The sequence below is a fragment of the Panicum virgatum genome, chromosome 5N (genome assembly GCF_016808335.1).
Source record: "Panicum virgatum strain AP13 chromosome 5N, P.virgatum_v5, whole genome shotgun sequence".
Classification (NCBI taxonomy): Eukaryota; Viridiplantae; Streptophyta; class Magnoliopsida; order Poales; family Poaceae; genus Panicum; species Panicum virgatum.
Window position 1 is genome coordinate 71,584,721 of NC_053149.1, and position 58,963 is coordinate 71,643,683.

The window sequence follows — 58,963 nt, forward strand, 5'->3', positions numbered from 1 at the left end:
CCATAGAAAGGCCTTTCTCCCGATTCGGACCAGTTGATCGGAGTTCTGCACCGTCTTCCATAGAGAGCTTCAAACGGTGACATTTTGATACTTGCTTGATAACTATTGTTGTAAGAGAACTCTGCAAATGGTAAGCAAGTAACCCATTTCTTTTCATATATGAGAGCACAAGCTCGTAGCATGTCTTCTAAGACTTGATTGACTCTCTCGGCTTGACCGTCGGTTTGAGGATGATAAGCCGTACTATAGGTAAGGTCAGTTCCCATGGCTTCATGAAGACTTCTCCAAAAATGAGCAACAAACTGAGGACCACGATCAGAAATAATTTTCTTGGGAACACCATGAAGACAAACGATGCGGGTAAGGTACAACTCCGCATATTGCTTGACGAGATAAGTAGTCTTTACTAGAAGAAAATGAGCCGACTTCGTCAATCAATCCACGATTACCCATATAGAGTCATACCCTTGAGAAGACCTGGGTAGCCCGGTGATAAAATCCATTCCAATTTCTTCCCACTTCCATGATGGGATAGGCAAGGGCTGAAGAGTACCAGCTGGTTTAAGATGCTCGGCTTTAACCCTTTGGCAAACATCGCACTCGGAGACGTACCGAGCAATTTCTCGCTTCATGCGAGTCCACCAGAATCTTTGCCTGAGATCTTGATACATTTTGGTACTACCCGGATGAAGGGAAAATTGAGAACTGTGGGCTTCATCAAGAATAATTCGCCTGAGGTTATGATCCTTTGGCACCACAATTCGCTTCCCAAAGAATAGAACCCCTTGATCATCCGTAGAGAAACATCAAGCTTTGTCCTGATTCATTAACTCCCGAATTCGAGCCATACCCTTATTCTTCTTTTGGGCTTCCTTAATTTGATCATAAAGATCAGATCTGACTGTAAGAGTAGCAAGATAGCCTTCTTTGACCATAGAAATTCCAAGTTTCCGAAGATCATCACAGAGAGTATGCACAGGAGGAGCTATGGTCAAGCAGTTGCATTGAGCCTTTCGGCTTAGTGCATCGGCGACGACATTCGCTTTACCGGGATGATAATGCACTTCAATGTCATAATCCTTGATCAGTTCAAGCCATCGACGTTGCCTCATATTGAGATCAGATTGAGTGAAAATGTACTTGAGGCTCTTGTGATCGGTATAGATGTTGCAGTGATTACCCAGCAGATAATGACGCCATATTTTTAGAGCATGAACAATAGCCGCAAGCTCTAAATCATGGGTAGGATAATTTTCTTCATGTCGCTTGAGTTGACGAGAAGCATAGGCCACCACTCGACCTTCTTGCATAAGAACACAGCCAAGACCGATGCGAGAAGCATCGCAATAAACATCGAAACTCTTGGAAATATCTGGCTGAGCAAGAACTGGAGCAGTAGTGAGACGATCCTTAAAGGTTTGAAAGGCTTCTTCACAGGCTGGGGACCACTCAAACTTGACCCCACTCTTCAGTAACTCGGTCATAGGCTTCGCAATTTTAGAGAAGTTTTCTATGAACCGGCGGTAATATCCCGCAAGTCCCAGAAAACTCCGAACCTCATGGACATTCTGAGGTTGCTTCCAATCAAGAACATCTTGCACCTTACTAGGATCCACAGCAATACCATCCTTGGAGAGGACATGACCAAGAAAAGATACTTCCTCAAGCCAAAACTCACATTTACTATACTTAGCATAAAGACGATGCTCCCTAAGTTTTTGAAGGACAATCTGAATGTGACGAGCATGATCTTCTTTGGTCTTGGAATAAATGAGGATATCATCAATGAAGATGATCACAAAGACATCCAGTTCCTCCATGAAGATGCTATTCATCAGATACATGAAATAAGCCGGTGCATTGGTGAGGCCGAAAGACATGACAGTGAACTCATAAAGACCATATCTAGTAGAGAAGGCTGTTTTTGGAATATCTTCAATTCGAATCTTGATTTGATGATAACCCAACCTTAAATCAATCTTAGAAAAATAATGAGCTCCGAAGAGTTGATCAAACAAGATATCAATCCGAGGAAGAGGATATTTGTTCTTGATAGTGACTTCGTTTAACGGACGGTAATCAACACACAACCGTAAACTATCATCTTTCTTCTTCACAAAAAGAGCCGGGCATCCCCAAGGAGAGGAGCTCGGACGAATAAAACCCTTATCCAACAGAATCTTGAGTTGTTTCTTCAATTCCTTTAACTCATTGGGAGGCATTCGGTAAGGCTGTCTAGAGATGGGAGCTGTTCCGGGCTTGAGCTCTATGACAAATTCAACCTCACGATCAGGAGGCATACCCGGTAATTCTTCTGGAAAGACATCCGGATACTCACAAACCACGGGAATATTTTCCATCGCCGTGGCTATGGTTCTCGCCAAGGCATATAAACAAGATTCCATCTTGGCAAGAGAGAGTAGAACTCTACTCCCAGAAGGGTGCAAAAGATCAATGGTGCGGGGCCCACATTTGATAACTCCGTCATGCTTACCCAACCAATTCATCCCAAGAATCACATCTAAACCCATCTGATCCAGGACAAGAAGATTAGCTTGGAAAATAGCTCCCTCGATGAGAATTGGAACCCTATCCACAAAGTTTCTAGAAAAGATCTCTCCACCCGGTGATTCTATATGGTATGGCACTGGTAGATTTTGCATTTCAAGCTTACTATGCAGCACAAATTTCTTGCTGATGAAAGAAAAAGTTGCTCCAGAATCAAAAAGAACCATAGCAGGGTGAGATTTGATTAGGAGCGTACCCATAAGAACTTCGGCATTTTCCGGAATTTCTTCAGCGGTGGTGTAGTTGAGACGGCCACGCTTAGGAGCTTGTTGTGGCTTGGCTTCTTGGCGCTGTGCTTGAGGCAGAGGAGTATTGGGTCTAGGTGCATTGAAGGCACCACCACGCCTCGGAGAGGGGCAGTCCCTGGAGATATGACCTGTGCCACCACAATTGAAGCACGGCCCCTTTGCGACAACACCTGGGTTGTTCCAATAAGCATTGACCGGCCTAGGAGTTTGTCCTTGAGGAGGTTGAGGGTGACGCACAATCCACATAGGACGTGGAGCTTGAGCACCCGGCGCCCGAGGTGGAAAAGGAGAAGGCCCCAGACGTGGACGTGAGGAGCTACCGCCCGCTGAGGTAGGAGCAGGGCGCTTGTTCTTTGCTTCCAGATTCTTCATCTTGTGCTCGGCTCTAATGGCAATATTCACCAAGTCATTGAAGTCTTCAAACTTGGTAGTGGAGAGTTTGTCTTGCAACTCTGCGGAGAGCCCATCATACAGACGTTCTTGCTTCTTGGCATCGGTGGCCACTTCTTCAGGTGCATATTGGGAGAGAGTGTTGAAGGCATTGACATAGGCCATCACATCACGACCTCCTTGAGTGAGATTCAGAAACTCCTTCTTCTTGATGTCCATGATACCCTTGGGAATATGGAAGGAGCGAAAAGCTGTGCGGAACTCCTCCCATGTGAAGCGGTAGTTAGCAGGGTGAGATGCCTTGAAATTCCGCCACCAAGCCCCAGGGGCATCATGAAGTTGATGAGCAGCAAAAAGAACCATCTCATGGGGCTCACACTCAATAAGACCCAGCTTCTCTTCAATGACATTGAGCCAGAAATCCGCATCCAGAGGATCCTTGGAACCACGGAAGATGGGAGGATTGGTGCGGAAGAAATCCCCGAACCTGTTCACTTGAGGCTCAGCTCTTGGACCATTATTGCCGGCATTGCCCATCTGGTTGACTATGGTTGCCATGAGTTCAGTTTGTCGGGCCAGAACGTCCGCGAGGTTTGGGTGAACTGGAGGATTAGGAAGGGGATCCTCGTTGTTGCGATTGTTATTGCCACCCGAACCACTGGCACCATCCCTTTCATTTCCCGAACGCAACACCATCCTGCTAATAAACAAAACGGTTAGCGATCAGGAATGAAAGATAGAGGATGATACACAAAGGCAGGGTGGAAAGACAATGTGTAGATAAAAATCTAACACATGATCAACACCGGAATAGCAACTCTAAGAGATAGAGCAGATTTGGTCCACTAAGATTAGCAAGAACGAGATCAGCGAAATCTAGATCACGAAACACTAGTTTGATCAAGTACAAATTTAGAAACCACATGAAAGAGTATGCATGCATGCAAGGTATGAATGCAATATGACGTCTCCTCACCTCGTGAGCACGCCTTAACGTTCTAACACTCACTTTCGGCCCAACACAACCGCATTGTCTAGCAGTGCTACATCCCTCCTAATAGCGCTCAGGACAATGGGTGATTCCCACCTTCCCAACTCCGGTAAAAGGCTCAAAAGGTTTCCAGAGGGTAAAAGGGTTTTCCTACGCTCTCGCTACTCATGAAGACAAGAGGGGTTAAGCACATCTTAATTAAACAAGCGAAGCAGTAAAGGAGAATTAGCTCTAAGACGAAGGAAGAAAGGTAGCATTTCACCTTAAGTTCAAATTTTTAACCAAAGTAAATCTTAGTGCAAGTGATCAAATTTTATTTGACTCTCAACCCACTAAGCCAATTTTAGGTTCACTTCATGGAAACTCAGCTCTGATACCCGTTGTGAGAACCGCCCAATTTGATACTATTTTAAACGAATCGCCGGTCATTATCACCCAGATGAGAGTTAACACGTGCCTGCCGTAGAGCGTGCCACGTGTTACCCCACATCTAGAGACACGAATAACCGACACGTCATTCATTCAAAATAATATCAAATCCGGTAGTCCCGGTATGTGCTCCAACATACGCCCAGAATCAGCATATGCACATACCGTATACAATCGAATACATAGCCAACAATCCACAAAGAGCAGTTATATAAAACCAGAGTTCGGAACTTTAATATTACAAGTTCAACATAGGTGGGTTTCAAGCTTCACTTCACAAGCCTTGGGCTCACACGAGTCATATTAAACAGAGACTTAGAGCTTATTGAAAATACATGCTCTCCCGAAGCTCAGCTACGATAAAACTTACTTAAGATGATGATGCCTTGCTCAAGGACATCACCACAGCAGCAACAGCCTACTCTTCCTCCGCATTCGGGTCAGCGGGGTAGAAGTGGCCGAACACCACTTCCGGCTCACCTGCAACTAGGTTTAGAAAGCACCCTGAGTACAAAAGGTACTCCGCAAGACTTACGCGATTAAATACACAAGGATCATGCAATGGCTCAAGTAACAGCTTTAAGGTTAAGTGATTATTGCATAAGCATTAGCTCTCTACACTATCACCTATCAGAATTAATTAGTCTTGCCCAACCCCAAACAATTTTAGTTGATTAAGAGAGAGTAATAAAAACTATAACTGTTCATAGCTAAACATGAACCATACTTAGCATAAACGATATTCTATGAGGGGTTCATGGGTTAAAGAGCGTGCTCATAACCGAGAGCGCGGCAATTCGAATTGATTATAACCTTGCAAGGGTGTACTACTTTACCCACACGGCGCGAGGACCATGCGACTCACCCAACCGATCACGCCGGGCAAGGGGGTACTCACGTCAACCGTTCCCAACAAGGCTCAACCGTTGAGGGTACGCCCAGCTTGCGCGTGGAGACTTAGTTCCACCGAGGACATCTCTAAATTTTCCTACACATAGTTCCACTCGGGGGCCTGCTAAGCCTCCCTGCATAGCCCGTTGGCCACGCATCTGGGACCGGTCCCCAATGATCAAGTCAAAGAAGGTATTTGGCTTATCCGTTCCATTATATTGGATATGTGGTAGCACGGAAAGGTGCTCAAAACCGACGTCGTCCACTCGGTCCTTAATCGATCCAAGCGGACTATGCCCATGTGACTTCATTCTCTAGGCCCTAACATTCCGCTCGAATCTCGATACTACCAACGTACACTTGCCCCAGCTCAAGTGCGATCAAGGATAAACAGGTAAGTGGGATACTCCAAACCAATCCTTTCTAGCGAGCAAAAAGAGTATTCTAAGCAGGACTAAGCATCTAGTCAAGTTTAATTGAGTAACTGACTAAAATGTGGCAAGGACAGGGTTGAACATTTCAAGGAAGGATAATGCATCAAATTAGGTACAAGCATGCAATACATACATAATATATATAACCCAACAGTACCCGGTGAGATAGCTAAACTAAATCCGATTAAATAGGTGCAAGGAATATGCTTAGCTGCTTGCCTGGGTTAACTTCCGACTCGACCACGAACGGGACTCCGGGTTCGGGCTCCACGGGCTCGGCGGGTTCCACGGGTTCGTTCTCCGACGGTCCGGTCACTAAAATGCATGAATGCGATGCAAGAATTAAGAAATGATCTTAACCACATACATAAATCATGAAAATAAATGAGCATGTAGAGGACAATGCAAAGAACTCATGAAAATTGGTTATGCAGTAAAAGCATTTTCCTATAAATAACCATAATTATTTTAGCTTTCAGCCACTCTAAACAAAGTAAATCAGAAAAGTCATGCAAACTAAACTAAACAATTCTAAGAAAAAATATCTTTGAAACCAGGCAGCAACACAAGGCTAACAAAACTGGTTTTGCCATTTTCTCACTTTCCAGAAAAAAGTTCTATAATAAACCATATTTTGGACAGCAAGCACAAAAACGAAATGAAACCCTAACCAACAGCAAGGAAACACATGAACAAGTTGCACCACTAAAAACTACACCTCACAAGGAGTCTAACAAAATTTGGTTTGGCATTTTTCTAGCAGTACACAAATAACCAAGCAATAAACTCACATTTGCAAGATAAATCTATAGATAAATCTACAACAAAGTAACATGCACAACAATATTTTTCCTAAGTAGATCTCAGCTAGAGGAAAACAACAAAACAAGTTTCATAATTTTTGGATCTATACATGATTTTCTATGGATTTTGGAAGTTTGCAGCACAAATAAACCTAAAGAAATACCCTAGCAACAATTGCTAGGTCTACCCGGGGAGAGCCACACCTGCCAGGCCAGAGGCCGACAGGCGGGTCCCACGGGCAGGCGCCCTCGGGCAAAGTCAAGGCAGCCCGGGGTGTGCGCGCCCACGGCGCGGCCCGCGCGCGCTGGCGGACGGCGGCGTGAGGCGGCGCGAAGAGGCGGGGCCGGAGCGGACCAGGGGCGACGCGCACGGGGAAGAGGAAGAGTAGGCGAGCCTCACCGGCGGTGATGCGGGCGAGGAGCTGCGGCGGAGGGGCGGCGCGACAGACAGGGGCGGCGGCGCGGCGAAGGCGAGCGGCGGCGGCCCTGCGCAGCGAACGAGAAGGCCGGGTGAGCACCGGAATCGGAGGAGGAGGGCAAGAAGAAGCTCCCCGAGCGACGGATTGAGCCACGGCTCACCGGAGCAGAAGAATCGCGGCGGCGAGCGGCGGCGGCACGATTTGGGGGCGACGGCGATGGAGGAGAGGAAGGCTAGGGTTAGGGTTGAGGGGAACGGGGGTCGGGGCGGGGTCTTGAGGCGATGAGATGAAGGATGGTTGAGCACGGCGCACGAGGATTGCCGGCACGTGGCCCGAGGATGGCCGCCGGCGACGACGCGTGCGTCCGCGGCGCGCGGAGCAAAACAGAGAGGGAGGGAAGGTGGCTGACAGGTGGGGCCCGCGCGGGATTTTTATTTTCTTTTCTCTTTTTTTTTTCAGGGCTGTGACAGTATGGGTGGCATATATACACACGCGCGCCCGGTTGTGTTGCGTACGTTTTCACATGTGCACTAACCGCTACTGCTGCACGCACAAAAGATGCGAGCGTGCAACATGCCAAGCCACACGACCCATAAAACGTTAGTTCGCAATGCTCAGCTTAACATTGAGCTATACATGCAGTCACTCTGCATGCGTAATATATACGCGAGACATTTTCCACCTACTTAGTGTTCGTTTCGAGTGGGCGAGAGATATTGCTCTGCTTCTTCATCATTGTTGACCCAAATTAGGTCACACACAAGCGCTAGCACGCGCAAATCGCAAACGATCTAACACCAGCGAAGTCTAGCGCAAACCGGTCTTACCAACCCAACCGGTCAGACCGGTTGGATACAGAGACGTTGCGAGACCTAAAACCCAAAAGCTCGGGAGGGACCCCGTCGGATCTTGGAGATCTAGGGTTCTTTCGGAGTTGGCAGGCCATCAAAAACGCCCTCTAACGCTGTGGAGACAAGCGAAGAACAGCAAAAAGGTTAGAAAAACTAGGGTTTGAGAAAAAGTAAAATTGAGGCTGTACCTTTATATTTAAAGGCCAGGGTGGTTAGAAATAATACCTAGAGTGTTGCATTATATTCCGTACTCAATGATGATATAGTTTAATTTCTCATTGTATCTCTTATCGAACTATTATTATTTAGTCCATATTATTTCATATATCAAATATTATATAGAACTTAATTTGTAGAACCATGATAAACATGTCAAGTTAGAGATGATCCGATAGAGGTAAAGTGTTTAATATGCTGTCAAAAGTTTAAATCAATTATTTAACCATCTTAATGACTTCAAATGAAAAAAACTCAAAACTACAAAGATGTAGATCTCGTTGAGAGCTACAATTTTTGTATAAAAATCATCTCCATCCGAGTTCGTATGAAAAAAAATGATTTTTCTAAAGTGAGACCTTGTCACGCCAGCGGGGGTGGCGTGACAAGGCTGTACTGTCACACCGGTGGGAGTGGCGTGACAAGGTTGACACATGGAATATGAGCTAGCAGACCCCTTCCGAGCGCTCCGAAGCATGCCAACGTGGCACATCTTGTCATGCTAATGCATGTGGCGCGACAGCGTGTTTTTGTCACGCCACGCAGACCGGCGCGACCAAAAGGATTAGATCTGCAAATATATATCCGGGTGGGTTATTTTTAAAATAAAATTGAAAAATAGGTTAAAAATAAAAAAAAATATTCCGACCCCGTCTGCATAGGGCTGGACGAAAAACTCGTAACTCGCTAGCTCGCTCGACTCGCTCGTTAATGGCTCGGCTCGAGCTCGACTCGTTTTATAATGAGCCAGCTCGTTTTATAACAAGCCAGCTCGTTTTATAACGAGCCAGCTCGAGCTGGCTCGCGAGCCGCTCGCGAGCCATAACGAGCCAGTTAATTATGAAGCCAGCAAATTTAAATGGGTGCATTGTTAAAGACAAAAAATTCTAATGACTCATATTTGAAGAAAATGAGTGCTGCAATGTTAAACAAATTTGATAAATATTTGGAAGAGAAGAACAATGTCATGGTTATTGCTACAATCCTTGACCCTAAGTTCAAAATGATATATATTCAGTTCTATTTTAGTCAGCTTTATGACTCCTCAAGGTATGAACAAGAGGTTGCTTATATAAAAAATGAGTTAGAATAGTTGTATAAGAAGCAAGAATTGGAACAATACTGGAAAATGGGTAAGAAGAGCAGCATAAGAAGCAAGAATTGGAACGAGCCAAACGAGCTATAACGAGCCAAACGAGCCATACTCTGTGATGATATGTGTTCATATTGTCTCTCTACATTGGCTCGCGAGCCAAACGAGCTAGCTCGAGCTCGCTAACGAGCCGAGCCGAGCTAGCCTGCTGGCTCGTTAGTATAACGAGCCGAGCCGAGCCAATATGTTAACGAGCCGAGCTATAACGAGCCGAGCCATAACGAGCCGAGCTGGCTTGATATCCAGCCCTACGTCTGGTCTGCATCAAGACGTGCAACCAGGAGTGCGGCCCCGCCGACCAGGGGGCTGCCGGGACAGCTCCCGCGCCCAAGGCTTGATCGATCTGCTCCGCTCCGATCCCATCACCAACCAAACGATAGCTATGCATCATCATGATTCATCGCCCACCCATGCCATTACAAACTTTTCTATTTCATTGTGTGTATGCGTTCCCTTCCTGCAATTTAATTTCTAAGTGAACGAAATGTCCTCTCGCTCTATATATATATATATATATATATATATATATATATATATATATATATATATATATATATATATATATATATATATATATATAATTCAAGATTTTTGTATTTGGAGAAAATCAGCATTTTGCCATCTCAAACTGTTACAACTCCTAGATCTAGCAGATGACAATTCAATCGATCACCACGTACTAGCATTAGGATGACGATCCTCTACTCCTCGTCCTCATGGCCGGTCTTGCCTGCGCGCACCACACCGCCCCCTTGACCGCCCTCTCCACCTTCGCCGTGTCCACGCCCTCGTCGGTGCCCATCACCTGCGCCACCTCCCTCTTCACCAGCCAGCTTGGCGAGCCCCAAGTTGGCGATCTTGGCCGTTCCCGATGAGGAGGTAGTAGTGCATGCAGCCCACGCCACGTTCAGGGCGATCACGCGCGGTTCCAGCAGCCGGACCAGAATCCGGTGGATCCTCCACCACCTTCTCCAGCCGCTTTGATCACGGCCACCGCTTGCTCGTGCAGTGTGCCCCGGAACACCGTGCCGAACGCGCCGCGCCGCACCCCAACAGATCACCATGAAGCCGAACCGTGGCGTCGATGAAGCCGGCCGAACCCCACCGCCACCGGGCACCAGCAGCTGCAATTGGGCTGCGCGTCGCGGCCCAGGACGCAGTAGCTGTTGAGCCCGCACACGCCCTTGACATGGCACCGGCCCCATCCACTGGACGACGCGATCGCGTGAGCTTCTTGGTGTACTTGCCGCTCCCGAATGTTTGGTAGAGCACGTCGGTCTGCCGGTGTCCCAGGACGCCCAGTACGCGGCCAGCGGCCGCGACGTTCTCTGTGGGCACGGGGTACATGACCCACGAGGTTGCCGTCGTTGGCCTGGTTGGTGAGGCGGTACTTCGATTCCCGGCGGCCCTGTTGGTGTCGGAGTCTTCTGAAGAGCTGCGCGCCGGGTGCGAGGTCCTGTCTGGGGGCAGCAGAGCAGGGTGTCCATGGGCGCCGCCAAGGTGGACCAGACGACGATCTCGTTGGCGCCGTAGAGCATGAAGCAGCCGTCGTCGCGCGTCACCGCGGACGGCCGCTGCTGGGAAGGCACTGCGAGGCTCCTGTGTTGGCCATCGTTGGTGCCAGTCCAGACCTCGCCGACCGTCGCAGGTGATCCAGGCCCCTGAACTTGAATCGGTGTGTTCCACATGTCAGGTCTATATTGACATCCAGTTAGCTTGATACGTGGCAGTTTAACAAGGGTAGCTCTGATTTGGATCTTCACGTGAACCAATTAATAAGTTTAAATCTAGATGTACATTTTGGAACTTTAGGGACCTCGATAACACCTGCTCCCAAATTCAGTAGCCAGCGGTGCATTTTTCACTCTAAATAAAGCAAGCCACCGTGTCCGGCCCTTTCATCCCCTTCTCCACTCTAGCTAGGCCTGTAATTGTGTTCGTTGAAAGTGTTGTGCTGAGTCATTTTGTGGCAAGGCTCATGAACTAGACTAAACCATCCATCTGTTAGCTCATGTGTAGGGCGAATGAAGGCCCTGCATGTACATGCTAACTGGACCTGCAGCTGCCCTGCCAAGTCAAGGGAAGGATCCCATCGGAGTTTGTCTAGGGTTATTCTAGAGTTGGCAGGTCATTCAGAATGCCCTCAAATATTGTAGAGACAAACGAAAAACAGCAAAAGGGTTGGAAAAACTAGGGTTTGAGAAAAAGTATAAAGTAGATTGATTTGATTCAATTATGGTTAGAAAATCCTCAATCGGCCGTAGCCTTTATATTTATAGGTCGGAGAGATCATACCCCTTACAAAACAGATTACAGACTCTAAATTACAAATCTTAACCGACTCGGATTACAAAGACTTAGACGGATGTGACCAGTCGGCCTTGGTAGTTGCCAATTTTGACGGTCAATAGTCATCATCAAGTAGTTGAGGAAATTTTCTAGTATAACATAATGTGGGCATTTTTTGGAAGAAAAAACAGATTATCAGCAAAGAATCTATCCTTAACAAACATTTCCCGCAAAAAACGTGGATCACTCACTTAATTCATTACTAGTGGTTATGCACGTGCCCAGGCACGTGTTTAAAACTAATTCTAAATCAACTCTAAGGTACATAATATACTACGTGCGTCAAGTAGATAGATCATGAATATACATCACATATTGGTCAGCACCCAGTGGACAAATCACCAAAATAAAATTAACAATAATAATAGTTCAACGAAAATATTATATTAGATCCACCATAAGAATTTATCTTAATTTATTATTGATTGATACAGAAATTTAAAATATGGCCTAATTGATGCAAGACCACCATGCAAGACTCGAAAAAATGTAGCAAGCTCCATCCATACTTCTCCCTCAACCTCTGGGTACACCAAAATCTTCTATGTTAGCCCACCTGAACATGTATCAATACTCACAAATAAGACATAACATCAGAAATAAATATTTATAGCTGCACGTACTTATAGCAAATAAAGACATTTTATCAGTGAACATGGAGGGGTAAATACCTGTATTTGCCTCTAGCAATTTTTATAAGATTGTCTGCAAATGAATTCATGTGGTGGGCTATATCATAAGACACTTCCTCCCTGCAGAATCGGGGAGATTTAGAGTTACAAAAAATGACTCCGAATTAGAAGTCTCTGAGCAAGTGAACTCAGTAACATATTATTTTTCTAGCAGATATAACAAGGTTTAAACTTTGCACCATGAAACAGTCAATAAACAAGTGCCATCTGTATAAAACAACATAAGTGGTCCAAATAAACAAGATAAGCAGCCCTCACGAGCAGCCTACTAAGAGAGTGGAAAGCATATTTAGCATATATATCCCCAAAATAGGCAACATTCAGAAACCACCAACCACACCTTGAGTATTCTTGCCATCTAACCAGAATGATCTCACAGGAGCCTGCAGGCACACAACAATTTATAAGCGCCCAAAACCCAGACATGAATAGACAATGTGATAGAGCCTTTTAAAATTGAACATGCATCACAAGATGACCTGTTTTCACATTTCAAGGAGAATTACTTTCATTGGATGTTTGGGCTTACTGGAAAATATTGAGCAGTATTACTCCTCTAATGGCACCTCATTGTTTATCTTTTATGTATTGCAAAAATGTAGTTTGTAGATGTTGTGCAGAGGACAAAATAATAAAGGGAGTAGAAAGAAAGGCCCTCGACATGTAACAATACATTATAAACATATCCCATGGGTGAAAAAGGCCCTCGACATGTAACAATACATTATAAACATATCCCATGGGTGAAAAGAATAATCACAAGACAGAGCAGTAATGTCACGAACATACGCATAATTCTTAAGAGCATATTTTGGTTGGGAGTACCATCAATATTCAGAATGGTATTTTGGTTGGGAGTACCATCAATATTCAGAATGGTAGGGATGGCATGCAGTGTGAAACTGAAGCTTACCATCATTCTCGTCCAACGCTAAAGAGGAGATGGCATAAGAATGTGGTCTTCTTTTTTATGATATTATATCAAACAAAATTCTGTTTGATTAAATGAAATGTAACATATTTGTTTTTCATATATATGGACATCAGGCAATCAAACCTAACCAGATCTCTGGGTAGATTGTGCTTGAAAGCCTCGTATAGCTCTACACATACCTTTGATACTCTGCTTCTTTATGGCACCAACACACTACCTCCATGTTATCCAAGCACACGAGAATGGAAATGATAGGACTTTTTATGTTCTTTAGGTAAAAGGACTCGAAGCCATTACAGTAAAGTGGAAACCAAATCAATATTGAGAAGTCAGATAGCTGTACCGAGCAAAACGAAATTCTACTAAGACGTTTGCAACAATTTGAAATTCTAAGCACATACTGATCAAGAAATAAATCTGTGTGGCAAGTAGGCAACGATTTTTTTGCCTAGCTCTGAGATATAATATTAGATAAAAAAAGGTTACCTGGTCATTTGCTTTCATGATTGGGAGATCACACTGGCTCTCAAAAAGAACAAATGGAAAACTAAAGAATGATAGACCTATTACAACAAAAAAAAGTTCCTAGTGAACAAAAATTATGTTGTTTTCATGGAAGGTTGTAAGCTTGTAGCACTTTGCTTGTGTGCCTTACAACAGACAAGAGAAACATATTCTAGTTTGAATCTAAGCATTAATTTGACACATATTAAAATTGTTAGGAGCTAAGCATTTTTCATATGCAATTTACCAATGTAGATGTATAAATACTAAGAGCATATAGATGTATATATGGACATGTACTCCTCTAAAACATAATTCAATACAGGGTAGAGGCTACAACAACCAGTAATAACCAACATTATTTCTCAAAGTAAACTATAATTCATCAATAAACCGAAGTGAGATAGCAAGATAAAGGCCTTATATATTGAATGCAACGACAGTTTCAGTTGGGGAGCAATTTCACTGAATGGAGACCAAGGAGATGTCGCAGGTGAAGGATCGGGGATGCAGACTGTAGCAGAACAGGTTAGTATCACAAAATGTAATGATACTCAAATTACAGCTCTAAAAGTTCAGTAATATTGACAAACCGTCAACCTGCACAAAGTTCTCACAAGTCACAACCCATAATAGGTGCTAAAACCATCCAACTGGGATATATATTCTATTCCTGACACCTAGAATTCACAGTAATCTACATATGACATTTAGGCAAGTAGGCAACATTTGGATTACCGAGGGCAATAAAATAATAAGTGATTGGAAAAAAATGAAAAGGCGCGTTCAAACATACAGCAATAGCAGAAACCAACATATGTTGCCTTACAAATGGCCAAAGAAGCATCTCATTTTAGTTGATGATCATACCTTTCATCTCCTCAGCAGCGATCAGACCTGCTAGCGTCTTCCATCTCCTCCAGCTATATATATATCTGCATCAATAGCAGCATGCATGAGAGGGGCACAACAAACTTACAGAGAAGAGTCAAAATGTTAGATCAGCATCAGAGCCGTTAACAACAGTCAAGGTAAGAATTTTAACACATTAAGCACAATTACCAACGAAACAATAGAAATATTTTACAATAAAATTACAGTTTGAAATATTTGGAGCATTGCGAGTGATCCTTAATCCAATGTGTCTTGCAATTCACCAGCATATTGGTCTCCATCCCCCCACCCTCCCTAAGTTTGGATATCATGCTCAGCAAGTGTGAAATATTGAGGGCTAGAAATACCCAATCACTTAGTATTAAGATGAGGGGTAACCTGGATATGCCAAAGAGCGGAGCACTCAATGCATGTGTCAATCTCGCGGAATGACTGCATGATGGGCACCATAACCTGCTCAAGGCTAACCTGCTGCTCGTCTCTTAGGTCCAGTTTGCACCCCCACCACAATCACTGGAGTCTTCAACTGCATCATACAAATTAAAAAATCTAAATTAAACAATATAAATCACAATGTGCAACCTGACAAATAGTCAATCACACGGGATCTAAATTCTAAACCTACACCGCGAACCCCCGCCCTAATGTGCAGGGTGGCATTACCTGGAGTCGTTGCTGCTCGGGAAGCCAGAACAAACTGAGCCGTTCCAGAGTGGCGGGCCGGTCGCAGGCGTATGTGAGCACCACCGCATCGGCTGCCTGGCACTCCGTGATAAACTTCAGCTTCTGCTCCGGCCTGCAACCACAAGGATACACAGAAAAAACTACGAATTCACCATCCGTGCAAAACGCGGATCCCATTATCCGCGAAGATCTGATGAATCCGAGATGTGGGGGATGGGGGCACCTGGACAGTTCCACACCGTATGGTGCTAATACGACCTGTTTATTGTTAATAGCTTGCACATTTAGTGGCAATTGGTAAGTATTAGCCTGCACATGATAATCGCCTTGCAAATATCGTTCTACTAAGATCAATCTGCAAAAGGATACATAGATAGATCAACTTCCGTGCTGTGATTATCCTTCCATTGCACGGACATGGGGGGCGCTAGCGGACGCTCGTGCGTCGCTAGCGAACATTGTTCTTCTTCCCATTCCTCTTTCTTCTTCCTTCACCCCATCCGCCCTGCCCCGGCCCTGCCCCCCGCCGACCACCACCGCCACCCGCGGCGGCCGGCGGCGACTCGCCGCTGCACCGCTCCGCCCTCCACCCGCCCCCGCCGGCCTTCCCCACCGCCCACGGCCGCCGGCGCCCTCCGCCCCCGCCACTGGCACAGGCCCACCGGTTGTCCGGCCCGGCTCGGCCGGCGGCGCTCTCGCGCCGCCGCGCCCTCCGCCGGCCGAACCGCCGCCGCCGCCCCCGGCCCCTCCTCTATGGCCGGCGGACATGGGAGCCGGCGAGCCACCCCCACCCCCGGCAACCCGAAATCTAAGGCCGCCGTCTCCCGCCACCACCCCGGCCGCCGGCGACACGCCCGCTCCGCCCATTTCCCACCCTCCCTGGCCGCCCCCTCCCCCCAAGACCGCAGCTCGCCGGTGCGCTGCTACCCGTGCGTCAACTAGGAAATTCGCACGGACATGCGCAACAGTGAATCTAAAACACATCAATTAAAGAAAGGGAGATAAGGATTAGTGAAGAACCTACGACGACCAACTGTCAAGGTTTGACTGCGATTCGTCGAGGCGGATGTCCCTGCACAGCGCCCATGCCGATGCGGCGTCAGGAGGAGGAACGGCATCAGCATCGCACGATGGGGGCGGAGGATCTCCGTCTTCAGCCACGGCTGGCGTGGGGACACGGCGGTCGGCGTGGGGACACAGCGGCCGGCGCAGGCAGCCACGGCCCGCGCGCGGGGCAGCGGCGGTCGGCAAGCGGGGCAGCGGCGGTCGGCGCGGATGAGCAGCAGTGCGCCGGCACGCGTGCGTCCTCCTCAACGCTGGATGCCACGGCGGCGGCGGCGGCGAGGTGCAGCTCCTTCCTCCATCTCCAGCGCCGTCGCCGCGAGGGCGTCCCTTGTCGGCGAGAGCGACGCGCGCGCCGACGGCCGGGCGGAGGAGAACGACGCGTGCAGGCGGGCGGAGGATGACGCACGCGCCGGCGGCCGGGCGGAGGAGGACGCGCGTGACGGCGGGCCGCGGGCGGTCGGGGGAGGAAGAGGAGGACGCACGCGACGGGGCGGATCCGTGAGGGATGTAGCGGATGGGCGGGTCCTCCTCCCACCCGAGTGCCGGCGCTCGCTGTAGCCCAGATCCGGCGCTCCTCCTTGCCGGCGGCTGGAGTGGCGGCGGCGGCGGCCGGGGTTCGCAGGGGCGCCACGAGGAGCTTCACGGACGAACAGCGCATGGCGGCGCATGGCAGGGTATCGGTGCCGCGACGGGGAGCCGGCGTCGGAGGCCTCGTCGGGGGAGACAGCGTCGCGGGGTGCGGCGGGGAGCACGTCGTGACTCGTGAGGGCGGACGTCGTATGGAAAGATTGATGCACCTTTAAATCCTGACTGATTTGCTCCGTTATTCCCGCGATGGGTACAGGCGGGCGGGTACATCTCAGCCTGGTGACAAAAAAAAAAAATCGGAAGCGGCGGAATCATCCCGCTAAAAAGTCTTTGATATATATCTGAGAAATTTAAAATGGAAATCATTAACAGTCATCCATTTGAGAAAAGATCATCGTGGGAATCTTGTATGAACGGGCCATTACTTTTTTTTCCTCTAATAGGAGAGAGAACCGACCGGGTATCGTCCGTCGTGCTGGATCTGACGTGGGGCTCTGATCTCTTATCAGTTGTTGCCATCTCTTACAAAATTGTACCAGTACCATTGTAACCGTATTATCAAAAATAAGTGCCGAATTAACCATGGATCTGCCATTTGGGGCAGGTATGGGGCTCGTGCCAAAACGAAATACATGCATCTCTATTCTTTTCGAACAATAAATGCATGTATTAGGGGGTGTAAATTGGTGATCTCACAACTAGAAAATAGCCTATCAGCGCCGGTTTGTAAGTGCTTTACGTCAACTCGGAATCTTTTGTCTCGCGTATACCATTTTTACCATCTCAACTATACAACACTTATGATGGGAAAAAAATATTTTCAAAAGTATCGGTACAAAGATGATCCGGCACTAATGGTAAAATTAGCACCGGGCTGTCTTCCTGATGGTACTTTTGAGGTGGACCTAGAGCATATTTTCTAGTAGTACTCTTAGATATACCTTCAACCCTCGTTACTTTGAATATTTGTACTAATTTTTTAAATTGAGATTCAATCTCGAAGAAGTAGCACAGACTTTTGAACAAAATAAGGTTGAAGATGTACCTAGAGATCACCAATTTGCACTCCTACCATCCATGCCTCTTCTCTATACTATACATACAGAGTGTATGATACTCCTAATAAGATGTTTAGGAGATGGAGGGAGTGGCATCCTAATTATATATTACTCCATATAAGTATATCCTAGATGAGCTCGTGAATAGCCCTGCAAATGGGATAAAAACCAAACTATAGCCACACCAATCTATTCTCAATAGGAAAATTAATATTACCCACACCACTCCAAACCACAACCAGCACACACTAATCCAGTCCAAACATTTTCAGCTCATAATGTAATAAACTATTAGCCAAACTATGGTTACAACCCAATAAGAACCAGTTTCCTAAAAAGTTTATAGTGTAGATTTTGCCACACCATTTTGCACAGAGTAGCTGCCAGTTATACTGAGTCATCTCCAACAAATTTCGATCAATTTTGATAAAAGTTTATAAGTGTCAACGTGAGGTTTTATTTCCTGGATCCGGCTCTTGACGTGGGGTTCACGTGTAATTCTAGCCACACTGCTTTGCATAGAGTAATTGATAGTCATACTGAGTCATCTCCAACAAATTTCGGTTAGTCATCTCCAACAAATTTCGGTTAATTTCGATAAAACTTTATAGTGTGAACGCGATGTTTTATTTCTAGGGTTAGACTCTTGATGTGAGGTCCACGTGTAATTCTAGCTACACTGCTTTTGCACAGAGTAGCTGCTAGTCATACTGAGTCATCTCCAACAAATCTTAGTCAATTTGATAAAATTTTATAGTGTGAACATGATATTTTATTTTTAAGGTCTGGCTCTTACGGAACCGACATTTATATATAGTCATACTGTTTTGCATAAATTATCCATTTCAGCTCACTCCAACCCACTCCAATTCGTATTTACATAGAAGCCACTCCATTCAACCCCATTAGCTAATACAATCCATTTGAACCCATCCAAATATAATTCATATCATTACACAACTCATTAAAACCATTTCAACCCAATCCATTAGTATGGCTACTCGTGAACGGACTGGGTGGATCCGATCCGTTTATTACCTTTTCTTTTACAAAATCGATTTTCACGTGCACATTAGAAGTACCACCAATTTCAGTCAATTACTTGGGAGTAGGGGTGGTAACAGATGATTCCTACAATAGTCTTTTCACAATCCAACTTGCTGAATGTATATATTTAGTTTAAAATTCTATAAAATTAGAGTCCGAATAAATTATGTAAGATAAATTTTAAGCTAGGCTTTTAACACCCCTGCGTGGGAGTGGGACAACGACGAGTAAAACGACCTTTAATTTGGTCTCTTATTAGAGCCAATATAATGCAACCTTAGCTATATTTGTCTACCGCAAAAAAGGGAGAGAAGGAACCATCGATCCCAGGCAGTTGCGTTTTGATGGTATTGGGCAGTGCATAGCGATTGGGCCGGCCCTTGAGCATACAGTAATGACCCATGCATCATGCTTTCTTCGTGTCTGGATCGCACGCCAGATGTTGGCATGGCATGCCATGGCATCCCTTTTTTCTACTTCTCCTCCTCCTCCTCCGGGGGGGTCAGGTAGGTGGTCACTGGAAAATGAAAGAATTCAAACAAGCCTCGGACGGCCATGGCGTTGCCACCACACATTAGACCGTGAAGCTCGCGCGTCCTCATGCTCGTGTCCGCATGCCTCCTATATATATGATGTGTGGTGTGTGTCCCAACAATCCACCACCACCGGCCGTACCTCCTCTCCTCAATCAACGCAACAAGGAATCCATCCATCCATCCCCAGTAGCTAGGATAGAAGCAGCAGCGATGGCCCACAAGAGCACTCGGACGATGATGGCCCTGTTCGTGGCCGTTCTGGTGGTGGCGGCGGCGGCGTCCCTGCCCGCGGCCACCGCGTACGGGTGCTACGACGACTGCTACGAGCGGTGCGCCAACGGCAAGGACGACCCCGTCTGCACCAAGATGTGCAACCAGGCGTGCGGCCCCGCCGACCAGGGGGCTGCCGCCGGTGCCGGGGGCGCGCCCAAGGCTTGATCATCCGCTCCGCTCCCATCCCATCACCAACCAAACTATAGCTATGCATCATCATCATTCATCGCCCCACCCATGCCATTACAAACTTTTGTATTTCTTTGTGCGCGCGTTCCCTTCCTGCAATTTATAATTTGTAAGTGATGAACCAAATGTCCTCTATATATTATTCAAGATTTTTGTATTTGGAGAAAATCAGCATCAAACTGTTTCAACTCCTAGCAGATCTGATCTAGTAGATGACAATTCAATCTATCACGACGTACTAGCATCAGGATGACGGTCCTCGTCCTCATGGCCGGCCTTGCCTGCGCGCACCACACCGCCACCTTGGCCGTCCCCGACGAGGAGGTAGTAGTGCATGCAGCCCAGGGCGATCACGCTGTTCCAGCAGCCGGACCAGATTCCGGTGGCTCCTCCGATCCACCACCTTCTCCAGCCGCTTCGATCACGGGCACCGCCTGCTCGCCCAGCGCCTGATCACGGGCACCAGACAAGGGATCCCCCTCAAGTTGCACGGCGTTGGTGGCGTCGATGAAGCCGAACCCCCGCCAGGCAACCGAGAACGCAGTAGCTGTTGAGCCCGCACACGCCCCTTGACGTGGCACCGGCCCCATCCCCTGAACGCCGCCCGGTGGTGGATGCGATCGCGTGAGGTTCTTCATGTACTTGCCGCTCCCGAATGTTCTTGGCGCCGTAGAGGATGAAGCTGCCGTCGTCGCGCGTCGTCACGGCGACAGCCGCGGCTGGGAAATGTACCGCGAGGCTCCTGTCTTGGCCATCGTTGGTGCCAGTCCAGACCTCGCCGACCGTTGTAGGTGATGGAGCATCCAATCCGCTTGATACGTGGCGGTTTAACAAGGGTAGCTATGATTTAAATCTCACTTGAACCAATTAACAAGTTTAGAAATGTAGAGGCACATTTTAGAGTTTAGTGACCTCGACAGCGGTGCATTTTTTACTCTAAATAAAGCAAGGCGCCGTGGCCGGCCCTTTCATCTCCAGCTCCCTCTAGGCCTGTAATTGTGTTCGCTGACATTGTTGTGCTGAGTTCCAAAAACATTTTCCATAGTACCCGTCACATCCTATTTTAGGATATATGCATGGAGCATTAAATGTAGTTGAAAAAATAACTAATTACATAGTCTAACTGATTAGCACGAGCTGAATTTTTTAAGCCTAATTAGTCTATAGTTGAACATTATTTGTCAAGTAACAACAAAATGTGTTACAGTACTAAAACCTAATTTTTTTCACCAAAACACACCCTAACTAACCTTGATCCGATCCATCTGTCAGCTCATGAAGGCCATGGATGCACACGCTGACTGAACCTGCAGTTGCCCTGCAAGTCAAGGGAAGCGTGCGTGCGTTGCGTTCACCAACAACAAGCCAACAAGTAAAAGAAAGAAAACTCTCCAGCTTCAGTATTTATTTTACCACAGCTTTCATTTTACCACCTTCAAATTGAATAGTCTTCTAGTACACTACTGCTACTAGAATTCGTCCAAAAGTTCCACGCTGGCAAATACCTATTCCATCCGTCCCAAAATAAATATAATTCTAAAACTAGACACGCAAACCAATATATAATGTGAAATTACAAAAATACTTCTTGTCTTTTATGAGAAGGATCTAGATAATATCTTGTCTCTTTTGTAAGAAGTCTTCGGAAACTCTTGTCTTTTGTAGTAGTTGGGTTAAAATAATTTTTTTTGTGAGATAAATTTTAAATTCTAGATTTGCAATTATTTTAGAACGGAGGAGGGAGTACCTAACATGGTCAGCTGTTTGCTACTACTAACTCGGTCCAACAAAGACTGTTTGCGTTTTTTCGAGAGGATCCTGCTGTGCTGGTATTGAGAAAATCTGAAAAATCTGGAGTATTTTCTAAGAACTAAAATCTGTAGCAAGCAATTAGGCTTGCTCCAACGGTGCCCTCTATATGGCCCCCCACCCCACGTAGGGGGAGCTTTGGGGGGAATCCGATCCAACGGTCCCCCCAAAGCTCCCCCTATATACAGGGGGAGTTGAAACTCCCTCCATATATAGAGTGAGTTTCAACTCCCCCTATATCTCTAATTACACCGTTTCTTCATGATATTAATTTTGTTTGAGCCCCGTAACATGATGATAATGCGTATTATGACAGTACAAATACGGTATGATTTTTTTAAAATTCAAAAATGATAAATAAATAGTTAGTTAATGAGTGATAGTATATAGAGGGAATAGATATGGGGAATGGTTGGAGATAAGGAGTTATAGAGGGAGGAATCTTTTTGAGGGAGGTAGTAAAATATAGTAAATAGTACGTTTGTGGGAGTTGGATGGGGGAATGGTTGGAGATAGCCTTACAACGCCGTTGAAGAGACGTACAGTAGGTACTACTAGTAATCACGGCCGCAGACTGTGAGAAGAAAAAGAGGAGTCCCCCCCCCCCCCCCCCCCCCCCCGGTCGAGCACTCCCTTCCCCTTCCTGCCCTGGTGCCGTGCCGCAAGACTCGCGAGAGAAGCGAGCAGCAGGCCGTAGCTGCCGAGCCCCCTCGACCTCGAGCCTCGCCTCCGCCCGCCTCCCAAGCTCCCACTCCACCACTACTTCAGATTTCAGAGGCGACAGCCAAAAGGGGGGAGACGCCCAAACCCAGGCGAGGCCACCGCTCGCCGCCTCTTCCCCCCTTCAGAAGAAGACGGCTGCCGCGGAGCGGAGATCCACCGCTTCCTCCTCTTCCCGGTAAGAAAGACCTAGCTTTGCTCGTGGATGGATGACCGGGTCTTGCCCCGCGGGATCTTCCCTTTCCTCCTCTGCTGCGCGAGCAGTCAATCCCGAATCTTACTTGCTCACCATGGTGGCTGCTCCAATCCTGCGGATTCCCTTGCTATGCGGAGGGCCCCTTTAGTCACGCCTCACTCACAATGCCTGTTGCTTCGAACCAACACCATACATACCTTCACTAGGTGATAAAGCAGCCAGTGCTTGGACACATACTTACAATCCATCGCTCCGCAGGACTATACATATCAGAATCGTCTTTATTTTTATTGCAATGCCTGTTACATTTAGTGTAAATGTGCAATCCCTCTGTCTAAGCGCTTGCGTTTGGTGCTACCAACCAGTATCTCTTGACACACCAGCTTACCCATATTCCTGAGCGTTTTTTCTTTTTTGATTCATATAGGTAGAGTGCTCGCATTTCATTCTTGTAACCGTTTTCAGAATCGCAGCATCCGAAACATCTCCATATCTCCTAGTTCCCTGTAATTTAATTCCATTTCGATTTGACTTACCGTACCAATTGATGTGCTGTTGTGGATTTCACTTCATTTCTGTTACATGTGTGCAGGTTATACAATATTCAATCAGAGTTGTTGGTCACTTGGTCCATATGTGTTGCCACTTTTCTTAAAACTCCATAGTTACTTGGAGATCAGATGCGACAAACATGCACACCAAAGGGGCTTCTTCAGATGCCATCAGAGTTAGCACGTCTAGTGCCCCTAGCACATCAAGCCATGGTTCTGCACAGGATGACTATGATTCCTCAGGCGACGTCTACGTGTGGGGTGAAGTCATTTGTGACAACACTGTAAGAGTTGGTTCCGACAGAGTAATCAGGTCAACTGGGAAGACTGATGTTCTTCTGCCGAAACCCTTGGAGTCCAAGTTAGTTCTTGACGTGTATCATGTGGATTGTGGAGTCAAGCACGCTGCTCTGGTCACTAAAAATGGGGAAGTATTTACATGGGGCGAGGAATCTGGAGGACGTCTTGGCCGTGGATCAAGGGAAGACTCTCTTCACCCTCATCTGGTTGAGTCGTTAGCAGTTTGCAATGTGGACATTGTTGCCTGCGGGGAGTTCCACACTTGTGCTGTCACAACAGCTGGGGAACTGTACACCTGGGGTGATGGAACACATAATATTGGACTTCTAGGCAATGGTACTGATGTAAGCCACTGGATTCCAAAAAGAATTTCAGGAGCACTTGATGGTCTTCAAGTTGCCTATGTTTCTTGTGGGACCTGGCATACAGCCTTGATTACATCTAGAGGCCAGCTATTTACATTCGGTGATGGTACATTTGGAGTCTTAGGACATGGAAACCGCGAGAGTATTTTGTGTCCAAGGGAGGTAGAGTCTTTATCGGGGTTAAAGACAATTGCTGTTGCATGCGGTATATGGCACACTGCGGCTGTTGTAGAAGTTATAGTGACCCAATCCAGTTCAAGTATATCTTCTGGAAAGCTCTTCACATGGGGAGATGGCGACAAACATCGGCTTGGTCATGGTGACAAGGAACAAAGGCTTAAGCCTACATGCGTGGCCTCACTTATTGATTATGATTTCTATAGGATAGCATGTGGTCATAGTCTTACCATAGGCCTGACAACATCTGGACAAGTTCTGAGCATGGGTAATACTGTTTATGGCCAGCTTGGGAATCCCCGCTCAGATGGTAAACTTCCATGCTTAGTTGAAGATATTATGAGTGAACATGTTGTCCAAGTTGCCTGTGGTTCCTACCATGTCGCAGTCTTAACAAATAAGAGTGAAGTTTTTACATGGGGGAAAGGGGCCAATGGAAGATTGGGCCATGGAGATATAGAGGACAGGAAAATACCTACACTCGTTGAGGCATTGAGAGACAGGGCTGTTAGGCACATAGCTTGTGGTTCAAACTTCACTGCAGCTATATGCCAGCATAAGTGGGTCTCAGGAGCTGAGCAGTCTCAATGCGCCTCATGTCGGCAACCGTTTGGATTCACCCGAAAGAGGCACAACTGCCATAACTGTGGGCTTGTCCATTGTAATGCGTGCACCTCACGTAAGGCTCTGAGGGCAGCACTGGCTCCTAATCCTGCGAAACCTTACCGTGTTTGCGATTCCTGTTTCATGAAATTGAACAGTGCGGCATATTCCAGTACAATTAACCAAAATAAGAGGAAAGAGGCTGTGCCTCGCCACTCTGGTGAAAGCAACCCTGATACTAAATTGGCAAAAGCAATTGTACCCAGCAATTTGGATATGATTAGAAGTTTGGATAGCAAGGCAGCAAAACAAGGAAAGAAAACTGATGCGCTGTCATTTCTTCGGACTCCTCAAATGACTTCACTTCTTCAGCTAAGAGATATCGCTTTATCTGGTGGAATTGATCTAAACAAATCAGTTCCAAGAGCGGTTCGCACATCAGCAGTTCGATCGTTGAACTCGTCTAGGGCTGTTTCCCCCTTCTCTCGCAAGCCTAGTCCACCACGTTCAACCACACCAGTCCCAACAACTCATGGTCTTTCTATCGCTAAAACTGCTGCTGATAGTCTCACAAAGACTAATGAGATGTTAAATCAAGAGGTTGAAAGACTCCGTGCACAGGTATTGAGTTTGATTTACATGCAAGTATATAGCTTTGGGTTGTTACGTGGACAAACAATTAAATTCGTGCACCTCTTTAGGTTGATAATCTGAGGCACCGCTGTGAGCTTCAAGAACTTGAGTTGCAGAAATCAGCAAAGAAAGTACAAGAGGCCATGACACTGGTTTCAGAGGAATCTGCAAAGTCTAAAGCTGCTAAGGAAGTCATAAAGTCCCTAACAGCACAGGTAATATTGATTGTCTTAGTACTTTTATGCCTTCCTAGCTATACTGTCGCTGCCGTGTCGTATTCATTGCAAATAAATATAATAGCTATTAATATTTCCATGAATTTTCTTCATGCAAATGGTATTCTGGTGCTGGTTTGATTCTATCAACTTCATAGTACCAGAAGGCATATATTTCCTATTGCAACAACAGCGATGGCTTTATGTCATCAAATTACACATTCAAAAAACATGTATATATATCTGATCCAAGAGAAATTTGTGTACTTTGTACCTAGCTTGTCAAAATATTGATACGAGCAAAGTGCCAACTTTCTCTGGTTGTTTGACCGATATTTCTTTCTCTGGTGATTGTTGCATGTATTTTCTACTGTGGCTTGTTTAGCTCAAGGATATGGCTGAGAGACTACCACCAGATCAGGGAGCCTATGATGGTAGTGAAGCAAAACAAGCACATGTTCCTAATGGCATTGAGATGTATGCTTCTATGTACACTAGCATGAATGGTATTCATCAGCCACGAAATGAGCCTGTCAGTGCTGTCAGCACACCTAGCCTGAACATGGGACAAGCGTTGCACACAAATGGAATCTCAAATCATCATAAACCACCTGGAAGTATTAGTGAAAATAGTGAAGTGAGTGCTCACAGCCTTCGGGTTTCAGGTCCTCCTGATGTTGAAAATTTGAATCGAAGAGGACATAGCAGTAGTGATGAGATGCTGAGTGCAAGCAGTAGAGCAGATGATAGTAGCAGCAAGGATGCTAGGTCCCTTTTAAATGGCGAGGATGGTTACAAATCTCGAAGCGCAGTTTCAATTCCCAGCAACCAAGTTCAGGCTGAGTGGATTGAGCAGTATGAACCAGGTGTATACATAACACTGACAACTCTTCGTGATGGGACCCGAGATCTAAAGCGCGTACGCTTCAGGTAAATTAATAGTTTCTGCCTTGTTTCTTAGGTGCTGTCTTGGTTATTTATTTTGTTTATTATTTCATTTATAATTAGACACGCTACTAGCTGACTAGAATAGTAAAAATTGGATTTTGCAAATCACTTGATTACCTTGACATTCCAGCATTAGTAGCTGGTAGTACTGCAGATACCTTTGCTGGCAAAGGACTATATGGGCATACTACTGTAGAATAGGAGATAGAGGTATCATTCTATCAGCATTAGTCTGAAACTCTGTGCAATGAAATTTAAATAATCAATTGATTCACCAGTTTCAAATGGCACAAATTTTATAGTGGATCTTATCATGAACCATGAAGCGGCTGCTTGTTTCTGCTAGCATCTGTTTGCACTTAGCAGCGTGCATTTGCCATTTCTTCTCATCTAAAATTTGCGCGTCCAGTCGAAGGCGGTTTGGGGAGCATCAAGCAGAGAGCTGGTGGAATGAGAATCGTGACAAGGTGTACGAGAAGTACAATGTAAGGAGCTCCGAGCGAGTGTCGTCAGCATCATCAATCCGGTCTGCTCGATGATCCAATCAATACTGCCTGGCAGTTTGGAGGGAAACATGTAATGTCGATAATTCTTGTTACTATTGTTTTGAAATTGATCGAGTCATATTATCCGTCGGGCTGGTTAGCTAGACCGGTTCCGATGTAGTAATGTACATACATAGAGGGAGCCGAAGCAGAGGTAGTAGGGTGGGTCAGCCCTGGACCCTTTTGGCCCCCCTTGTTGTAGCCGATGCAATGCAATGCAGGTGTAAAGATTTTTTTTTTCTTTTTGAATTATCATGTGTTTGCATGTGTACATACTGAATACTTGGCAATGCTCGTTTTCATTTGTTCTGTTCAGTTGGCTGTGACTAGTTCTGTTCAGTTGGCTGTGACTAGTGGTTGGTGACTGGTGCTGATTTGTTATGAGAGAAAAGTACCGCTGTCAGAAAAAAGTACTGCAGTTGACGATCAGTCTTATAAATTTGACGATGGAATGGATGATTGACAAGAAATTTGACCGTGGAGTGGATGATGCTACGCCTGAAGAATTGGATTTCGTGGCAGAAAGAAAGTTGCGAAATGCTGTCCTGTTTGAAGCCAGGCCACTCGTGCAATCTGCAGCGGAGAGGAGTGGCCGCGGGACCCGCAAGTCAGAGCCGTCCAACTACCCGCCGTCGGGTCTGATTCCAAATCCACTCGCGTGCAGCCACAAATCCTCGCCGCCGCCGGCCCTCGGACCCAGCCGACGAGATGCCGCCTTCCAGCTCCACCCCCCGCCTCGCGCTGCCCGCCATGACCCGGTCCCAGGCGGACCCCGACCTCCCGTCCCTCATCTCCGACCTCACCTCCCCGCTCCTCCACTCCCCCGCCGCATCTTCCGGCGCCGCCGCCCCCGTCTTCTCCTCCTCCTCCCTCTCCATCCCCGCCCCCGCCGCCGCGGCGCCCAAGCCAGCAGTCCCCACCCCTCTCGCGCGCGCCGCCATCGGGGCCTGCGCGGGCGCCGCCGCGGGGGCCTTCACCTACGCCGCGCTGCTCCCCATCGACGCCGTCAAGACCCGCCTCCAGGCCGCCGCGGCTCCCTCCGCCACCGCCTGGCAGGTCTTCCTCGACATCCTCCGCACCGACGGGCCCCTCGGCCTCTACCGCGGCCTCTCCGCCGTCATCCTCGGCTCCGCCTCCTCCTCCGCCGTCTACTTCGGCACCTGCGAGCTCGCCAAGTCGCTGCTCCGCCCCCACCTCCCGCCCTTCCTCGTGCCCCCGCTTGCCGGCGCCAGCGGCAACATCTCCTCCTCCGCCATCATGGTCCCCAAGGAGCTCATCACGCAGCGCCTCCAGTCCGGCGCCGCCACAGGCCGCTCCTGGGAGGTGCTCCTCCACATCATCCAGACCCACGGCTTCTTCGGCCTGTACACGGGATACGCCGCCACGCTCCTCCGCAACCTCCCCACCGGGGTGCTCAGCTACTCCTCCTTCGAGTACCTCAAGGCATTCACCCTCAAGAGTCGCCACAAGGAGAGCCTCACGCCAGGGGAGAGCGTGCTCTGCGGTGCTCTTGCAGGGGCTATATCCGCCGCACTCACCACTCCGCTGGACGTCGTCAAGACGCGCCTCATGACCAGGGTCGGAACGGAGGGCAGCCGCACCGTGCTGGGGACGATGAGGGAGGTGGTCGCCGAGGAGGGGCTCATGGGCCTGTCCCGTGGCATTGGGCCCAGGGTGCTGCACAGCGCGTGCTTCGCCGCGCTAGGCTACTGTGCCTTTGAGACCGCAAGGCTTGCCATTCTGCAGTGGTACCTTGAAGGTTGCCAAAGGAAGGCTGCAGCACAGCCACAGATGGAGCCTCGAGTTGCTGCTGCTGCTGCTGCCACTTGAATTTGTCGTCTCTTCCTTCATTCCTTGAGGGAAGGTAACTGTTGCTGGTCCTCATGCCTCAGTATGCTAGTGCTGGCAGTGTGTGGTTTTGTTTCAGTTAAGTAGATCAGGTGTATTGTATGCTATCTTGAGGTTGATGTACCTATTAAAGTTTCTCGGCTTTAGCATCATCAAGAGTTCATTGTGGACTCGAATGACCTCAGACCATAAGAGTTATATAATACCAGGAAATCAACCTTTTGGTTATTCTATTGCTCCTACATGTCTTTTACTGTGAGCTGATAGATATTAGATTGCGTTCATTCAGTTTGCTCCCAGATGATTTTTACCAACTTCAAATCTATAATAATTCACTTTGCTCCCAGATGATTTTACCAACTTCAAATCTATAATAATTTGACTGAACATGAGAATGCAATCTAATTGTTCATTCTAGTTATGATAAGCTGCCGAACATTTTATTGAATTGAATTTATTTTGTAACTTGTTTTTGTGTCATGGGACTGTCTGTGACCATGCTATATGACCTGGTGTTCCACGATCGGGTTACGGACCTGGCCTTCATTGAAGTTGACGGAGTACCTGAAAATTTGTGTGCTCTTACTTTTGCCCCTTCAACTAAGGTACCCACTGGAACCACCGCAATAGCCATAGGGTATTGCACTCCAGATGCATGGAAATCCCAACCTTTGGCTTTTGTAAGGCCCCAGCCGTATCTCCTGGGATCAAGTGGGTATTCTGATTGACTTATGTTTCGTATAAATTGTGCATGCTTATGTATCCTAACATCTTTCTTTTTTTTATTTATTTAATGGAAGACCATTAGGGGTTCAAGAGGTTCCAGATTCGCAAGGAAAAACTAGGGAAGTTCATCTTAGTTGTGTAGCCATGTGCGGCATGTCTGGCGGTCAAGTAATATGCATCAATGGTGTGATTGGAGTGATCACCGGTGGCGACAGCGAGTTGCGGACCACCTACGCAGTTTGTAGTGAAACGGTTGGCCAAGTGATCAGGTGTTGGCTTGCTAGCAGATGTAAGCAACTCTTGCAATCTTTGTTTATTTTCCTTTTTGTTTTTCAAAGATAGGTATTTTCTTTTCTTTTTTCTTTTTAATTCTGTACCCATTTCAGGACGGGAGGAGACCAATAGGATGGTAGATATGATCCCAATCAGGAGACAATAGTTTGCTCCCCCCTTTTGGAGTCTCAACGCACCTTTTGACTTTCCTTATCTGTTGTCTTGGTACGACCAATGATCATTTTATACTAGGATTGTGTTATCCCTGACATAGCTTTGTTCTACTTTCTTGTATTACATATTCTCTGTCCATAATATTATGTGACTTTGCTGGTCTGCTGTTCATTATGAAAGACATTTCTTGTGACAAGCAATAGTATGGTTTCTTACTACAAAAAAATAGTGCAAAACTACATTTGATTATAATTCCTAATTCAGCATGTTGGCCACTGTGATGAATGTGATATTTCTTCAAGTAACAATGGAGAGCATTGGACTACCAACCCATGTCCAAACTGTGTTCCGTATGTCAGAGGTTCCAGAACCATACATCCGCCGAAGAGCAGTCAGACATTTAGAGAAAGGAAGGGTTGTTATATTTGCTGCTGGGCCAGGAACCCGTTCTTTACAACTGATACAGCTGGTGCTCTTCGATGTGCAGAAAGTAAGTAAATATTCTAAAGATAAGCTTTTAAGCATTAGTAGTCATTGCTGTAGTTAGTTGCAGCTAATTGGACTCACAAAAAGTCTCACAGCAACATGCTTGAAGAGATGTGTATTTATTTCACTTCTCTTAGTTTATCTAATGAATTGAAGGATGCATGTACATTCTGGTGCGATCAAGTGAAGATGGAAACTCCGGATGCAACTGTTAGGTTAGACAAATAATACTGGCCAAATCTTAAGCTGGTCTCTTGCCATGATGCTGGGACTTGTAGAAAATGTTTATTAGCGGGCATTTTTTATAACTCTGTTACATATTTACACAAGCAATTATTAATCACAATAGTGTGCCTTCAGAAACATGCTATCATTGTGCGAACTTGAACTTACACAAGCAATCATTCATCACAATAGTGTCCCTTTTTATCATCTGTTTGTAATAGTCCGGTTCTTGTTTCAGTTACATCCCTTACTCTAGTCCAAGGTAAGGTGATGGGGTTGTATTTGGACCTTTTTCCTCTCTTATACAAAGATGCGCAGCTCTCCTGTATGTTCGAGGGGAAAAAATCTGTCCTAGACTGACTTCTCAGATGTACATCATTGTTTCATGTAGAAGTTGTTTAACTAACAGTATATTTTATACTGATATTTTCCTCCTGCTGTTATATGCAAACAGTCAATGCAGAGGTAGTGCTCAAAGCGACAAATGTAGATGGTGTGTACGATGCGGATCCCAGGCATAATCCCAACGCCCGTCTTATTGAGACTCTGAGCTATCATGAAGTGACATCAAGAGATCTCTCAGTAATGGACATGACTGCATTACATTATGCCAGGAAAACAACATTCCCGGTAAGGATGCTACCAGTTTTGATACTTTGTGTGGGCATTTGGTTCCTGTTTTAAATTTTTAATCTGGGACTTGATTTTTTTCAGTTGTTGTGTTTAACTTGCAAAAGACTGGAAACATTGCAAAGGCAATTGTTGGTTTGTGGTAAGAAGGTTGGTACCTTTATTGGCTGCACAAGAACGAAATCAGGAACAAAATGGAAACACACAGCGTGGAGAAAGAAGATTGGTTAACGAGGTGTGAGCTCAACAGCTTCACGAGCTGTGGGCTCCCCCCTCTTTTCTTATTTAGTTTACGCGTAGGAGGTTTTAGGGGATTGAAGCTGGGATTAGGATAGATTAGTGATCAAAATTCTAATAGCTGTAATATTGGAAGGAGACACTTAGGGACAAAATTTTCCAGCCGAGTGCTGCTATCCATCCTGTGTACAATACTGTTACGTAATAAAGCAAATCTGTATAAAGATTGCCTGCAGCGCACCTGAAGAACAATGGCACAGCTCCTTGTTGATTTCCCAGTAACACTTTTTGTCGAATCGGTTGAAGCATGCGAGTTTATATATATCTTACAATGAAAGAAATGGAATCTACTAAACACCTGTGTCAAAAGATGGAGCCTGATGCATCTGACCGTGATGGCAGATTTCTGATAATGTCTTGCAATGAAAGATGGAGTTTATCCTACTACAATGAAAGAAATGAAGTAAAGACGGAGGGAGGGATATTATTTGATTGGGGTCAAAAGAACACTCCAGTCCAATGAAAGCAGTTTGGATTGAGAGTCGACTCAAATGATATTTTTTGTGGTCAAAAAAGGTTTTTTTTAATCTGTTCTACGCATCATCAAAAAAGTTTGGTGAGCCGCAGCAACGGTCACCTCACCGTCCCTGGACCTGGAGGGAGACTGGAGACTCGGAGAGCGCGAGTGATTACCGGCCTGGCTGACGAGACGACTGACTCGGGGGCCGACACAGCTCCCAAAGCGACCGTCCTCGCCACGTCATCGCCCCCTCTTCTCTCTGAGGACGGAGCCCGCACCTCCCCTTGCACCCCACCCCTCCCTTCCGCCGCCATGGGCCGCAGCGCGCCGCCGTCGACGAGCTCGCCGGAGCTGCGGCGGAAGCGCACGGCGGCGCCGCCCCCGGAGCCCCCGACGCCGCGCCGCTTCTGCTCCATGGACGACGTCATGCGCCGCTCGCGCCCCGTCGACGCGCCGCCCCCCGTCGCCCGCGCGCGCGAGGCCATCTACGACGCCGTCCTCTGCGACACATGCGGCTCCGGCGACCGCGACGACGAGCTGCTCCTCTGCGACCGCTGCGACCGAGGACGCCACACCTTCTGCCTCCGCCCCATCGCCGCCAAGGTCCCCATCGGCCCATGGTTCTGCCCCGACTGCGCCCCGCCCGCCAAGCCCGTCAAAAGTGAGTCTTGGGGTCCCTCCTCGCGGCCTCGATCTCGACATTTCCCTCTACCGTCGCGCGTTTCCCCTCCTCCTTCAGATTGTCGCCTTCCTTCTTGTGCTGTATCATCTTCTCACTGTTTTTTCCTGCTTCCTTTCTGTTTTTTGGGGGGACCTCTTAGGGTTTCCGATGAAGCAGACCAAGATCGTCGATTTCTTCCGGATTCAGAAGGATGACCAGGATGACGTGCCCGGGAAATGTAGGCTCTCCCAAGGTAATTCCTTCCACCTATGTGCACCATTGCGCGGTGCCTGACCTGTGAAATGCGAGACCTTTTGTTTTCATTGCTTGCGTCGATGATCCATGGCTGTCCGACTGATGCAGCATTGCCTGCAAATATCCCCTGCAAACTGGAAGTTCTAGGGAACAGAGAGAGCGGTTTACATTAAAATGTGACATATTCTCTTACATCATGGCTGGAAATGGGTGGGACAGCATCATCGGACAAACATTTAGCTGTTTAATTATGCATGTTTTTTGAGTAGTAATGGCAACATGGGGTTGAAACAATTCAGGTGTTCACTTTGTAGATCATTTATGGTGCCGTGTTTGCTGATTTCGGTTGTGGGTATATGTGTAACCTCTCGATTATCTTGGCTGTATTCATTTAAATATTTCCTGCCTTTGGCTTTCCCATAAGAAATCCATATTTGTATTGGTCCTCCTATTGCTGATTGCTGTATGTTGTACAGGCTCCAGTATTGCACTTGTCTGCTTTCTAGTCATTGGGTGTATTAGTACAGGCTCCAGTGCTGCTGGACAGCCGACAGACTAGCTCGACGAGGCCTCCCTCATCCAGCCAGATGTTTGTTCTGCGATCAAGAGGAAGAAAATATCCAACATCTGCTTGTCGGGTGTGTGTTCTCGAGACAATTCTGGTTCTCCCTCTTCCAGCGGTTTGGCCTCATTCACTTGCTCCTCAGCCTCAGGACATTACCTTTGATGATTGGTGGGAGAAAGTGGAAGCTTCGGTCGTGGGGGATTTAAGGAAGGGTCTGAACTTTCTAGTCATCCTTGGTGCCTGGAGCATTTGGAGACACTGAAACAATTGTGTTTTTAATGGGTCCAGTCGTGTCGCCGCTGCCATTTCTTTGGCCTCTGAGGAAGCGCACTTGTGGAGCTTGGCAGGAGCTAGGGGCCTTACCTTGCTTGCTATCCAGGGTGAGGTCTAGAAGTGTGGGTCTGTCGTAGTGTCTATCTTTAACAGGTGATTAGTAGCGAAGGGTTAAGGGGGTGTGTGGGGTGTGTTTGGGTCTATGTATGACTCTTTTCTTCTTCTATCAATACAATGATATGCAGCTCTCCTGCGTGTTCGAGAAAAAATAGTACAGGCTCCAGTAAGCCGTGTTTTTTCATCCATTTGCAGTTCAACATCAATTACTTCGGCCCTCAAACAACGAAAGATGAGCCTTTAATTGAGGGACCAGATGCTAGGGTAGCCCCCTGCGTCGTTGGACGCTAGGCACCGGGATTGCCCCCGGCCGGATCGCCCTCCACTCTAGCGAAAGCGCGCCCGACGAGATTTGAACCCGGGTTGCTTACTCCAAACCTGGAGAAGCTAACCCTCTGGGCCTCCTCCCGCTCCCAAAAGTGAGCCTTTAATGAACAGCCATTTACTTCATCTTGATGGTGCATTCATTTGCTAATGGCAATGTGTGATCAAAAAAGAAAAAGAATGTGTGACCTACTTTGTAGATTCTTTTGGCAGTTAGTTCTGTATGTTAAGTGTATGGGCGATCATATATCTCACAGATATTGCAAAATGTGGAATTTGATGCGCTAGACTGACTGCCTTATTACCTAATATTTACAGAGTACCAAGCTATTGTTAAACACAAACTAAACCGAAATCGGAAATAAATACAAGTAGATTGAGTATGAATCAGAAAGAGATGCATCTACTATGGTACTATATCAAGTAATTTACTTCATCTTTTTCAGATGTTAGAAAGCGAAGGAAGCGCTCTGTCGTCATGCACAAGAAGAGGAGGAGGATACTGCCATTTGTCCCAACTGAAGATAGAGCTAGAAGACTCAAACAAATGGCTTCTCTGGCCACTGCTTTGACATCTTCGAAAACGGAATTCAGTAATGAGTTGACATACATGCCTAATATGGCTCCTAGATCTTCAAATCAGGCAAGATTGGAGGAAGGTGGTATGCAGGTTAGGAAATCTTTCACCCGAAATAATATTGTAACCATCGGGTGTTTTGTTCTAATATTGCACCCCCCCAACTTTCAAGATTCTTCCCAAAGAGGATAAAGAAACCATAGAGCTATGCAGAACCATGCAACAACGAGGCGAATGCCCTCCACTTCTTGTGGTATTCGATTCCTGTGAAGGGTACTTTCTTGAACTAATGGCACTCATACTTTCTGGAAACTTGTCCATATACAATTCAAAGTTTGCAATTTTCCACCCCAAATTTGATATTTGTATGCATACCACTGGAATTTTTTGTGTGACACTGCCCTCGACGTTCCAGTGTCACACACAAATTTCAGTGGCATACACACAAATACTGTGAGCAAAACAGTGCTCTATGGAGTACATACACATTTTTCTTTCCATTTTCAGTAGACAGAAATAACACTTATGCATAGCTATTTTCAGTTTCACTGTGCAGGCTGATGCTGATATTAAGGATATGACCTTCATCACTGAATATGCTGGGGATGTTGATTATCTGGAGAACAGGGCAAGCGATGATTGCGACTGTATTATGACACTCCTTTTGACAGAAGTTCCTTCTCAGAGGCTGGTCATTTGCCCTGACAAACGTGGAAACGTTTCTCGCTTTATTAGCGGCATCAATAACTACACACCGTAAGTAGTTGCCTTTTCTGTTTCTGTTGCGTTCTCACCTGAAAGAAAGGACGTGCACTGTATTCTAAGTTTGAAACTGTTAAATTGTTGCAGGGATGGCAAGAAGAAGCAGAATGTCAAATGTGTGCGGTATGACATTGATGGCGAGAGCCATGTATTGTTGGTGGCCTGCCGCGATATAGCTTGTGGTGAAAAGCTATACTATGATTACAATGGATACGAGCATGCGTATCCCACTCATCATTTCCTCTAACCTAACCCCCAAAGTTTTGACCCGCCCAGCATTAAGGAGGCTGGGCAAAATAGGGCTTATTGGCAATATTTCCAGATTTGCCACCAAATCTAATAACTTATACGGCTCGTTGGTACAACTGATAGAATCAATCCAATTTTCAGAAGAGATCCTAATGATGGAAATTGATAGTGCTGGTGACTGGTAGAAGTAATACATTGATTCAGTTATGGAGCCAAGAAGGATCTTCATTGTTCCTGCTCTCAAGATGCATCTTCTCATTCATTTTTTTTCTACAGGTATTCTGATTTCTGATGCCTTTTTGTGAGAGTAAATAGTTGTCTTTGTGTCTCCTATTTGTAAGAGTGCTGTAGAGAGGCTAACTGTTAATGATTAAAGGGACATTTTGAATGGATAGAAATTTTTTCTTCTCCTACGAAAATTAAGTGGTTCGGCCTTTTCTTGTTCAGCTGTTGTGGTTTTGTTACACACACATACGCACCTCTCTGTGTTCAACACGGACATAGGATGGTCACACAGTTGTAAAGTTGTCGAGAGGATGGAAAACAAGACGCCAGGAAAGAAACACGAGAAATGGGTGGTGAGCAGCAGGCAGCAGTTGGTCACCTCACCTGGACTGGAGAGTCACTGACCTGACGACTCCAGCTGTTGTAAACACAAGCAGGTACTAACTGTTTGCCTTGTTAATCAAAGAGAATGTGCTGCTAAATTCCTACCAACCAGAAGTGAATTCTTTCACAACACAAGCTACCAATTGGCACTAAAGCATGCGCTACCCTGTTATATTTTGGAGAATTCTACTAAACACAAGCACTAATAAAATGCATATGCAACACACACTTATTTCAGTATAAGGCTTCTAGCAATTCAAGAAAACACTTAGTATATCACTATATGCAACACACACGATCAAATCGTGCTGAACACATTTAAGAAGAGAGAGGACGGAATAACCATCTGCATCCCTTGTTGGTGCCGGAGATTACATCTGTTACTAGAAGAAGAAAACTTTTCCGTTGAAGACACCGTTAGGCTATCATGAGCAAAGCGCTACCACCACATGACATGAAATGCTTCGTTTTGTTAGGCATGCGGTCTGCCCAACTTCCACAGTTTTTTAGAATGCAATTTCCCCACGCGCTCCTTTTCCTGATTTGATCGCCGATTAGGCTGACAAATGTGCTAGAACTAGAAGGGTCACAGTCACAAGGGAAGTGGGGAGCAAATTATCGACGTAAAATGGACACTGCCACAAGGGAAGAACACAAGGGAAGTAGGAAGTAAATTCTCTGACGCAGAATGGACATCGGTGGCCATGACTTACGGGACCACAAAATGGGGTCTTTGCTTTGCTCACTGACATGTGTACCCAACAGCACTCAGGTCTACTAGGGCATGATACAGTTCAATCCTAGGGGCCCAAGGGTCAGTTTTACCAGGGCAAGCAATGAAGCAAACCTATTGCTTGAAATACCGTGGTTTACATTTCAATTCAGGAAAATCCCATCCCGGTCCACCAGTACTCGAGACTGGCGTACCCCCATCACCATCTAATACACCATTGTGTTACATGTTCGTGGCTTCATCCCACTCTTCGCTAGCATCAGATCTCAGATCTTGATCAATCAAACATGAAACCAAGCGTGGTAATGAGTACAAGCATCAAAAACACCCATGCAACAATCTGGCAGGTGTGGTGAACATGACCAGCAATTCGACATCCTCTTATCAATCTGAACCCCAAGCCTCATCACGCATGGCTTGTCGAGCAGCAATCCTGTTCTTTCTCTCTTCCTCCTGTTTCTTCAGTTCATCCGACCCAAAGTTTGTAAATTGCTTCAATCCCATACCATGAGCAATTAGCCTTTGAGCTGTTCTTGCAGATGTCTTTGGTCTCGGCTTGGGTGGTTCTAGGTCTGCACCAAGACACAAGAGCAACTTTAAACAGAGTGTGAGGTTTTTTTTTTTTAAAAAAAATATCGTACTACCAAGAGAGGTGAGCAAGTAGAAAGGAAATATCATAAAATACAAGATATTACCTCTACCGTCTATTTTTGTCAATAAATCATCATTCTCCTTCAATGACCGCACCTTGTATCTTGGAGGTATGCAAGACTGAGCCTCACTAGCTACAAGTTAATTGGAAAGAATCAAGGGATCAGAATGCATGCAAGCAAAGACAAGAACAACAAGAGTGGATGGATGGACAGTTCATAGCATCTGCATGAAGTTCTAGGTTAACAGAATAGAATCACAGTGAGTCAGCATAAAATTTGAACAATTAACCCAAGTAACATAGGCAAACTGTGCATTCTGTAGCCTAGTTTGGAATTGACCAAAATATAACATTTATTCCCGGCATGCCACACACTGGAGGGAGAGGGAATTGTATTGTATCTCTTTTCAGGTTGTGCCAAAAGAACAACCATGTAGAAATAGCGTTAGAAAAAGCTGCAAGAATGAAAGTACCAGCTGATGGAGTCCGAAAAACAGCAAGTGCGGAAGTATCATTAACCCAGCGAATGGCAACTCCATGATCCCCAAACTTCTCAAAAATCCTTTCCAGATCTGTTGTGCGCGTGCTTGGTAAAAAGTCATATAGGACAAGAACATGCCTTGTCCCAAACTGTCTAGCAGCTACAAAAAATAAGCCAAACAATTAGTCCTTCATCTCTCAGCATAAACAAGCTAACTGTACAGAAAGAAATGAATACCCTTAATACCTGCAACAGCATTGTTCTCCTGCTCATCTACATGGCCTTTTGATCCACTATGAGGACTAGACTCTTTGTCATCCAAGTCCCTTTCTGAACCACACTGGTCACTGTACAGAACACTCTTATCATAGAGAAATGAACCCCTCCCCCTCCTTTTGGGTCCTGATGGGGTGCTACTTTTCTCTGAAGAGCTACAAGAAGGCACCCTAGCTTCTTGATCCAGGGAGCTCACTAGTGTGTCATCAAGTGCGCCGCTATCTGCAATAGCCTCCCAATCTGCAAGCACCAAAGAAGGAAAGATCTCAGTTTTCTATGAGATATGTACACAAGACAAATAGGTTGGGCACACTACAAAAACAATACCATCTTCTTCATCGTCATTGTTTTGTTCAGTATTAGCTGAGACTTCAGAGTCCTTAGAACCCACCGCGCCCTCTTGTGATATACATTTCTGTGGCAACTCCTGGTCCCTTCAGAAACATTGTTTGACACAAAACAAACGGAAGTAAGAAGGAAAGGGATGTCCATATAGGAGGATACAGATCAAGCCAATTAAACCGCGGAAGTCAAACTGCTGCTACTTAGACACATAGTATTTTGCCACTGAATCTTGGGTAATCTACTAGCAGCCAAAACTCAATGTAATCACGCAGTTGGATGGAGTAGCAATATATAATATTCAAGTAGCAACTAATAGACTAGAGAAAGGTTGAGATGCTAAAAGTAGGGGTAATCAAGAATTAAGTGATGAATCCCTCCTGATCCTACATCATCACGTTTCGCATTAGTATCCAGTGTATAAACCCCAACCCAATGAACCTAACTCTAATAGTAACCGAACAGAGAAATAAGTTATTGAACAAATTGGCCGAAGCAAAACGCCCGACCAGGAACTGCGAGAGCAAGCGTGTAGATTCTTGTGGTGTTAAAGGCAACGAGGACGAGAAGGGGAACAAACCCTAGGGCCCCAGGGGCTGCGGCGCGGGATCGGAGGACGATGGCGCGGGCGCGGAGCTCGTCAACGCGGAGAGTGTTGCCGCGGGAGGCGTGCAGGCCCGCGAGGTCCCCGAGCGCCGTGGCGAGGCGGAGGCCGGCGGCCGAGGGAGCGGCGGCGGAGGTGGAGAGGTTGGAGACGACAGACTCGAGGAGAGCGATGGCGCCATCGACGTTGCCGGCGTCGACCAGGTCGTCGACCTCCTCCGTCCAACGGGGGCCGTCCATGGGCGCCCGCTCTCCTTGGACTAGTAGGGGTGAGCGCGAGCACGGCGGCGCTCCGCCTGCTACTTGGTCGCCCCAACCCCCAAGCCCCCAATACCTCAAAAAAAAAAAAAAAAACCCCCCAAGCCCCCAAGCCCAACTTTTTTTTTTGTTTGGACGCAAGTTGCCGAACAGAATCATTTTCATCCTGATCAGCACGTGCACCGCCGCCGCCACACCTTGCCGCCAGTCTTCGCCACCTTCATTTCCGTATGGATCCGCCAGATCGGTAAGTGTTTCCTGATCTAAGCATTACCATATAAAAGCAGCATCAGAAGGTTGAATCACATCTCAGCACAATCAGATTTCATTGCGGACACCGGTGCACCACAGTGCAGCTCCATCAGCAAGCTCCGCTGAGGACAGTGCATCCACTTGAAAAAACCGAACACAGAAATTACTCGAGTTGCAGTTAGGAATTTCATTTTCGAACGAGAGATATATATCTAGGTAAAAAGTGTTTTTAAACATAGATATTTAACATTTGGACCCAACTGTGTTATAATAATGGGCCGATTACAGCCCAACACTGTGTGGAAGCTCTTAGATATGATATGGTTCTTGAACCGGTGGCCCGGTCCGTCCCCCCCCCTACGAAGGTGGCGTCAGAGTCGGGCCACGGCGGTCCGCGGGCCACTCACGCTGCTTCGTATCCTCATCCCTCCCCTCCCTTCCCTTTTTGTGCGGCGCCGGGCATCTGAAACCCTAGGTCTGACGATTCAGTTTCGCCGCGGAGCGAGACACGAAGACCCAGCTTGCGCCTCAAAAAAACTTTATGGTTAATGAAGGTTGAATGACGTTTAGGATTTTCGTGTTGGTTGATTGCAAATTAGGTAGTTATGGTGAGCTGTTCGACTTCTTTGAACGTGAACGCTTCACTAGGTATTATAATGTGTAAGTATACTGAGTTCTTCTTTAGAGACCTCCATAAAGAATCTGGCATGATGTCTATTGTTAGTATCTGAAACAAGTACTAGTACTGGCAGATTATTCAGTGCATTAAATCAACTGCGTTTAGAGGTCTGTATTAACCTTGTTTCAGCGCATTAAATTAACGGCGCTCACCTTATTTGGATTAGGATCAGAAGCAGTTCAGTGCTCATATACTATGCTGAACCCACCATTCATTTTTCTTATAAAACTTTTTATACAAGTTTGCATTGCCTTTGGGTTTTGTATATGGACAATAGGATATGGAAAACCATTAAACTTTCCTACTGATTCTGATGCCCATGTGGCTGCTTCTATGGTGGTTTCCTGTAAAGCTGTCTAGATTGTCAAGTCCTGCATAACATAATTGAACTAAGAAATGAGCTTATGCGGTCATATAATTTGGAGTCTCCTGCCAAAATTATCATGTTTCTGTATGCCTGATCTAAAAAGGATATCGAAACAGTTGCTTATTACACCTGTTTGGAGTACTGTCCGACAAACTTGTTCTTGGTTAGCATTTATCGAAGTTGATGTTTGAACTTACAGGGGAAAAAAGGGTCATGAGCCCAGCCTTGACATAAAACTTGTATATGTGATCTGCTGATGAGTAGTTCTGTGTTAGTTTTATTACATCATTTTACTGCTGTGGCCCACATTTTGTACTTTTCTTTAAAACACACGCTTCTTCCTCAGTGCTATGAAGATGCTAAAACGTAGAAGAAGCTTGAAGAGGAATGAAAGTGTCGATGATCTCACAAGAAGTTCAAAGAAGAATAAAAGAACTTATCTGACAAGAACCTCAACAAAGAACAAAATAATTCGCAATGAAGGAGAGACAACTGAGTTACTGATTTCAGGTTTTCTGTCCCTTCCTCTTTTCTGCTCATGTTTCTTACAGCACTATCTGAACACTCACTGCAGCGTTGTATCATGTTTCTTTAACTAGGTGACTTGCATCTGGAATCAAATCGTCTGGAGCGAGCTCAGTGAACAAGTTGTATCAAAGTTGTCTAAAAGTGTTGTCTCGCTTTCTCTATCCAATGGTGATTATATGTGCTGTTTCTACTTTTCTTACTCTTATCAGATATTTTAAACATCGCTGAATAAAATTGATGAAAATTACGATTTAGGACGCATGGTGTTATTTACATGCTCGGGCATAGCTGTACAACGCGAGAGGAATATTACAAGGTTTGTGACTTCAGCAAGCTTGGTTAAAGCTTTATTTAAAGAAAAAAAATACCACGATAACTTAAAGGTTGGTGCTGGTAATCATCCTTTACTAATTCTTTTCTTTTACATAAGATAACTGTAAACATTGTTTACCATTCTTTTGCTTTACCATTATAGGTCAAAGTATGCCATAAAGACAGTGTCGTTATAGGGTTCTTGGGAGAATATGATCTAGATTGCAATTTTGCTGTTGTCAACGCCAAGAACTTCCTGGATCTTGAAACCGTAGGTTTCAGATATCTGTTGGAATTTCCACCTGATGGTAATGTGGTATCTGTAGGGCATGAAATCTCTGGCAACTTAAGAGCATCTCCAGCAAGGCCAACAAACAGAGACCCTATTCACATTTTAGAAGCCAGAGCTAAAAAATGAAGTCCAGCAGGGGTCGTATCCTACCTCCTAAAATGTGCAGATCGCTATCTTAGCCTCCCGAGCACAAGTGGGATACTAAAGTGTGATTTAAGCAGATCTGTCCCATCACTTGTGAGAACAACTTGTAAAATCTCTAAGGTAGATTTGCATTGCAACACAAGTATTTTAATCTGTTTCTATTATTATATTTGGTAAAATATATCTTTGGGGCAACAGAATGATGTTTTTCCTACGTAATTCTTGTTTGGTTTTCACTTTATGTTATTCCAATCATCCTATGTAACATGTATCGCTTGTAATCCTTTTCCTTTGCTTGGTGCTAGGTTTGTGAAGGTGGGGCAGTTTTTTATTATGATGGAAACTTTCTTGGCATGAATCTTGTTTTCAGTACCGAAGGAACCTTGTTCATGCCAGAGTACAGACTTCATGAAAAGTTGTTTCATTTCTGTACACCCGTGGAAGAGATTAGATTTCCTAAGAAAGTCAGGTATGTCTTGTATATTTCCAATGAGGCACCTACTCCCTCCTATCCCGTTTCCCTCTCTCTATGTGATTTAATGAGGTTTTTTTGCCAAACAACTTACATGACTTGTTGTTGAATCACCTTAATAACTACCATTCCACCTTTACCGAGATTTTTTCTGTCCTATTAGCACATGCCATAGCTGCCATGTACTAGATTAGTCATATTCCTTGCGTCAAAGTTTAAGACAATATATTTATCTAATTTAATTAAAGGAGTTTCTGTCCAACATTTAGTGCCCAGTTCTCTCTTGTTCTCTTCTTGAAATATTTATTATCTATTTTACTCCAGGTCCTTGATATTGCGCTTTTCCTACAATTATATACATGTAGGTTTTGCATATTAATGCGTTGGGTCCATTTTACGTTTGGGTATTAATGCTGATGTTCTTCTACAGGGTTGAAGAAAGTTCCAATGGTGAGATGCCTAACTCTCATCAAGAAGGTGAGCGTATAGAGGCTTTAAATATCTAGGTAATTTTGTTATATGCAATTTATCATCATTTTTTATGATATCTATTTGTTAAATCTTCTTAAATGATGCAAACTTATCTTTGACATTTGTATTCTCGTGATAATTTTTTATGAGCTTAGCACTTCATAGATTTAGTTCTAATCAGTTAAAATATTTTCTCTGTTCATTGGTATGTTCAAGAAGAATCACTTATATCATGTTTTTCAAATCAATCTTTTCATCATGTGTGCTAATTTTAAGCACAAAATTGTGTGAATGTTACTTATATTAGATATATTAGTGCTATTTACTTGATCAATTGATGTTGTTGCACCAGGTCATCAAGATGTGCTTAACGAGGATCGATTTAGGGATCTAGAATCCTTGGGCTATCCTGAACCACCGAAATCAATGTTAAATGGTGAGTCAATGCCTTTAAATATTGTGACTTTTCATGCATTTTGTTTTCTACAGCTTTGCTGTCTTCCACTTACTAGTAATGTACCTTGCATCTTCAACCAGATGGCACTATTTTTGCTGATGAAGATGGCACTATTTTGGCTAATGAAGATGCCATTATTTTGGCTAATAATTTTGAAGAACCTTTTGGCGACATATGTGGTAGAGGTGTCTGGAATGAACTAAGTGAAACAGTTGCCTTTAGCATACATGACAATATCGTTGCACTTGCTTCATTCCATGGTGATTTTACATTACTGAGCTTTTTATTACTTCAGATTTGTATGTGATCACAGCTAACTAATGATCAATTGTATGTAGGAGAAAAAAGGTTTTTTTGCATGCACAGGTTTTTTAATTGAATGGAATGGGTGTACCACTATTCTGACTGCAGCGAGTTTGATTAGAGATTCTTTAAATCTTAAAGACAAGATGTCAGGGCGTTGTCCTCTCAAGGCGTAGGAGTGGGACACCGGAGGCTGGGGACGAGGATCCCGGCGGCGGCGCGGAGCGGACGCCGTCCTGACGGCCGGCGACTGTGCGGACGTAACTGCAGAGGAGCGTGGGGAAGATGCAGGGGAAACAGAGGGAGATGCAGGGGGCGCCTGAGATCTTGAGCTGCTGTGTGCGCCAGTTCTAGTACTGTAGGTAAGCAAGCTGACTGTGGGTGAACATATACCCGTGATCCTTTGAGAATTAGGCCCTGATCAGAGTGCCAACTATCACCACGAAGTTCTGTAATGTTATCTCTGAGAGTTTGGAGATGTGGGCTCTCATTTAATTCAGTGCGAAGTTCCTCAAATAACTGATAAGAAGGGCTGGACAGCACGCATAGTTGCTGATCATGTTGCCTGGAGAGTGCATCAGCCACTATGTTGAGGTGCCCCGGTCTATATTCGACAGAGAAATCGAAGCCAAATAGCTTGCTGATCCACTGATGTTGAGGGACAGTTGATAGACATTGGTCTAGCATAAATTTGAGTGCATAATGATCTGTCCTGATAATGAATTTGCGTCCCCACAAATATGGCCTCCAGTGGCGTACTGCTTGAACAAGTCCTATTAGTTCCCGTTCATATGCTGCTATTTTGAGGTGGCGAACTGCAAATGGTCTGCTATAAAATGCCAATGGCCCTTCATTTTGGTGAAGGACAGCACCGAAGCCCGACCCCGATGCATCACAGTCGACCACAAATGGTTTGGAGAAATTGGGAAGGTGGAGAACAGGTGCTGATGACAATGCATTCTTGAGATTTTGAAATGAGTTGGCTGCTGTGTCAGACCATATAAATCCATTCTTTTTTAGCAGGTTTGTGAGAGGAGCAGCTATGATGCCATAATTTTTGATGAAGCGGCGATAGTAGCCAGCAAGGCCTAGAAATCCTCTCAGTGCTCTTGCAGAAGTGGGTTGGGGCCAGGACTGAACTGCTTTAACCTTGTCAACATCCATTGCAACACCGTATGCAGAAATTTCATGGCCCAGGTAGTGGACAGATGAAGTAGCAAAGGAACACTTGGACCTTTTGACTTGTAATTTGTGCTCACGTAAGACAGAGAACACAGCCCGCAGGTGCATCAAATGTTCAGACCAAGAACTGCTGTAGATTAATATGTCATCGAAGAAAACCAACACACACTTGCGGAGGAATTGGTGCAAAACTGAGTTCATATGACTTTGAAAGGTGGCTGGTGCATTTGTTAGACCAAAGGGCATTACCAAGAATTCAAAATGGCCATGGTGAGTGCGAAACGCAGTCTTGGCAATATCATCAGGATGTACACGTACTTGATGGTACCCTGCCCGAAGATCTAACTTTGTAAAGAAGCGGGCTCCTTGTAATTCATCAATTAAATCTTCTACAATGGGTATGGGAAACTTATCCTTGACTGTTTTTTCATTCAGAGCTCTATAATCCACGCAAAAGCGCCATGTGCCATCTTGTTTCTTCACCAATAGTACAGGAGCCGAGAAGGGACAATTGCTGGGCCGAATGATCCCCTGTTCAAGCATTGTGTTACACTGCTGCTCTAATTCATGTTTTTGAAGATGTGGGTAGCGATAGGGTCTGACGGCCACTGGTGCAGTGTTTGGAAGAAGATGGATGCGGTGATCACATTCTCGGGCTGGTGGTAAACCAGTAGGCAGCTATAAGAATTTTTAACCATGAATGAAGAAGAGGAACAAGAAAAGGAGGAAGAAGTGATGAGGGAGGAAGGAGAAGGGAAAATTAGCCCCTGACCCCCCTATGATTCTAGATCCGCCACTGTGCATGTAGACCTGTTTCTAAATTATCATGTGTATCCATTGTGTAGTCATATAATCCTACTGTGCTTGACTCGTAAACAGTCAGTATGTTTAAGTGTTAGTTGTGTAATTATACTTGGTTGTTCTTTGGTTGCACTACTAATGCCTCAATAATGCATTATTTATATGGTTTGTTTCCTTGTGGCAGAAATAATCCACTCGAGCTTGATCAAGTAGTGTTCTTGTGGTGGATGAAATCAAGGGCGTTTGTGCTTGTGCCCAATGGTTACCGGATGAGGTTAAGTCACCCGTCTATCCAGCCTTCCAAACACAAGTAGGCTGCATTACACAAGCCTGGATTGGGGTAGTGCAGCTTCTGATCTGTTCTATCTGATGTCAGGCCTTCAATCATGTCTATCTAATAAAAAAAACGCGTGTGTACGTCTAGAATGCCTAGCAATATTTATTTCCAAAGAGACAAGAATATATTTTTTCTTTAATACTAATCGAGACCAATCCTATTTCCATTCTGTCTTTAATAAATAATATAATCTGTTTGCGTCGTGTCCTGGCCCCCCATTATTTTGTTGACTGGCTCGGCCTGCTTGGAGGTGCCGCTGATAGAATAGATCAATAGATGTAAGGGCAGGTCCACTCCATGCCATTGTCTCCTACCCAGGCAGCTGCAGCTGGTCCTGGTCGCACCCCACGCGCATCCCCTGAGTGCTCCCTCCCTCACAACGAAACCCTTGCTCGACTGCGGTGCCGTGCCGCCGCTGCCACCAGGGTTCGCCATCGTCGCCCCCGTCCCCCCACGGGCCGTACCCCTCCCCAAGCTCGCTCAGTTCGCAGGTTCCCATCGTATCCTCACCACCGGCGTCCAAGCTAGGATCTCTGTCATGTACTAGGTGACAGGTGTGATACTGCATAGAAATGGGTCTGCGAGCAGGGTTTTATTTCCCAACCGGAAACCGGTTACCGCCGCCCTCCGGTACCGGTTTACCGGACCGGTTAGGCCGGTAACCGGTGGAAACCGGTTGAATTCAAATCCAAATTCAAATAAATTCAAATTTTCCCGTGCAACCGGTTCCGACCGGTTTACCGGCCGGTTTGACCGGTTTACCGGTCGGTTTGACTGGTTTGAAATTCAAACGCTCCCGTGCAACCGGTTTACCGGCCGGTTTTACCGGTTTACCGACCGGTTTAACCGGTTTACCGGCCGGTTTGACCGGTTTGATCGGTGGGCCTTCATGGGCCGGCCCATTTTTTTCTTTTTCTTTTTTGATTTAACTTTAAATTCCCACAAACTATACTAAATGAATGAATTTTTGAGAAAATTTGACACCATTAGATTCATCACACCTTGAAGTATTTTTAGGAATTTTTTGGGAATTTTTTATTTTTTGAATTTAAATTTAAAATTTGAATTTTGGCCGGTTGGGTACCGGCCGGAACCGGAACCGGACCGGACCGGTTTGACCGGTAACCGGTCAAACCGGACCGGTTCCCACCGGTTAGGTTAACCTTGTCTGGGAGCAGGCCTCGGCCCAACTACTGAAAGCTAAGGTCAGTATACATAAGGTTAAGGCAGGGAAGAAAGCGGGAGCAAATCATCGAACGAGAACTGAACCTATCGTCGTCTTCTTCCGTGGAGAACTCTCCCTCTCGCTGTCTACCCTAACCCTAGTTCTTGCTATTCCCTGCCTAATTTTTCTCCGAAATTGTATCCATAACCAGGGGGCGGATCTAGAACCCAAGTAGGGGGGGCTGAGTTTCCCATCTTCGTCTTTCTTCCTCTCTTTTCCTTCTTCTCCTTTTATTCTTCTTCCTCTTCGTTCATGGCTAGAAATTGTAGGGGAGGGGGGCTCCAATTGACTACATGGGTGGGGGCCATCCCCACGTTGGATCCGGATCCGCCCCTGTCCATAACACTCAATTGTTCTTGTTGTTGTGATTTGGAGGTCTAGAACCATAACAATTGGTAATCATAATCTTGTTCTTAGAAATCCACCAATTTGTTTTCCCCAAACTATATCCAAAAGCTGCTGAATTTGAGCATGCCATGGCTCTACCCGCTCCTGCCGCCACCGACCCACATTCTACCTCCATCGATGCCCTCTCGAAGATGATGGATGGGTTGCTATGGAAGATGAAGGAGTCGCTTGCAAGAATGGGTACCACCCCCCAAGCCCATCACATCTATGACATGGCCATCGGCGCCCTCCACTCCAACCTCGGCGAAGGTTGCGACATCGGCGTTCTCCAGTCCAACTTCGAAGAAGGTCATGGCATCGGCGCCCTCCACTCCAACCTTGGCGCAGGTCGCCGCCAGCCCTGCGTCGGCTCCTTCACCTACACCCGCGGGCGCCACGACGGCCAGCGTTGTCGGCAGCAACGCGCGCTCACCGGCGGCTCCTTCGCCCACGACATCCACCACCTCGGGAGCTGTAGGTCATGCCGTGGGGAACCACATGAATGGAGTTTCTCCTTCCCCATCCTCACCGACAATATCGGCACCCTCAAGTCCACCGTCCACCAATGACGCTTTCCCAGCCTCCTTTGCTGCCCGTGACACATCCACCTCGAGAGGTTCGCAAAAGGTGTTCGATGGAATGTGCCAGCCTGCAACAAGCGTTCTTCATGTCACGTGTTTCCATGATGCGGTGCAAGCTTACAAAGCACTCCATGGCCATTGCATCTTGGATGGTTGTTGCCGATTGGACGTCCAACATGTGTTATACATGGATTGTGGAAAACAATGCACCAGAGGTGTTCGACAAAGTGCCTAAGATGATGGGGTGTGAAACAAACTATTGTCGCGCCATCAAGTGGAAGTCAGGGGTGCATGTTGGACATCGCTGTGTGCGTTGGCCGATCAAATCATTGTACATCAAGACCAACAAGGTGCTCACTCATGTTGGTGGTGTTTCGTTGTTCTTAGAGCCTGACTGGGAGGTTGTAAAGGCTGCTCAGGAGGCTCAAAGGCGTGATGACAAATTCAAGGTACCAAAGGATGACACGCAACAGGAGTTGTTGTCACAAAGTCCTCAAATGGGGTCACTTTTCTCGATTCCTTTGACTAGTACCTTTACTGTGGGGTTCAAGCAATACATATCTCAGGACAAGCCCATAAGGAATCAACACATGATTGAGTTAGAAAATGATCAAAATACTCACTTCAATGACAGCAAAGGCAAGTTTGTTGTAACAAATGAATTCAGTGATGAATCTGTTTGTGGTGATACTGGCTTTGGACCTAGTTCACTGCTATTGGAGGTTGCCAAGAGTGGTGTGGCCTTGAGATCAATTGTTGCTGCTGGGAGGACATTCTTGTCCGGTGCTTTTTGGTGTGTACAACTAAAAGGAAATGTTTGGAAGTTGCAGACTCATAGCAATGCAAAGCTTGTGGTCAAGAGCAATACTTGCTTGCTGAAATTTCTGATTGCCAAGGTGATCAGCAGGAGGGTCAATGAATTTCAACTGCTGGGATTTGAGTGCTGCATTGCTATATTGGAGCATCCGATTTCTATTTTCCTTGATAAGATGGATAATTCTTCAGTCATCTTGCCAATCCAAAAGAATGCGAATGATCTGGAAGTCAGTTTACTGAATCATCATTGGGATCTTGCTGGCGGATCCAGGAGAATTATTAGGAGGGATTTTCTTCTACCTTTAAACAATTTTATCCTCTTCTTGCGGTGTATTCATGTCAAAAAAATTATAGGGGGCTTAGGAGGGGCTCCATGGATCCAACGGCGGTAGGAGGGGCTGGAGCCCCTCTAGACCCACCGCTGGATGCAGCCCTGCCTGGTACCAACTTCAGTTAGTTACTGTTGAAGGCTGTAGCAAGCTTTGATATTTGAGATGTTCCGGAAAGATGGCTAGTAGAGCTTCCTGTGTTGTGCAAGAGCAAGAAAGAAGGGGAGATGCTGTTGTTCTTGACTTCACCAATTCCAATATTTCCAAATGTCAGAAACTGCAAGTGCAAGCACTTACTCATTCTAGGACTACAGATTTTTTTTCCATTTCCACCGGATCAATGTGACATGGAAGCTGAAAAGGGTATCACAATATCTTCTGTTTTTGTACGGTTAGATTACATATGCATGAGTGCAGTTGATGCCAATGCTGTTCCAAGCTTTTTTATGGATACAACACTGCCACCCTTGGTTCAGTCAACAAAATTTTCTGAGATTTTTCAACCCTTTAGGAGCTTTCAGTTTTTAGTATGGGCCATGTAGCAGACCCGCCGAAATTAAACCACTTAAGTGCGCTAACTATCATCTTAATAAATAATCTAGTTACCATGCACTTAAAATGGTGTAATTTGACAGTCCGTCGGGTAATTCCTGATTAAACTACTGTACTCCAGGACCACAAATTGCACGGGAAGGCTCGCACGAAGACGAGCACAGTTGATACAAGCATACGGGAAATCTCAAATTAATTTACAACACTAGTTATACAGCTAGGTTTCGAAATACAAATAACATAGTTCAAACGCAGCGAAAACTTTAAAACAGAGTTCAGTTCGAAATACGATTACTACGAAATGACGATACAAGGTGAGCTCCACATCTTGTCCACCGATGCGCTGCCAACCTTCCCGAGCTTCAAGGCAAAGACGGGACCCACTCAATGATCCATCCAGCAGGAAGAGGATGACAAGTCCAAGACGCACAGATCTCCTCAAAGTCAGCGGGAACACAACCTGCTCATAAGGGTTACAACCAAACCCTGAGTATACTAATACTCGCAAGACTTACCCTGTCAGGCCCGGGGCAACGGGACTGCTTATAGGCATAGAATGTTCTAGAGTAAGGGATAGCTCATGGATGTACCTTACCTCTTTTGTAACTACCTGAATAGTCGTAGAACTAGCTGCAGTACAAAGGAAACTACCCAATTGTGTTGTAGTAGGACTCCAAATGTACTCGGCTAGGACTTTCCATGTAACCCTGTCCCCCCGGATATATAAGGGTGGGCAGGGACCCCCTTTAAATGATCATCAACACCTAAAGCAATGCAAACCACCACACAGGACGTAGGGTATTACGCAACTCGCGGCCCGAACCTGTCTAAATCTTTGTGTTCCTTGCACCATCGAGTTCCAGAGTAGTCGATCCCTACATACAAACCTTACTACTAAGGGTATCCCTGAACAGGCTTGGCGGTAAACACCGACAGCTGGTGCGCCAGGTAGGGGATTCGGCGAGTTCATCAGCGAATTCGATGGCCGGATCAAGCAACGCCAACAACGTGCCCGAGGGCACAATCATTGTTTTCGGTTCCTGGGCATGCACGGCTGACGGATCGGGCGACTTCTCCAGCCACCTTGTCACGCCTAACTCACCTAAACCGAAAACCATCTCCCAACTCGCCGACATTCGCGAGTCTGCGGATCTCAACAAACAAAGAGTTCTACCTAAACTCGACTCGGACAACCCAGAAAACGTGTCAACTCCAACTCGAACTCTTGGTTCAGTCGAGTTCGACACAAACTCTGACTCCAAAAAAACCCACTTTTCCGAAACTCTCGGAAAATACTTGTCTCAAGTCGCTCAAACATCGAAAGATCAACAACTCAGAACTACTTGACGGAGTGGGTAGAGTTCAAACAACAAAACCCTGAAGCATTGAGCCCGCCACGGAAAAGGTCGGGCGATATACTCTCAGGGATCGATCGAGTGGATTCTAAGCTCGCCAACTGCATAAAACTGGCTGAAAGCACTCTGCAAAACACTAAGCAGAAATCGGGAGAAGGAATCTGCGGGGGATCTGATGAGACAAACCCCCGGCTTGTTCGGTTGGGACCGTCTATCTCCAGGATACCTCAAAATCCTTCACCGAAACCTACCCACATTCGGACTCCTGAACAAACCGAGTCCCAGTTCGATCAGGATTTCGATCAATTCATGAACAGCCTCGACAACTTCGAACCATTCGATGGTCTCGAAGATGGTCAGATAACGTCGACTTGTTTATGGAGGCCATGGCCAACCCACCACACCATGCTGATGCCCTCTGGGAACTGGCCAAACTTAAAAAGGGAAAAGCCAAAGCTCCAGAACAATCTAGCGAGTCTATTTTCGACAAACCCTGGATCAAGGAGCCTGAAGGGCTGACTCCCAGTCAATCATGGCTACACTGGATGAATGAGAATGCCCTCCGTGTTGAGATGGGCATCCCGCTTCTCGCTCACCCAAAGCACACATACTCTAAAATCGGTGGTATATACTTAGTCGACTCCTAACATGTAAAGCTTTTTGGATGCTGGTTTTGTTTTGCTGAAAAGCTTCTAATGGTTGATCCTTACTTTCAAGATTTTAGCCAGGTTTATCGTACCATTTACAACTAGGTTTGCATGACTACCTCGAGCAAAACCTGGTGTACATATTAATTCTTCAAGAACAACATAGCCAACAATTAATCTCCTGTTTCCATTCCAATCCTTTACTACGATGTGACAAAAAGATCAAGGCTCTCATATCCGCGAGTCACGGAGAATCAATTCGATTTAACCTTGCAAGGTGGATCTAACCAACACGACACATGTAAGCCCCATCGGGCCACGCGCATCAATTGTTTCCATCATTACCACGACATCTGAACCATGCCTGCTAAAACCTAGGTGATGGGCCCCTCGCGGTGGACTCCCAGAGAACCCGAAGGCGGCATCCTATACAACACCCGCCAACTCCCAAGCCCAGCGTAGCAGGTCGGAATTAAAAATATCATTGTAAAGCAGTACACAGCTTACCGGTTTCGACTGCCTCCTACTTCCGGCATGTGGTTAGTACTGTTCACTCCTCGATCAATACTACCAACAATGGTACAGTCCTCAATTGACACAGGCGGAGGCTCACTTTCTATCCATTTCATAACCATAACCAACTTCATCTCCGTCTGGTCTCCATTTTCTTCCTCATTGATTCATTCTAAAGTACTTTCTCCAAAGTCACAAGACCTATATCTCGCGAGTGTCCGGAAATCACTCAACTTGTACCGCGTTCTTACTTAGCAAAGCATTTCTAACGATGCATGTATACTAGTAGAGACTCATAGGTACCTAGGGATCATGCATCTAAGGTTCCAACCAATTCCTAAAAACTTAATGCACAATACTTAATTAAGAACATTGCATAATTTAAAAGTAGGGGTTATGCTCCGGGCTTGTCTTGCAGGTCAGCGGGGTTAGCTACTTCTTCCGGAGCTTGCTCGCCTGCTTCCTCCTGCTTCTCTTCTGAGTGCGGCTCCTGGACCGGCTCAGCAACCAGTTCGTAGACTACTTCGTTTGCAGCGTCTACATGAATGAAAGGATGCTATGCAAGAGTTAGAACAACAGTGCAAGGAAGATGTGAATAAGTGCTCATGATGCGATGCATTACGATGCAATGCAAAAAAAAAAGAACAAACAAGACTGACAGGCATCGACTGAGTAACCACCACAACAAAAGTTATAACTGAACGATTTGAGTGCTAATGTGTGGGTTCAGAATTCAACTCATTTTAGCCTGAAGTGTTTCCTTTAAAGGAAAGCTACTAAACTTGCTTAGGAGGATTGAACATTAACCTAGAGCAAAAGAAGTAAGCTATGGATTTTAAATTAACCACCAGGCAAACCTAAGCAAGGTACCAAAAAATAAGTAACAAACTGGTCCTGCAGGTTTGTAAGGATCACCGGGGTGTCCAACCCTAGAGGGGGAGGGGGTGAATAGAGTCGCTAATTCGCTTTCTAACCTAGGGCTCAAACTACTTGCATAAGATAAACCTAGCACGTCCTACACATGCTAGTTATGACTAAGGTTTATCTATACTACTCTCTACTTACCCCAAAATACTTGCAACCTATAGTCAATCCTAATCAAACTAACTAGGAAAGTGAAGGCACGCAAGATAGAGTAAATGCGGAAACGTAATACGGTAAATAAAGAGGTAAGGCCAAGAGGGATGCAAACTCCTGAGTAGACACGGTCATGTAACGTGGTTCGGCTCAAACGCCTACGTCCACGGGACACCGAGGCTCTTCCGGTCACCGTCTTGCATTAGGCCACTAAGGCGCACCGGCAAGCAAAGGCAAGTGCCCACAAGACACCGAGTCTCGTGCACCGCCACCGTCTCTCTCGGTCACTCGGCCGAAATCCACTACGGAGCTTCTCCACCAAGGAGGGGGTCTCCTCTTCCCCCGTACAAAGTGTCGGCACCGCTCCACACCAAATCGGAGGGTCGTCGACGGGAATGCTTTGCTTGCCTCGGCAAGACTTCTCTTAAGCTAGCTCTCTCAAGAACTAAGCCTATACAAGTGCACAAAGCACTCTCTCAAAGCTTCTCACAAGCTAGATATAGCACTAAGCACTTCTAGGATGGTTGGTGATGGATCTTTGCTTGGGCAGCACTTTCTTCAGCTCTTGAGGCTTCCAACCATGTGTGACAACCGGCCATGGGGGTATATATAGGCAGCACAAGCAAATATAGCCGTTGGAGAAAAGCTGCCTGAAAAGCACCTAACGCCGGTTAATCCGACGCTCCCCCAATAGCCATCGTCGGTTCAACCGGTGAATGTAATCTGCCCGACTGAAATACTAGCTGTTACTTGTACGAGCAATTAACCGATGTAGCGTCGGTTAAACCGGTGAATGTAGTTGTCCTCTGATCAACTGAAAAACCAACTCTCTGGACAACTACACCGACGTAATTGACCGGTGCATCATCGGTTCAACCGATGTATGCATTTTCCTTGGTCTTCTTCTGCCATTGCACCGACGTATTCAATATCTTCGTCGCCGGTTCATCCGGTGCACTCTGCTAACTGAATCTTCTCTGAGCCCATTGCACCGGTGAGTGTAATTTTCCTCACGCTGGTTTAACCGGTGAGTGCAAATTACCTCTGTCTTGGTCCTTTCGACCTGATTTCTTCGGGGTTTTGTATCTTTTCATCCCTTGGACCTATAAGCCTGATAATGATCATCTTAACACATATATTAGTCCAAGTGTTGTGTGTGTCATCAATCGCCAAAACATTATATTGAAATATGGCATGAGAGGCCATTTTCGCTACAAGGTTTAGCATAAATTACACAGGAAACATGTCTGGCTGAGATTACACAATTATGCAAGAATTAACTAGCAACACTATAAAAGAAAAAACCAAAGCTAGGAACTAAACAAAAGCAAAAGCATAACCTACCAACATGATATAGCAACAAAATTTTACCAGATCAACATGATAATGATAAAGAATGCCACAGAATTTTTCCAGTAATTATTATTGACAGAAAGTATTTATTTTAGCCCTAGCAAGATAAACTAAACATAAATATGTTGGGTATTTTAACGACTGCGAATAAATCCGCAAGCGCACGGATACCGTTGTAGCTTTCACCCGTGAGTATTCAAGGGTTATCGTATCCACAGGGAACATGTGTGCACAAACTTCTACTGAGTCGGTCCATGGACACACCAAGATAAGTGGCAAGGATAGAGACGATTCCTGAGGTAGCACTTAGATGAGTTAAGGTCGATCTCTCGGGCTAGATACTCGCTTCGGGCACCGGCTTACCCCTAAAATGGTCAGGAGACTCCGGCCAACAGCTCTACGCTATATCCGAACGTGGAGGACTACTAAGGACCAACAGGGCTGTCATCACCAGTGGATTACCTCATAGACCGTGGGATATAAGGCAAATGAATGTAACCCTTAGCCTAGACACCACGTCTATGCTACTGATTACTACCGTAGCCTAACTATGTTTGGTACCCCATAGCAAACTACGGCACTCTGTATAAATACAGAGCGACGAACCCGCGAGTAAGAGAACTGATCTCACTCAAAAGATAAGTACTATGCAAGAACAGAAAATCACAAATACTAACTTACTTTACTCCGAAAGAAGCCAGTACCCGTAGAGGTACAGCATGGAGAAGAACACCGACAGGCCCGCGCTTCCCCGAACTACTCCTCACTATCCTCCTTTATTCTAGCACTAGCGAACTAGCACGTCGCCTTTACAATGTGGCACTACTCCTACTCTTGAATGGTGTGTGTGAGAGGGGGTGAGGGAGGCCCCTTTTATAGTCCTAATAGGTCGGTTCTCGGGGAAGATAAGGGCGGGAACGTTGACAACCGCCTTCTAGAGGATAAGCACAAGCTTCCCACCAAAGCTAAGCCTGAACCGCCTCAGTAAGGGTTCGGCCGTACCCCGTTTGAGGCGGTTTGGGCCCATCTTTGGCCGGTGCTCTCCTTGTGGGCCCCTTTTCAGGATTCCCGATGCCCGGCCTTGGTTGGTCCATTTGCTTTGTCAAATGGGCCTCTTTTGGATGTGTAACGCAGAACATGATCTTCTGTGCATTTCTTCTGTGTTCACTTGTGTTTTTCCTTGTAATTCACTCGTGGGTGTCTGCAAGTCACAATTCACCAAAACTCGTGGAATTGATTAGCTATAAGCCCTACAACTAAGTTTGGTGAATGGAAAGTTATGAAATGCTGCAGAAGTTGACGGCTTTATTTTTGACTTAATGACCGTCAACAACACCCCCACACTTAGCCTTTGCTCGTCCTCGAGTGAAGGAGAAAGGACTAAGGTGAAACATAATTTCCAAAGGTATGAAGCGAGCATAAGAGATATTCCAAACCTCACCTTGCACTTGTGAACTTTGAAGTGTCTATCATGCCATCTTGGGTAGTTGAGGAGTGGAACGGTCATGAATCAAGTCACCTCAACTATACATGTTAAGTAGCTTGAGATTTTTCAAAGAGTTTTCAAAAATAAATCTTGCTTAGCTCCTCATTTGATACTCTCGGATCACTCAAGGTGTATAAGTCCTTACCAAGGCATTTGACTTGCCCATTTTCTTCATCCTACTTCTAATGATTGCCATATGTGGAGCTTAAGGTAGGTATGAAGGAAAAGGCATACTTGCATCACATATATTGCAAAGTCAAAAACTGGATCCATAGAGGAAAACTAGTCATACTATCAGATCAAGATGTGCACGTGTATGGATATGGTGGATGGTATATGGTGGATGGAAACTCCTTCGTGTGGTCTCTCTCCATTTGTAAATTCTTTTTGAGAGCATGGCTATCTTTCTTTCTCTCTCTCTCTCTCTCTCTCTCTCTCTCTCTCTCTTTTTCATGGACCTTCATGTGTCCAACTTTTTTTTTCTTCTCTTTTTTTATGCTTGGACCTTCATGTGTCCATTTTTTTCTATAGCCCATGTCTCTTTTGTCACAAAAGATGGAGAGAGAGAAACCACAATCACATAATGTGGAGTTTTTTTTTTATTTTGTGGGATGTAAAAAGTGGTACAATGTTAACTTCTCATGGAAGCATAGCAAGGGGGTATATGGTGTGTACGCGAATCTTGATCATGAAAGCATGAAAAGAATTCTTCCAAGGGTCACAACAATTTGACAATGCTCAATGCAAAGACAAGAAGCATATGTATAAGGCTTTTCAAGATAATTAATTATATGGCTCTGGTAGGACTTTGGCAAATCAAAGAAGAGCTTTGCAAACTTTTTTTTCAAATAAATTTTCCCGAGTACTTAAACATTAAGAGTGAAGATCATGTCATCAAACCATATCACACGCATCAACTACTTAGATGAGCATGTTCTCCTAAAGATATTTGTTCACATGCATCAAGATGATAAGTAAGGAATAAAACATATGCAAACCAACCATAAAAAGTATGTAGAGCAAGAGGGTCATGTTGATCATTTTATTTGAGCTTGATTTAGATGATCAATTTTAAAACTCATTCAAACTCAAGAACAAAGGAGTGTGAGGCTTTTGGTTGCATACCTTCGTGCTGTGTAGACGATCTGGGGGTCAGGCGACCCCCCCCCCCACCCCCACACACACTTGTTCTTTTGCCTGCATTTTGTTAGGGGACAAAGCAAACCAAAAGGAATCTAGGAGGATAAGGGTTGTCTAGCCAATTTTATTTATATTTATTTATTTATTTATTTTTTATATTTTACAGCTAGGTTTCTTCAATGAAGTTGATCACATCATACTCTTTATTGTCGGGTTCTAGGAAGATTTTCAGACGATGGCCATTTACCTTGAAAGTCATACCTCCGTCATCTTGGAGAGTGATTGCTCCATGTGACGCAATGTGGACGACGGTGTACGGTCCTTCCCATTTGCTACGAAGCTTGCCATGTCCGAATAGCTTAACCCTGGAATTAAAGAGCAATACCTTATCTCCTAGCTTGAACTCCTTGTGCTTGATCCTTTTGTCGTGCCACTTCTTTGTCTTCTCTTTGTAGATTTTGGCATTGTGGTATGCTTTGTCCCTCCATTCTTCTAGCTCTAATAGCTGTTGCTTTCTGAGCATTCTGGCTTTCTTAAAGTCCATGTTGAATTTCTGAATTGCCCAGTGTGCCCTGTGTTCTAGCTCAACAGGCAAGTGGCATATTTTCCATATACTAGCTGATAGGGTGACATGCCCAATGGTGTTTTGTATGTAGTCCGATATGCCCAAAGCGTATCGGGTAGCTTCATCTTCCATGATTTCTCCATCTCCTGTACTGTCTTTTGCAGAATGTTCTTGGTTTGTTTATTTGATGTTTCTGCTTGACCATTGGTTTGGGGG

The 58,963-nt window shown here is 45.7% G+C and overlaps 5 protein-coding genes and 1 long non-coding RNA gene across 11 annotated transcripts; 5 read left to right on the plus strand and 1 right to left on the minus strand.

Annotated features, from left to right (window-relative positions):
• Positions 1-19,877: 19,877 nt before the first annotated feature.
• LOC120671815 lies at positions 19,878-20,399 on the plus strand. The gene has a single exon (XM_039952054.1). The coding sequence runs from the start codon at positions 19,955-19,957 to the stop codon at positions 20,180-20,182; it is 228 nt and encodes a 75-aa protein (XP_039807988.1). The 5' UTR covers positions 19,878-19,954; the 3' UTR covers positions 20,183-20,399.
• A 2,238-nt stretch (positions 20,400-22,637) lies between these two features.
• On the plus strand, positions 22,638-27,583 carry LOC120673838 (PH, RCC1 and FYVE domains-containing protein 1-like). The gene is made up of 5 exons (XM_039954859.1): positions 22,638-22,913; positions 23,524-25,548; positions 25,629-25,775; positions 26,161-26,705; positions 27,133-27,583. The coding sequence occupies exons 2-5, from the start codon at positions 23,623-23,625 to the stop codon at positions 27,260-27,262; spliced, it is 2,748 nt and encodes a 915-aa protein (XP_039810793.1). The 5' UTR covers positions 22,638-22,913; positions 23,524-23,622; the 3' UTR covers positions 27,263-27,583.
• A 257-nt stretch (positions 27,584-27,840) lies between these two features.
• LOC120673840 (protein MITOFERRINLIKE 1, chloroplastic-like) lies at positions 27,841-32,119 on the plus strand. Of its 2 annotated transcripts, XR_005674885.1 has the most exons (7): positions 27,841-29,132; positions 29,722-29,827; positions 29,917-30,131; positions 30,229-30,340; positions 30,554-30,779; positions 31,455-31,630; positions 31,715-32,119. XR_005674885.1 is itself a non-coding variant. In XM_039954861.1 (2 exons), exon 1 carries the CDS (start codon positions 27,977-27,979, stop codon positions 29,096-29,098), a length of 1,122 nt encoding a protein of 373 aa, XP_039810795.1. In that variant the 5' UTR covers positions 27,841-27,976; the 3' UTR covers positions 29,099-29,132; positions 29,669-29,801. The 2 variants fall into 2 exon arrangements, 1 of the variants encoding a protein (XP_039810795.1); XM_039954861.1 differs by lacking the exons at positions 29,917-30,131; positions 30,229-30,340; positions 30,554-30,779; positions 31,455-31,630; positions 31,715-32,119 and having other exon boundaries at positions 29,669-29,801.
• Positions 32,120-32,575: 456 nt separating this feature from the next.
• Positions 32,576-36,616, plus strand: LOC120673839 (probable Histone-lysine N-methyltransferase ATXR5). The gene is made up of 6 exons (XM_039954860.1): positions 32,576-33,048; positions 33,209-33,301; positions 35,029-35,252; positions 35,332-35,432; positions 35,703-35,915; positions 36,009-36,616. The coding sequence occupies exons 1-6, from the start codon at positions 32,700-32,702 to the stop codon at positions 36,166-36,168; spliced, it is 1,140 nt and encodes a 379-aa protein (XP_039810794.1). The 5' UTR covers positions 32,576-32,699; the 3' UTR covers positions 36,169-36,616.
• An 854-nt stretch (positions 36,617-37,470) lies between these two features.
• Positions 37,471-40,182, minus strand: LOC120674048 (R3H and coiled-coil domain-containing protein 1-like). Of its 2 annotated transcripts, none has more exons than XM_039955129.1 (6): positions 39,844-40,182; positions 39,249-39,355; positions 38,892-39,161; positions 38,638-38,805; positions 38,208-38,297; positions 37,471-38,084 (listed from the first exon to the last, which is right to left on the minus strand). In XM_039955129.1, exons 1-6 carry the CDS (start codon positions 40,104-40,106, stop codon positions 37,897-37,899), a joined length of 1,086 nt encoding a protein of 361 aa, XP_039811063.1. In that variant the 5' UTR covers positions 40,107-40,182; the 3' UTR covers positions 37,471-37,896. The 2 variants fall into 2 exon arrangements, with proteins under 2 accessions (XP_039811063.1, XP_039811064.1); XM_039955130.1 differs by having other exon boundaries at positions 37,471-38,106.
• Positions 40,183-40,800: 618 nt separating this feature from the next.
• Positions 40,801-46,263, plus strand: LOC120676935. 4 transcript variants are annotated; one of them, XR_005676038.1, is made up of 10 exons: positions 40,801-41,692; positions 41,769-41,932; positions 42,022-42,118; positions 42,206-42,333; positions 42,426-42,818; positions 43,004-43,167; positions 43,601-43,676; positions 43,994-44,077; positions 44,179-44,358; positions 44,437-46,263. It is a non-coding gene; the product is annotated as an uncharacterized LOC120676935 (long non-coding RNA). The 4 variants fall into 4 exon arrangements; XR_005676040.1 differs by having other exon boundaries at positions 43,601-43,647; XR_005676037.1 differs by having other exon boundaries at positions 43,994-44,358.
• Positions 46,264-58,963: the final 12,700 nt, after the last annotated feature.

Coding starts and splice junctions, on each gene's coding strand:
- LOC120673840 (XM_039954861.1), top strand. CDS start 27,977: ATGCCGCCTTCCAGCTCCACCCCCCGCCTCGCGCTGCCCGCCATGACC.
- LOC120673839 (XM_039954860.1), top strand. CDS start 32,700: ATGGGCCGCAGCGCGCCGCCGTCGACGAGCTCGCCGGAGCTGCGGCGG. Junction 33,049..33,208: donor GCCCGCCAAGCCCGTCAAAA/GTGAGTCTTGGG, acceptor GGGACCTCTTAG/GGTTTCCGATGAAGCAGACC. Junction 35,916..36,008: donor GGCATCAATAACTACACACC/GTAAGTAGTTGC, acceptor AAATTGTTGCAG/GGATGGCAAGAAGAAGCAGA.
- LOC120671815 (XM_039952054.1), top strand. CDS start 19,955: ATGGCCCACAAGAGCACTCGGACGATGATGGCCCTGTTCGTGGCCGTT.
- LOC120674048 (XM_039955129.1), bottom strand. CDS start 40,106: ATGGACGGCCCCCGTTGGACGGAGGAGGTCGACGACCTGGTCGACGCC. Junction 39,356..39,843: donor GCAGCCCCTGGGGCCCTAGG/GTTTGTTCCCCT, acceptor ATGTTTCTGAAG/GGACCAGGAGTTGCCACAGA. Junction 38,806..38,891: donor GGAGAACAATGCTGTTGCAG/GTATTAAGGGTA, acceptor TATTTTTTGTAG/CTGCTAGACAGTTTGGGACA.
- LOC120673838 (XM_039954859.1), top strand. CDS start 23,623: ATGCACACCAAAGGGGCTTCTTCAGATGCCATCAGAGTTAGCACGTCT. Junction 25,776..26,160: donor TAAAGTCCCTAACAGCACAG/GTAATATTGATT, acceptor TGGCTTGTTTAG/CTCAAGGATATGGCTGAGAG. Junction 26,706..27,132: donor CTAAAGCGCGTACGCTTCAG/GTAAATTAATAG, acceptor TTGCGCGTCCAG/TCGAAGGCGGTTTGGGGAGC.